General features: G+C 42.3%; 1 protein-coding gene, 1 long non-coding RNA gene and 1 pseudogene across 3 annotated transcripts; 2 read left to right on the plus strand and 1 right to left on the minus strand.

Annotated features, from left to right (window-relative positions):
- Nucleotides 1–5,958: 5,958 nt before the first annotated feature.
- Nucleotides 5,959–31,578, minus strand: NQO2 (N-ribosyldihydronicotinamide:quinone dehydrogenase 2). Of its 2 annotated transcripts, XM_053921060.2 has the most exons (8): nt 31,357–31,578; nt 25,539–25,679; nt 23,830–23,994; nt 11,084–11,214; nt 8,976–9,089; nt 8,089–8,190; nt 7,239–7,315; nt 5,959–6,233 (listed from the first exon to the last, which is right to left on the minus strand). In XM_053921060.2, the coding sequence occupies exons 2-8, from the start codon at nt 25,543–25,545 to the stop codon at nt 6,116–6,118; spliced, it is 714 nt and encodes a 237-aa protein (XP_053777035.1). In that variant the 5' UTR covers nt 25,546–25,679; nt 31,357–31,578; the 3' UTR covers nt 5,959–6,115. The 2 variants fall into 2 exon arrangements, with proteins under 2 accessions (XP_053777035.1, XP_024408090.2); XM_024552322.4 differs by lacking the exon at nt 7,239–7,315 and having other exon boundaries at nt 31,357–31,575.
- Nucleotides 25,845–26,221, plus strand: LOC112297553 (large ribosomal subunit protein eL22 pseudogene; annotated as a pseudogene).
- A 1-nt stretch (nt 31,579) lies between the features above and the next one.
- LOC123478904 (uncharacterized) lies at nt 31,580–51,263 on the plus strand. Its single transcript, XR_006654315.3, has 3 exons — nt 31,580–31,818; nt 33,062–33,195; nt 51,025–51,263. It is a non-coding gene; the product is annotated as an uncharacterized lncRNA (long non-coding RNA).
- The last annotated feature ends 5,641 nt before the right edge of the window (nt 51,264–56,904 follow it).

Genomic DNA, 56,904 nt, shown 5'->3' on the forward strand with positions numbered 1-56,904 from the left:
TTAGGAAAAGCAGGGTAATATTCCTTTATAGTTCGTAAAAGCTGAATGAGATGCTGTTCCTTTACCTCACAACCCGCTCCCTGGAGAAGCTGCTGTAACACTCGCAGGTAAACTTCCTGCTCTTTAGATAAACCAGAGCCCATTCTTGCTATTAAAAGGCTCCTTTTAACTCTTGATTGTTGTCCTTTCAGATTCACCACCTATGGTGAACCCTAACTAGTTAGCTAGTAAGGGATAGATTGTGGTGGGTTGAAATGTGCTGTTGGTGAAAGACCATCAGGGAGAGGGGCACCAGACTTTCTGAGTACCCTAACCCTGCTTATGGGTCTCGGGTCCTCCCCAAGCGTTTAGAGCCACGAAAATGGGGCTCAAAGCGCTAGGTGACCAACCTTTATATCACGCTTCCCTGGATGAGCCAGAAGTTAGATTAGGTGATGTTGAAGGTCCCTATAATGCCCCTGCATGTCTTGGGAATTGATCCCAGACACCCTCACAAGGTTCCGGCTCACGTGGGAACACCCAATTTCTCAGGTCGAGGGGAGGAAGTGCTTTTTGTCTTCAGAGCTTGGCGAATGTCAAAAGCTCTCATGCAAAACCTGTGCCTAACACTAAATTCTTCTGGAAAGCGATCTTCAGAGTCCGGTTGAAACTGAAACACTCATTCCCTATCCGCTATTCCTTATGCAGGCGGACGGAGCGAAAAGGCAAAAATCGAAAGGACCACAAGAGGTGGCTTGAATGACAGAATTTACTGAGATGCTTTTAAAATATACCTGTAACTAGTTGCTGTTTTTAAAGCTGATTAAAGGGAAAGTCTTTGCTCTTTCTCCCAAGCCTAGACCTAGTCGGGGGCTGTGCCATGGGGGATGGGCTTGTGAGTGTTTTTAGAGTGTGCCTATCCTTGCGTGGACTTTTGCTTGCAGCTGGCAGGGAAACCTAGTGTTCTGTCCCTGTCCACGTCCATCTTATCCTCTCACGGGTGTCTTCTAGTGGTGAGCGCCCTTGTGGCTTTTAACTGCTCTACCCGTGCCTGCAAGATTGTTGTAGATGCTTGGGAAAGAGAGCAAGGCTCCTGCTTACTAAAGAAAGTACAGTTGCAAAGTGGTCGCGAGAGAGGGCGACCTTGGAAGGAATCCCTTTTTCTCTGAGATCCAACACACCCTACAACATTAACCGAAAAGCACTCGGTGTCATCGGCCCTTACATGGGCTAATGCACGCACTGCGCACTCCCACGAAGTTGGTGTGTTGACCACAACTGTGGGTCGGAGCCCTGGGTTCCTGTTCCTGGGCACCAGATTACGCAGATCCCGGCCTGCAGGATCCATTGTGGTTGCAATATTCAAATACACACGGACTACAGAAATCCCGTGGAGGAAAAGGGACCGCGCGGCCACTCTCTCAAGAGGAGAGCGCCTCTGAGCACCTCCACCACTCCCTCAAGAGGAGAGCACCCCGACCCTTGCCTTGACAGGCTTTTATTGTTTTTCTAGGCCCCTTACATCAAAGATGGTCCTCCTTTACTATGCAAAGGTTTGTTTTGGGTGGTTATCTTTTGCAGACAAAGAACAGGGTGTTGCTGAATACATCAAAGGAGGATATTTGCAATGTAAAGGGAGAAGGTCTAGCCTAGATTTTAGGAAGATAAAGATACTCAGTAAACATTTGCTGCCTCAGGGTGAGGGAGTTTTAGCAAGAGCAAGTCTCATAGCAGTCTAGGTACAATGCAGGCCTGATTTCCCACTGGAGAACCTATCATGGACGTGGATCCTGCCCACCAACCTCACCCCCCACTGGTTTTCAGAGTGGGGGCTGAGCCACATTTCCCACGCTTGGAACGGTTCCCCACACTAAACCAGGCTGATCATGGTTTCTCAATGATGGCATGTCTGACTCTACTGAAAACATACAACATGGTACTAGAAATCCTGAGAAACCTCTGCAAAGGGAAAAAAAAACCACCCCAGAGTCACTGATCTCAAAAAGAGGGTAGAAAAAAGGAAAGGCTTCATGGTGAAGACAGGAATGCAAATGTACATGTGACTGGTTTGCCTCCAGACATTATAGTGGAGGCATTTATATACCTTCTCTCTAAACTGGGCATGAGTATGAGAGATCCTCAGACAGAATTTAAGGTCCAGCTTTACAAAGATAACCAAGGCAATCTCAAAGGGGATGGACTTTGGAGTTATTTTAAGAGGGAATCTGGATTTTGCATTAATAGTTTTCAATGAAGGTAAGATTAGAAGCTAGAAATTGCATATTGAGGTGGTCAAATTTCAACTGAAGGGGAATATGAGGCTTCAGAAAAGAAGAGGGGCAAGCACCACAGGAGGCAGCTTCCTCTGAAGGCAGGAATGAAAGCAGCTGGACTGCTGGACCATACTCAACGCACAATGAGTGAGTTGGCATCATCAAAGATATCTCATACTATGGCTTTTGAGGATGGTCCATTGGTGCTGAATGAGGTCAGAGAAAACTTTTAAGGAGAATGTTCAAAGGTTAGGCCAATTACAATAGCCAAGATTTGGAAGCAGTGCAAGTGTCCATCAGTAGATGAGCGGATAAAACAACTATGGTACGTTTACACAATGGAACGGTACTTGGTTGTAAAAAAAAAAAAAAAGAAAAGAAAAGAAAATTTTACCCTTTGTGACAGCATGGATAGACCTGGAGAACATTATGCTAAGTGAAATAAGCCAGTCAGAGAAAGACAAATACCATATGCTTTCACTTACATGTGGAATCTAATGAACAAACTGAACAAACAAGCAAAATAAAGACAGGTTCATAGATAGAGAGGATGACAGCTTGGGGCCTGGGCATTACAGGGTGGAGGGATCAAGGGAAAAAGAGAAAGGATTCAAGGGCATGGACAACAGTGTGGTGATTGGGGGGTGGGGTGGAGGTAGAAGAGGGCATAAGGGGGGGAAATGGTAATGGAAAAAAATACAATAAAAATAACTTTTAAAAATAGTTTGGGTCAATTAGGAAGCCCCTTCTCTTTGACAGACATCCAGATGGTGTAACCTGTGTCCTTGAGGAAGCCCATGATTGTATTCAAACACTCAGTGGAAGGTGGTGGGGTGGCTGTCAAATCCCTGTCCAAGCATGAGATGGGTACAGAGGGCCTGGCAGAGGGTACCCCAGGAGAAAGGAAAGAAAGGCTGAAAGAATGGGAAACTTTCTTGAATGTCCCAAAGGCCAAAAGAGGCAGGTGTTCTGTGTTCAAATTGCACATTTGCTTTAAAGATCAGGGTCTTCTAACGTAAGGCACTCCCAGAGCACCCTAGCACATTGAGGATGAATGTTCAAGAAGCCACAAATAACATGGCATGTAAAGAAACTATACATTCATCAGTAGCAAAGAACATTCCCACAACCGAGATGGCAGAAAGGACCAGTCTGACAAATATGAGTGTCAAAGGAGACAGAGACAAGAAAAATAGCATACTAACAAAATGTTGTGTGGAAGGAGATCATGTTGAATCCTATAAATATTTGATTAAATCTGCTTTTCTTTCCCCTTCAGAGTTGAGACTGTTGCAGTGCTACACACTCTCCGAGCTGCATTTTCACTTCCTATTTTGAGTAGGGAAGTGCCTTTGTAATTCCATTTATTGCCTTGATGTTTTCACCCAGTTGTTGAGTTTGAACTATGCAGATAGTTCTTGTATTTTGTTGTTTTGAGCTGTACTGTTTGTACATGTCCTAAAAATATTTTAATGACTTCAGCATGATGCCCATGGTGGTTAAATTTGTATATGGCACTAATTCGGTTTTTTTATTTTAGGTGTATGTTTATGGTTTGTATACCGAAGTTAGCATGGCTGTGCTTTTCTTAATAGAATGATAAAGACTTTGAAAATGGATCTTGCGTGTCTATTACAGTAGAGTTATGTGCTTTCAATGTACACGAAGGCAGCAATTAGTTTTAAGATTACATTCTTGTCCACTTGTACTATCTTGGAAGGCTCATTAATATGTTATAGTTAATGTTCTCCACAGTTAACATTCCAATTTATGAGAAGTTAGTTTCTGATGCAGAGGTTTAAATTAGGCTGTGATTTGATCAAAAGTCCTTTTAGCATTTACCTCAAAGGGACACTGTTAGAATGCCTAAAATTCATTTTTTTTATTTGAAAAAAATACATGACAGTACACTTGAAAACAATATAATGCATGTCAACTGTAATTGAAAAATAAAAGATTTAAAAGTGGAAAAAAGAAAAAAATACATGATATAATAATTTTCTTGAATTTCTCAGATTTTAAAGTACTACATGAAAGGAAAAAATGAATGTCTTGATGAGCATTCTTGCAGCAACGCTGTACTCACGTGGAACTGAGGGTGGGGCACGTGAGCGGAGACATGGATTAGACTCATGCTTCAAGCTTCCAAAGCATTTTTATAAATGGAAAATATTTAAATTATGAAAGTTTGATGTAGTGTCCTTTTCCAAAAATTCAAATGTTTTTTACTGATAATGAAGATTGCTGAGTTTTAAAACTTAATCTAGAACAGAGACATATTAAAGGTAATGCTATGCTGCATTATTTAAGATTATTGGAAAGTTACTTGATAGATTGTTTTTATGATATATTCTGCTTTTAGAAAATGATCATGAGTGTGGAATAAATACTGGATTAAATCTTTTCAAAATAAACTATACATGAAAAGATATTTGAAAAGACAGAAGATGGGTTGAAAAAGACACTTTGGAAAAAGGTGCTGAAGAACATGGCCATAAAAGACAGTGTGAATAAGGAAGTTCCTAAAGTCTGTAGAGAATGGTCTGGAAGGAGAACCTAAAAAGAAGAGCCTCAAAAGAGATGATGGCAAGAAAGGCTCTGCAAAAGGTCTGAAGGTGACCCCAAAAAGGAACCTGAAGAGGAGAACGGCCCCAAAAAGGGTCTGAGGAAGATGTCTGGGGAAGAGAATCCAAAGACTACTTTGAAAAGCAGTTTGAAGATGTTTCCAAAAATTATTAGAAGAAAATGGTGTTGAAAAAATGTTAGGAGAAATGACCCTGAAAAATTAGACTTTGAAGATGATGGGTTTGAGCAAGTGATGAGGAATGCTCTGAGAGTGTGAAGATTCAGATGCAAAGAAGACGAATGTGAAAAAGTATTCGATGATACATCAGATGGAAAAGAGGAGGAGGAACATGCAGATGGGGAAGGGTTGATGATGCCTAGGAGGAGGAGGGGGATGACACAGGTGAAAAGTGTTGGAAGATGCGGATTCTAGCACGATGGTGTTTGATGAGAAGGATCCAGTGAGAAGTAGATGCCATGCCTGGTGTGAAGGGACCTGCAGTGGGTGAAGGGCCCCTGTTCACAAGTGGCGGCTTTGTCTTCAGTAGTGATGATGAGGAGGAGGAGGAGGAAGAGGAGATTTAATCTCTTAAACTTGTTTTTAGGGAGACACCTCCACCTACCTGCACCCACACTGTGGGGTAATTATTAGAAATGTTACATGAACACATGCATCATGATATTGTAGGACGACACTGGACTGCTGTTTGGAAATTTTCATTGTAATCAGCACTCAATGATTTTAAATATATTTTAAATGGCTGTTCATTTAAAACTCCATAGTCATAATGCAAGTTAAAAAAAATGATGTAAGAAATAAGTCCATAGCACTAAAATACTAGCAATGAAAAGATTAATCTTTCCTATGAAAAAAATAGAAACGAGATCAAGTTATGAAATAAAACAAAAACTAGCAAATGCAGCTTAATGTGAAGAGAAATATCTGAAAACAACATTATCCATGAAGACTGAGTATAGGGGAGATGGAAAGATATTAGAAAAGAAAAGAAAAGAAAGCCTGGGTGAATAATGACATTAGAATAGAATTCAATACAACCAGCCAAAAACTGCAATTTTGGGTCTGGCTGTATAAAACCCTGAGACACTCATTCATGCACATCATTAAATAGATCCAGCTAAGTTCATTGCAATCTAATTTTATTACAGCATCATCTTCTCTTCACATGTGTTCGCATCTCCTAGTGTGTTGCTCATGTGATGCGTAGATGACATAGAGCGTTATTGCCCAAAGTACCAAGAGGGCGTGCAGGGGATGGGCTCTTCCCTCCAGATGGTTTTCAGCCTCTGGGCCCAAGACGCCACCATCCCCTTTCTTTCTTCTTCTGATGCAAACTCAGGAGCAAAACTGATCTGAGGGGCAAGGACTTTAAATCCACAGAAGTGCAATGTACCATGCTACAGCCACAAAGGAAGAAAAGAATTAATTAGAAGATATACCTTTTACATATCATTCAGTTAAATAATTTAAGGGAGACATTAATGAAACAAAACGTCAAAAACACCTGAACAAATTTAATGCTACTGGGTAACCGAAAACAACCTAATACCCCATAACCTTAGGACCTGTACCAGGGAGGTGAACTCTGAGCAACTGAAAGTTCCAAATTCTATTGTGAAAATTGAGATTAATCTGTCATCTTTGCTACTGATTCAGACACTAAACTTCATGATTTTGAATGATTAGGCAAATTATGATATATTCATATGATGGATTATTCTAGAATGAGATTATTCTAGTTATAATGTGGCACATGGAACGTTAAGATATATGTTAAATGAAAACAATAAGGAGTTTGAAGCAACATTTATGGTATACCATTTAAGTAAAAAAATAATAATAAACCTAATAATAAAAAGTATATATGTAAGAATATATATGAGCCACAAGGAAATCCATAATATTATTAAAAGTGATTATTTTTGAGGTGAAATTAAGAGGACTTTCTCTTTTTATATTTTATAGCCTCACTTTTTTCTATAATATATACTTTTATAAACTGAAAAAATATAAAAATTTCTAAAAAACAGGAAGAATTTAAGCTTGGCTAATGGCACATAAGAGACCAGTTGGCCTATGGAGAAAAAAGTTCAGGCGTGTAAAAAATTACCATTTCCTTCAGCACAGCATCACTAAATGGAATCACTGTGTCATTTTTTTCAAAGAAGACCACTTCCCTCCTCTCCCCCTCGAAATATCACTCACTTCTCTCTGCATTCCTTCCCTGAAAAGCTACACCCTTGTCCAGGCCTGCCCCATCAGGGTGGTGGGAGGTCAAGGGGCCCACACATCAGTCACATTTTAAAAGCAAGATCACAGCCCTGGCTGGTGTAGTCCAGTGGATTGAGCACAAGCCTGTAAACTAACAGGTTGCTGGTTTGATTCTCAGTCAGGGCACATACCTGGGTGTGCGCCAGGTCCCCAGTGGTGGGGGTGTGAGAGGCAACCACACACTGATGTTTCTCTCCCTCTCTTCTCTCTTTTTAAAAATAAATAGTCTTAAAAAAAATGAAAGGGAGCTCACAAACATAAATATGTCATCATTCCCTCCCTGCATAACAACTTGGAAGAACCGTTCCAATTTAGGTCTCTGGGTCTCCGAGGAATTTACTGCCATCTGGTGGCCTGACCAGAGCTCCCTTTCTCCTCCACCAAGCCTGCTCAACATGCCTTGCCCACTGCTTGTTGCTCCTTTGCAGACAGCCATCCTTGGCTGCCTCTTGCGCCCAGCGCCCAGCAGTGCGCATGTAGGCAGCAGGCATTCACCTGGGAGAGTGGGCTCTGAGCCCCGAGTCCTGGGGACCTGGAGTGGGGGGGCTTTGGGGAGGAGGCACAGCCCCTGGCTCTGTGAACCTCACCTGTACAGCAGGTGAGGCTGTCCCGAATGTCAGGCTCCGGCACCTCTAGCCAGGGCTTGAGCGTGGCCTGTGAAGGACACTACAGCTCTGTGGCCCTCAGTGCCTCCGCAGAGCCACATGGGACGATCCTGTTTACCATGGAGTTGATTCAGCTAACTAGGTTTGGCTTAGCTTCCCCCCAAACAAAATTGAAGCATATCATTATAATACATGTTCGTCCCTATTGGCCAACCTTTGCATTGACACTAAGTAAAAAATTAAAAAGAGTAAAATGTTATAATTTCCTGTATCCAGGTAGAGTCAAAATGGTCTGGGTTTCAGGCTTTAGGCGCATCTCATTTTGTACAGAGGAAAGCTGCAGGGGAGGGAGAGATGGGTGAGGTGCAGAGACTACCTGGATGGGCCACAGGAAGTATTTAAAATCTCCACTGACTCCACTTTTTGTGTACATCTCGGCTGTGCCCCCCGTGGTTATCGAAAGGAGGGCCAATTTATCCTGCAGTGGAGAAAGCAAATGTATTTATGTGAACTCCAGAGGAGGAGAAAAGTAAATGCTACTGTGATTCTGGCACAAGAATTACAATGACTGGGAACAATCAGAGGGAATAGACTGAGCCACTACCCAGCTCTGCCCTGCCCCTACTTCTAGCAGACAGCAGGCTTCAGTGCTGTGGGGTGAGAAGTGGCTGAGGCCCAGGCACAACCTGGGCAGCTGGGAGGACGGAATGAGGTGGCAGGCGGTGCCCGTGCATGGCCCCACTCAGTAAATGGTAGCATTACTTGTAGTCCAAGCTGGATCTTTGTGACTCAGTGTTTTCTTTATATGCACTATTTTCTGAGGCTTTTAGAATTTTAGAAATCATGTATTTTAGTAAGAAATTCACAGCTACCATGTATTAGGTATCTACCAGGTTCCATGTGAAGCTCTGAGATGTGAACTGGGTGGGGCCAGGACTAGGCTCCATCCGGGGGCAGGGCAGACAACCCTCTCAGAGCCAGGGCTGACCACGCTATGGCCCAGTCCACCCTCCTGACACCAGCCCCAGCCCTTAGCCATGCACCAGAGAGTTGTGGGTGTGTCTGTATCCCTCACTCAACAGACAAATCTCCAAGACTTCAGGAACAGTTGGTTTTCACCCATGGGCGGCACACAGGGCTTTCTTTTGCACATAGTTGGTGTTCAATCAGTACTTGTTTTTGGAAAAGCAAACTAGAAGTATAACTTGAGATGCACCTCATCCCTCCCTCAGTGTATAGTGATCCTTATCCCAGAGCACGTACCTTGAGAAAACCAGAATCATAGAATCCTGGGAGGTCAAAGGCAAACCCCTGGCACAGCACTCTGTCCATCCAGCCCTTCAGGATGGCCGGCACACTGAACCAGTACAGCGGGAACTGGGGACAACACCAAGGACAAACAAATGCTGCGGTTGTCTCAGGTTTCGTAGTTTAGTCTCTCTGGTGACTCAAAAGGAATCCTGCTGTCCTCTTCCAGGGTGACTGAGCAGACAAGCATAACCCATGGGGCAGCACAAGTGAGGATATTTCTTCCCTTTCCTTTTGAGGCATGCAGTGTGGATGTGTGCTGGTGGGGTGGGGCGGGGCGGAGTTGACAGGGTTGTTAGTGGTGGCTCTGCATTCCTCACTGACAGGCCCCGAATGCTGGTCCCTGAATAGATGGGAAGGCCCTGGGAAGCTCTGCTAGACACTGGCTCTGTGGCAGCCATCTCTGTGACTGATGCAATAGAGAGAATGAGAGGAAGGGTGTAGAAAAAGAGTGTGCCCCTTTGTGTGCCTGGGGATGAGCTGCTGGCATCTGGGAGTCAGACCGAGTTAGGTTCTGAGAGGCTTCAAATTTTGACACAAACTAAAGCCTTACCCTCAGATTCCACACACCAGAAGTAAGATCTCCCTGAAGTTCTCTCAGTTCCCCTGGGAGTCCTAACACTATATCCCACACTGTCATCAATGAAAAGAGATGGACACAGACAACAGCCTGTTACTAAAGGCTTCATGTGCTTTCACTAAAAATCTAACTTAGGACTTGGCATTGAAATCCGAGCTTCACAACCTACTGCTTTGAGACACTGGCAGGTTATGTAAGCACTCTGTGCCTCCTTTTCCTAATTTGCAAATAGAGCTACTCCTAGTTCCTAGCTCACAGCACTGCAGTGAGGACCCAGAGCAGACTGACTGCTCAGTGAGGAGTGAGCTATGGTGACAGTGGCAGTGGTACTGAATGAAAGAAATAAACTAGCAATAGAGACCTTCTCGGCAAAGTGTCAGAAAGAGGGGAGGTGAGTGGGAGAAGAGATGTGACATGGGGTAGGATTTTTAAAAAAACCCATTATTAAAAGAACAGGCCTTAGCTTGCTTTGGCTACCCAGTTACATGTGTGATCAGCTGACCCCAGCGAGACAGGAAAAAGAGCTAGAGGCTGCCAGTGGTTCTGAGCCCAGTGCTGATCACCCCATTGTCCTGGTGCCGGAAAAGGGTGGTCTTGTTTTCCTGGCCACCCCCAGCACTCGGTCAGGGTTGAAAACAGACAATCTGGACCAATCAGTTCCATCTGGGAGATTCTGGATCTAGAGACTCCAGTCCTTGGTGTGAAGTGAGAGGACAAGCCAGCAGGCAGAGAAAAGCAGATGAGACTCAGGGAAAGAAAGTGTGGAGGAGTCCAAGCCTCTGTTCCCACTCTCCCCTGCCAGTCTGGCCTTGGTTCCAGGAGACCCAAGTGACCCGGGCCCTTAGAATAAATTCCTCTTTTTTTTCCAGTTTGACTGATTTCCATCAACCCAATGACTCCCAAAAAGCATGCGTTTATTTTGCTGCCAGGCTTAGGGTCACATCCATGACTACAAGCCTGTGGCAGGGAGCGGCCATGATGAGTTAGAGTCCTTAGCAGCAGTGTCCTGGGCCAGTTCTTTCTGTAGTGAATCACATGACCTTGGAACAATTTGCGAATGAACACAGAGATTGTGGGCAGGTGAGGCAACCAGTGAGACGCAGGAAACTAAAGATTTTCCTCTTAATGATCAGGATATTTAAGGCACAGGCTGCACTTGACCTGGTATAGGCAAATTTGGTTTTCATGCAGCCCCTGCCTGTCTGGGGTTTGGGGGGCGGGGGAATGAGGCAACATGATATGCATGATTCAGTCATTTCTTGGACCAATGAACTAAAAGCAAAATACTTCCTATGTACTTGGGGGTCAGGATTTTGAGTAAGTGATATTGGCTGCATGGATCTTATTATCCTCAAAGACAGGAATGAGTGCGCAAATCTGCTAAAAGCATCAATCCACTTCTCGAGCATGAAATTAAATATTTGGAAAGAGTTTGTACATAGAATGAATCTAATTCATTTATAATGATTAGAGGGAAACAAACCTGAAATATCACTAGATCAGCTTCCTGAACCTTTTTCTGCTCATCAATTATGTCACTGGTAAGAGATCTCTTCTTGTAGGCTTCATACGCTTCCACCCCGTAACTGAAGAACTCGGGATTAGAAAGAGCACCTGCAGAGGAAGACGCCAAATGTCTTCAGTCTCAGAGGAGTTCCCACGGCCCATCCAGGCCGATCCCACTAGAGTCATTTACCCTGCACTCCCCAAAGCAAGTCGCCAGACATTCCCGAGATCCACCCAGGTGGTCAGGCTATGGAAATAAACAGAAAGGAAGCTACTGTCCTTACCTTCAAGGGACTCAAGTCCAGTAGAAGTAGATAAATAACTAAAAAATTATTAACATCCAAAACAGGATTGGTCAGCTAGCTCAGTCTAATGCGTGTGGTCTAACTCGGGAGTGGGTTTTAAGTACAGGGGTGGCTTAGAAAGGCAGCACCCCGCTCTGTTTGGGTGGCTTAGCAAACACATCCTTGGGGATAAGCTTTGTGAACTGGGTTTTGAAGATAGAGCAGGAGTTCACCAGGCAGCCTGGAACACTAGAGGAAAGTGGAAGGACGTTCTGGGCAATGTGTCCAACAACCTGGCCAGCCCAGAAAAGGGCCATCAGGAGCACATCTAAGGAGCTGGGGTGGAAAGGGGACCAGGGGGGATGCATGTGAATTGACTGCCTTATGCTCTTGTGAGCCGTGCTAAGCGGATTAAACTTTTACTGTACATGGGGAGCCATATGGTTTAAGAGAGAAAAAATAGATTCTCTGATTTGGGTTTAGAAAAGCTTATTCTAGCAGCAGTGATTCAAGAGCAGGCCTGGGGCAAGGGGTGAAGTCAGGTGGTAGCAGTGGGTCGGAGGAGGCTTTTCAGACTAGAATTTACAGTACTACTCTATAGCAACTACAGTGAAAGATAAGTTATCTTGATCTATACCTTTAATTGGCTCTTGTCAACCAAATGATTCATCAGGAGGCATTAACCAGTATTAATAATAGGTTACCATTTATTGAGCTCATCCATATCAGGTGCTGTGTTCTACACACTTTATCTTATCTATCTTAACAACAACTGATGAGATGGGTGTAATTCCCGATCTACCAAAGAGGAAACTGAAATTTAAGAGAGGCCAGTGACTAATTCAATGCCACAGGGCCTTAAAGTGTCAGCAAAGGTGGGTGGATAGAGGCACAGGTGTGAACCACTCCACACTTGGGGTCTGGGGAGGAGAAGGCAAACTCCAGGCTACTTGGAGAAGAACCAAAAGGAGAACTGGACCCATAGGTCTTCGATAGATTCAAAGTTTTAAAACATTTCAGTGTTCCTTGCTTCCTTTTTTGACCTACCTCTATTTCATTTTCATTCAAAAAACACATGCTGAATGCTTCTATACATGAGGTTCAGTATTGACGGAAACCCTAAGAGGCTAACTGCTGTAGGCAAGAGGCTGTGCTCTCAAAGGGAGGTTACCGGGGTAGAGTTTGGCCACCCACAGTATGTGGACCTATAGCAGACATTGGAGGTGGTTTTATAATCAAACAGACATGAGATAGATTAGCAAGAGGAAACAACCAAATTTAATACACACGTACACATGGAAACCCCACAACATGAGAGTCAGAGATCCCCACGCATACGTATGAGAAGTTCAGAGACAGAAAGTGTGTAAGACACTCTCAGCTAGGAATGTCTTCGGGGCTTCAAAGGGTCATTGCAGCAGGATAGCAGAAGCAGATGTTTAGTAAATAGAAGTTGTCCTGCCCTGTAGATAGGTCAAAAGGAGTTATCTCTAATCTCCAACTATGGGCAAGGCCCCTAATTCAAGTTCTTCCAGGTAGTTAAAGGAGAGGCAGAATTTTCTCTTGAGCCCATACCCAAAGTTGCCTTTATCTCAAAACAATCCACATACCACAGAGACACATTTGAGGTGACTCATTCTGAACCCCCACAATAGTAAAAAGAGGCAATAAAATGAGCAAGAGCCAAATATATTCTAGATAAATTTAAGAAGTAAATATTGAAGGAAAGCAGAGTTTGTCCCCCCAGAAATGTCTCTTTGGGGAGATGGATTATTTTAGGCTGGTTAATTTTAAGAGACAGCAGACATGAGAAAAGCTCTGAAAACCAAGTAAAAGTTACCTTTTATAATAAAAAAGGGGCTCTGTAATAAATCTACCAAAGTAACCTCACAGGGTGATTTGATCATGAATTCCTAACTGGGCAGGTCATGATGGGTAGTCACAACCTCAAGCCTATAAACTTCTCTAGTAAAAGGTTATCTTTGCCTTAAGCAAGTCCTATCCATTGTCCTTGGCATCTAGTTTAAACATGTAAGAATAAATACACAATTTTTAATAAATAAATTCCATTTTTCTGGGGGGCGGGGAGTTCCCCCCTCATAAAAGAAACTGAGAAACTGTCATTCTCAGGAGTATCTGAGATCTCACTTCCTGGCAATGTTGTCAGTTTTGACTCAAACAAACTTAAAACAATTCTCTACAGGTTGAGACATTCTTACAGCGACAGTATCAGGACACAACATTTGTAAGGGAAATCTCCATCTGTAAGGGTTGTTTCCCTCATTGTATCAGCGTAGGAAGTTATCTCTGGAGAAGGCTTATACTTAAATCTACACAATCCTACCCTGGTTTACTGTGCTTTTCCTGGTAACCTCCCATAACAATATCAAAGGAAAGGCATCCAACTATCTCAAGAAAATAATAACTTTGTAAGTGTGGAGAGGTCTTTCTAAGTAAGAAGGAAATCCAGAGCCATGAAAGAAAGACAGGCACATGGCCTGAAATAAAAGTTGGAAACAACATAAATATAAGTCAACAGAGGTGAGTTATAATACATACCATGGAATGCTACATAATCTTTACAAAGACTTCTGAAAGTTTCTAAGACAATGGCTCTGTTTATATCTGTAGCTATAGAATTCTAAATCCTACACACAGATATAAACTTTTGTTGATATTTACAGTAAGATCTACGACGATCCATACAAGAAAGTCAGGCTCATTTGTCTCTGGAGTCAGTGTAGGGCAGGCAGCGTGCGGGGGGCTTGCACTTTTCATCTCCTCTTCATCTTGTTCACTTATATTTTAAAATTTTTTTTACAATAAGCTCTTACTTTATTCACTTAAAGACCAGCGAATCATTAATGAAATATCCTCTATTTTCCCGGTCCCTCCTGTTCTGTTGCTTGTGAAAATAGTTAATTGATTTATTAAAAAAAAAAAAAAGAGTGGAAGAGACAAGGATGACAACTATTACAATCAGTACTAAATATTAAATCTGGGGATCTTGTTAACACAATTACAAACAAAAGAAAATTAAAGGTATTAAATACTGGAAAAGTAGATATGAAATGATCATGATTTGCAAATTATGTGATTGTACATTGGGAAAGGCCCAGGGCATCAGCTAACAACGACCACAAATAGTAAGAAAATGAGCAGTGGCTGGGTCCAACCACACACGTAGATGCAGAGGCACACACAGAGAGAAACAAAACCCATTTAATAAGAATTAGGCAAGATGTGTATGAAGAAAATTATACATAGACCTGGATGGTTGTTGTAAAGAAGACATGAGCAAATAAAAAGCCATACCATTCTCCTGGATAGAAGGAATCAGCATCATAGAATTTCATCTGTAAATTTATTGGGATCTAAATAAAAATATCATCCAGTTGCTTTTTGAATCTGGACAGCCAATTCAAAAGATTTTATGGAAAAGTAAAGTAAACATAGTTACACTAAATAGAAAACAAGGAAAATGAGGTCAACCTAACTCTATCAGATATTAAATTATATTATTTGCTAAAATAAATAAAACCATGTGCAGGGTACCCCCCAAATAGCAAAGCATATTCCCTATAGCCCATGGTTGGGGGATGGGAAAAAGGGATAATATGGTGGTTAAAATAGTTTTCATAACAATGGCAAGTTGATAACTAGTTGATAACTGTCCTGCTGCCCAGGGCAAAGGTGTATTCAATGCCTCATGACGTGGCCAGGGGAGGTGTCCCACCCTGGATGTCTGTGTGTCACAGGAGATGCTTGCCCTGACTAAAGATGGCAGCCAAAAGAAGGAAAAATATGGGGAACTGGCAAAAGTAGCACATTATAGGAGAGGCTGAATATGAGGTCACATAGCAAGCTCCTGGTCAGCATTTAAAAATAAGGGGGGACTGTGAAAGGTAGGTAGCAGCAATGAGGGCTAAAGGAGAGGAAGGGTAGCAGCAACACAGTTTGAAAGGGTGTAGAAGGGCTGCCCTGTCAGCCATGAGGTCAGTAGTGAGTAGCAGCCATAAGGAAGGAGCTATGAAGTACAGAGATTCCACCATGCTGTCTGTGGTGAGAGAGGAGTCTTCTGTTTCTCTGAGAATTCGCCATGAGGGCTGAACAAGTAGAGAGGGAGCCATGAAGAAGGAGCCATGGAGTAAGGGGATTCGGCCATGAGGTCTGAGTCTGGGCACTCAGCTATGCAGTTGGTAGTCAGGTTTCTGCCATGTGACCTGGTCTAGTAAGGAAGGAGGCATGCAACCTGTAGTGAGGAAGAAGCTGGAGTAAGAGAGGACACCCGCTGGGAAGCGTGCCAGAAGACACTGGCAAAACTGATGGAGCTGTGAATTGTGGGGACCTGCGTAACCAAGCACAGATTTGTGGGAGATCTCTGGAATGCTAAACTGTGATTGACTTCTCTGCAGGACATACAAAGAGGCCACTCTCTTGGGATGTGTGCCTTCCTGGACTCCACCATGATCCAGTGTAGCATGGAACATGGTTTCCTAGACTACCACGTGGAGGCTGAGGACAACCCCAGATCCTGAAGAAGAGAGCTGCTGTGAGAGGATGGCGATTCTGAAACCTATGGGGTATCTTCCAGAGGAAATGGAGACGTGTTTGTGCAGCCGGCTTAAGAACAGGTAAGGATATGGGGAACTTTGGGGCATGCTTTTGGCTTATAGCCTGGTGGGGAGCAAGAGAAGTGCTGGGTGTTGCAGGAGAACAGGGCTCTGAGCAGGAGTACTCCCAGTGCCACCCCCTGCCCAAGGCTGGAATCCTATAAATAAAAACCTGTTAAAAATGCCTTTAAAATGTCATGTTTTAGACTTCTGGCCAAGATAGAGGCATAGGTAGATACACTGTGCCTCTTCGCAAAACCAAAAGATGGACAGCAACAAATTTAAAAACAAAAAAGAACCAGAATTGCCAGAAAATGGAACTACATGAAAGTCAGACAACCAAGGAGTTAAAGAAGAAACATTCATCCAGACCCGTAGAAGGAGCAGAGACATGCAGCCAGGGTAGAGAGGACTTGTAGCAAGGTGGCAGCTGGAGGACCAGGGAGGGCAAGGCAGCGCCTGGCAGACCATGAGGATGAGGTGGTACCTGGAGGAGCACATGGTCCCACATTTGGATTCGGATAAACCAGGAGGAAAAACAGGGGAGCGAGAGAGACCACACAACCCAGGGTTCCAGTGCAGGGAAATAAAGCCTCAAAACCTCTAACTGAAAAAACGTGTGGGGGTTTTGATAGCAGGAAAAACTCCCAGCCTCACAAGAGAGTTTTTTGGAGACACCCACAGCATCCTAGAACATAAACAAACCCACCTACCTGGGAATCAGCACCAGAAAGGCCCAATTTGCTTGTGGGTAGCAGAAGTGACTGAAAGCCAGTTGAGAGTTGAGCAAGTGGCATTGTTCCCTCTTGGACTCCCCCCCTCCACCCCGCCCACATACAGCGCCACAACACAGTGAGCTGGGATGCCCCACCCTGGTGAATGCCTAAGGCTCTGCCCCTTACTTTGAAACTGGTGAACCAAGAAAAAAAATGTGGTCCAAATGAAAAAACAGATCAAAGCTCCAGAAAAAATACAGCTAAGAGATGAAGAGATAGCCAACCTATCAGATGCACAATTCAAAACACTGGTAATCAAGATGGTAACAGAAATGGTTGAGTATAGTTGCAAAATTGAAGAAAAAGTGAAGGCTTTGAAAAGTGAAATAAAGGAAAATATGCAGGGAGCCAACAGTGATGGGAAGGAAACCAGGACTTAAATCAATGGTTTGGACAAGAAGGAAGAAATAGACATTCAACTGGGACAGAATGAAGAAACAAGAATTCAAAAAAATAAGGAGAGGCTTAGGAACCTTTAGGACAACTTTAAACGTTCCAACATCTGAATCATAGGGGTGCCAGAAGGAGAAAACGAAGAGCAAGAAACTGAAAACTTGTTTGAGAAAATAACAAAGGAGAACTTCCCCAATCTGGCAAAGGAAATAGACTTCCAAGAAGTCCAGGAAGTTCAGAGTCCCAAAAAACTTGGACCCAAGGAAGCATACACCAAGGCACATAATTACATTATCCAAGATTAAAGATAAGAAGAAAATCTTAAAGGCAGCAAAAGAAGAGAGTTACCTGCAAAGAATTCCCATAAGACCACCAGCTGATTTCTCAAAAGAAACCTTACAGGCAAGAAGGGGCTGGAAAGAAGTATTCAAAGTCATGAAAGGCAAGGACCTACATCCAAGATTGCTCTATCCAGCAAAGCTATCACTTAGAATGGAAGGGCAGATAAAGTGCTTCCCCAATAAGGTCAAGTTAAAGGAGTTCATCATCACCAAGCTTTATTATATGAAATGTTAAAGGGAGTTACCTAAGAAAAAGAAGATAAAAAATATAAACAGTAAAAATGACAGCAAACTCACAGTTATTAACAACCACACATAAAACAAAAACAAAAGCAAACTAAGCAAACAACTAGAACAGGAAAAGAACCACAGAAATGGAGATCACATGGAGGGTTATCAATAGGGGAGTGGGAGGAGGAGAGAGTGGGGAAAGGTACAGAGAATAAGTAGCATAAATGATAGGTGGAAAATAGACAGGGGGAGGGTAAGAATAGTGTAGGAAATGTAAATGCCAAAGAACTTATAAGTATATGACACATGGACATGAATTATAGGGGGGGAATGTGGGAGGGAGGGGGTGGGCAGAATGGAGTTGAGTGAAGGGGGGGAAATGGGACAACTGTAATAGCGTAATCAATAAATATATTTTTTTAAAAAAAGAATTCCAGTATGGATGGACCTGGAGAACATTATGCTAAGTGAAATAAGCCAATCAGAGAAAGACAAATACCATATGATTTCACTCATATGTGGAATCTAATGAACAAACTGAACTAACAAGCAAAATAGAGACAGACTCATAGATAGAGAGCAGGATGGCAGGTAAAAGGAAGGAGGATAGTGGGTAGAGGGATTGAGCAAAAAGGGAGAAAAATTCCAATATCTAATTAAAGCTGCTAAAAACTTAATATGGAAAGCAACTGTGTATACAAGAAAAGCAGTTTGTATTTTGGCTTTAAAAAAGGCAAGAGATGTGTTTTCATTATGGAAAATAAAAGTAATTTTATTCTGGTTGTTTCAGAATGGGTAAGAGAACAAGAGATGAACTAAAATGGACGCAGAAAGTTGTAGAAAGTTTATGAAAAAGAAATCTTGAGAAAGGAATTTTTATATATGATTGAGCTAAATAAGATTGAATAAATTCATTAAAAGAGTTTTTAAAATAAACTTTATATCAGTAGTACACTAAAACTTAATATTCTCTTATATGCTAAAAAGAAGTTTTATTGGACTATTGGTTTGCTCCTCAAAAGATACTGTGAAAAGTATTCTGCTGAGAAAGCAAAGATTCTGTGTTTTATCAAAATAATATTGTGTTTTATGTTGTCTTAATGAGGTCTTTCATTACTTAAGAAAACTGAATCTACTCAATGGTAAGAGGTACCCTTCCATATTTGAAAAGCCTTAGCCGACTTTCATGCAATGGCCACAGCAAATCTATAAAGATTGTGGCACATGTAGATGAAGTCCATTCTGCTTCTGCAAAAATGGCTCATGATTGCCAGACTTTTGCCATCTTGATATCCTTGTAACATGGCAAGAGGCTGCTCCTGAGAAATTAAGAGTCAGAGAAATTAAGGTGGGTAAACAATGGCTACAAATTAAATAAATAGTTGGGGCTATGGGAAATCCAAGACTGCCCCTTGGTTATTCTTGCTCCTTGGCAAACCCTTTTTTGTTTTTTGCATTCCCTCCTCCACCATAGTACATTTATTCAACTGTCATTTAGTTTTGGTTATCAGTATGCTCTTGTTGTTGTATGTATGTTTTCCATATTGACTGAAGCCTGCCCCCGCTGCAAGGCTGATGCTCTCACAGTGGCACAGAAACTGTTCATTTGTGTTTCCCATGTGGTACACTTTCCATAGTCTCTAGTGATCAAGGCACCCACTTCACTGAGCAAGTCATAGGAGCCTTGATAGAAAGCCTTGCAAACTTCCTGGAATTATCACTGACTCTATCACCCTCAATCATCAGGCAAGGTCAAGAGAATGAATGGAAAACAGAATTCAAGCAGGATAAGTCTTAATTACAAAGGACTGAATGAACTAATGAGGATGATTAAAACTTTTATGACATTTTGTTTGAAATATTGCTGGTCCAGTCTACGGCCCTACCACCCTGGACGCACCCGACCTTGTCTAAAATATTGCTGGTCCTTTAATATTTTTAATGGATTTAATAAAACAATTTTTCTCTTAAGCTACCTGTGACTTAGAACAATGTGGTAAGTGACAACTTTGTAAGCAGAATTGAAACATTTATCTTTTTCTCACTGCTTGAACCCTGCAGAATTCAGAAGCTCTCGTGAGAATTCTTTTCATGGCAATACTGTCATTTGGACGAGTTCAATAAGAACCCTTCCTTGTAACAGTACGCATTTGGAAACTGGTTATACTACCGAGGCTTTGACTGGGATGTCTTAAATGAGAAGACACGCACAGACCTAGAAATGACCAAAGCTTTAACAAACTAAGACTGACTTACAGAAAACAATAAAATCCTTAGAAATACTGGCCTGGCACCTTGTTTACAGGTTCCCCGGAAACCTTTCCAGATGAGTAAGGAAGGTCACTTCCTGACAGATGCAGGAAATTCACTATATTTTGGGGACCTCAAGAAGAGGGGAACTCACCCAAACATATAGGTATTGCTGGCAAAGTATGATGCCAAGTTCTTACCCCTTTGCCTCCCTAGCTTTGAGAGGCCTTTAAAAGTTCAATCTGAAGATTCCTTATGAAAAACTCCAGCGAAAAAGATTTAAAAGAGCTTTATATGGTTAATTACATTAATGTTGCACCTATGTAAATAACAGGGAAGTGTATTGAAACTAGACCTATTTTGCAAACAAATTAGTCTTAATTTGACTATTTTTGGTAAAAATGGTGGTGACTTTAGAAAAAAATTATGTTTCAGTAATACACCTTTGTGGATGTTAGAGTTCAGTGTTATTCATTGTCTTTTGAGGTTTTGTTTCTACTCATAAACCACTCAATCTAGAAGTCTTCTTGAATATCTGGCTATCACTCTCTAAACCAATGATTTGATTTTTCTCCCATCCTTTGATTTAGAATCACTGAGAAATAAAACTGCCCTTTTCATAAAGCCAAGCAAGGTAAAAATCGGACAACTTGATATAAGCTTCAGAGAAATTACCACAACAGCTCCTAAGTGGACAATCTTTGTGCCTGCTGCAGAGAGATCACCAGAGACGTTCCAACCGAAAATCAGGAGAATCTGTCAGACTTTCATTGCCTGACTTCACTCCATCTGAAGATGCTTTGAACCAGGTATCTAGGCATCTTCTCAACTAACTGTCTTCAGAACTTAGACACTGGAATTACAGTCTGCTCTGATCATTAACCATTGTTTTTCTTTTGTTTCTATAGAGGTATCTCTTAATAAATTCCTGATTGCAGAGACCAAAGGCCTAACTTTGGGAACCACCTGCATCACCGATGCCTGAAATCAGACATAACTGTTTAAATAAACTAAACTTTTCTCAAGACTGAGATTGGTTTAATCAGATCTGGAACAATCTATCAACCCAACTTCTGAAATGTGAAACTTCTCAGGAAGTTACAAAGGCAAGAGTGAGAGGGGTTCAGAACAGGCCTCTGGAAGACACGTGCCCTTTGGCATGTGAATTATTTTAAGCTGAAGGCAGCTTAAACCCTGCTGGCTCACTAGAAACTTTTCCTCTTCTGTAAAGACTTTAAATTAGGGACCTTGCCAATAATAAATGTTATTGGCTGAAATAACTTCTTATGACCCACCTATATGGTAGGGTTAACTTCTAATTACTGAACATCTGCTCTTTTTATCTTCCTCTGAATGACCTTCCTCCCCTGTGAAGCCCCAGGTAAACTTACCTCATCCTTAGCTCAGAATGCCATACATACCTCATTTTCCCTTTCCGTCTCTGAACTTCTCATGTATGTGGGGTCTCTGACTCTCTCATGTACGTGGGGCTCCAATACATACATAATTAAATTTGGTTATTTTCTCTTTTTAAAAAAATGTATTGATATTTAGAGAGAGAGAGAGGGAAATATAAAGTGAGAAAACAGAGATTTGTTGTTCCTCTTATTTATGCATTCATTGCTTGCTTCTTGTATGTGTCCTGACTGGGGATCAAACCCACAACACCTTGGTGTATCAGGATGATGCTCTATCCAACTGAGCTAGCTGGCCAGGGCTGGTTATTTTCTCTTGTTGATGTGCCTTATGTCTATTTGATTATTAGACCAGCCAGAAGAACCTAGAAGAACAGAGGAAAATTTCTTCCTCCCCCACAATAGTAAAGCTCAATTATAATGAGAAAAATGTAAATTAGAACTATACCAGGAGACCATTTTTTCACTTGTAAGATTGGCAATTATCAAAAACTGGTAATATTGTTGGTGGTGACAGTGAGTAAATGAGCAGCTGCAAACATTGCTGGTAGGAGTGTAAACTGGTACAACATTTATGGAAAGCGATTTGATATTACCTGTGAAAATTAAAAATATACATTCCCTCTTCCAGCCATTTCACTTCTAGATATACGAGCATATGTAGGAAAACACATATAGACATGATTATTCAGTGCAGCACTGTTTATAACAGCAAAAGATGGAAAAAAAACCTAATGTGCCCTTCAGTAGGGACTACTTAATACAGGCCCTAAAGTAGGAGCTCCCTCATATAATGCAATAGTTTGCAGCAGCAAAAAAAAAAAAAAAGAAAGCAATGTGCAAAACAACATGCACAATATACTACCATTATTTTTAAAGTGTACGGAAAATGGAGAATATACCTGTAACTGCTTTATACAGCACAGACTATATCTGAAAGGATATCGAGAAAACGGGTAACACACTACCTCAAAGGCAGTGAAACGGAGTGTCCGAGGGATGGGAAACAAACTGGCACCGTGGAATTCTTGACTTGAGAATTGTACATTATGTGCAATAACTACTGTTTTTTTTCCCCCAAAACTTATTTTAATTAAAAAAAATAGAAAGTGCCTTGAGTAGTGTGGCTCAGTGGATTGAGCTATGGCCTGCAAACCAAAGGGTTGCCAGTTCAATTTCCAGTCTAGGGCACAGGCCTGGGCTGTGGGCCAGGTCCCCAGTAGGGGGTGTGTGAGAGGAAAGATGCATTGATGTTTCTCTCCCTCTCTTTCTCCCTCCCTTCCTCTCTCTAAAAATAAATATAATCTTTAAAAAAATAGAAAGCAAGAAAAGGAATAATCTGACTTAAAAACGGGCAGAGGACTTGAATAGACTTTTTTATAAAGAAGACATACAAATAACCAACAGATGCATGAAAAGTCCCTCAACTTCACTAGCTATTAGGGAAATGCAAATTAACACTACAATGAGATATCACTTAACACCTGTTAGAATGGCTATTCTAAAAAAGACAAGAAACAACAAATGTTGGTGAGACTGTGGAGAAAAGGGAACCCTTGTATACTGTTGGCTGGGTATGCAGACTGGTGCAGCCACTATGGAGTATGGAGTATGCAGCCTCCAGTATGGAGGTTCCTCATAAAATTATAACTAAAACTACCTTACGTCCCAGATAGTTCACTTCTGGGTATTTATCTGAAGAAAACAAAACTACTAATTTAAAAAAATATAGGCATTCCCATATTCACTACAGCATTGTTTACAATAGCCAAGGCATGGATAAAGAAAATGTGGTATATATACAATGGAATACTGTTATTCAGCCACACACACAAAAATAAAATAAAAAAACCTTGCCATTTGCAACAACGTGAATGGACCTGGAGGGTATTATGCTAAGTGAAATAAGTCAGACAAAAAAGGATAAATATTGTATCATCTCACTTATACATGGAATTTAAAAAACAAAAAAAGAACAAACAAAATCCCCCAAACCAAACAAAAGTAACTGAATTCACGGGTATAGAGAACAGATTGGTGGTTGGCTGAGGCAGGGGTTGGGAAGCAGGCAATACAGGTGACAGGGTCAAAAGGTACAAATTTCCAGTTATAAAATGAATAAGTCATAAAAATGTTATATGTAGCGTGGTGACTACAGTAAATAAGCCTGTATTGTATATTTGAAAGTAGCTAGGAGAGTGAATCTTAAAAGCTCTCATCAGGATGGAGAAAAAATTTATAACTGTGAGATGATGAGTGTTAACTGGATTTATTGTGGTTGTCATTTTGCAATATATACATATATTGAATCTTTACGTTGTAAACCAGAAACTAATGTTATATAAGTTATACCTCCATAAAAAATGTACACACAAACAAGGAAGTTTTTAAAAGCACAGAGCTAGTGACCCATAACTTACCAGTGACATCTTTCCTTGTGGCTCTTGGCTCAAAGTCCATGGCATAGAGATCAGAAACAGCGACCGTGCAGCCCTGCTCGTTCAGTTCGTCCACAGCCACTTTCTTCAGGGATCCGTTCAAGGACCTGGGTTCCTGGTGTGCATAGACGATGAGCACTTTTTTACCTAAATCCAGAGAGGAAATCATTTCTCTGAAAGAGCAATTCACCTCTGTCAAAATTTTATAAGGACTGAGACAAAAATGAAATATGTAGGAGTGCTACAGCAACTGAAGCTAAGAAATACCAACCTTTTTAGCGAGTTTTTAATCCAGTCATATCATAGCTCATCATTGCTTGGGTTTACTGATATACAGATATACAATGGGTCAAATTATGATTCCTCAAAAATCATACAATCAAGTTCTTTAAAAGCCCAATCAATCTATTTTGGTTTGCCTTTATGAGAAGTTATAGCCCTGTTTCTGAACATCAAAATAAAAAAGTACCGTAACTAATCTTTTGTGCTAACCCTACATTGGCAGGCACCAGCTACTGACACAGTTCTGCTTCCCTTCCTTCAGCCCCATCGAAATTTCACACTTAAATGTGATATCAAAATTGGACTCTTAGTACTACTACAGGGAAGGCAGGCCCATGAGGGACCCTGCTTTTGGTGGTGATAATGACAAGAAGTCTAAAAAGAGTTAGGTCTTACAGGTCCTGATGTGTCATTATTACCAACAGCTTCTGAAGTAGTATTTCCCTTGTTCACGTGAGATTATGTACTGATTTTTTGGGGGGAGGCAGCTCTGGTGACTTGCTTAAATCTTCCCAGGTGATGTCTAAGGCCAAAATGTTTAACCTTTTGATTTAAAATTTTCAGTTTAGGTTTTTAAGGAGAAAATACAAAGTCTAAAGCAAACAATTTTGGGGCATTCAACTGAATATGAAGGTTGAATTCCATGAGTTAGATTAATGATTAACATTTTTTATTTTAATTTCTCATACTCATTTTTTAATGAATGGACTCTGCTTGGGGGCTCAATAGGAAAATGGAGACAATGAAATATGTACATCCATAATTCTCAACTAGGGGCAGTGTTGCCTCCCAGGAGATATTTCACAATACCTGGAGATGCTTTCAGTCTTCACAACTCGGGGAGCTACTGGCATCTGGTAGATAGAGCCCCACAGATGCTGCCAAACATGCAACAATGCACGAAGCAAAGGCTTATCTGGCCCAAAATATCATTAGTGCTGAAGTGGAGAAACCCTAACGTATAATATCACATTCAGAGTGAATTTTTATCTTCTGAAATGAAAGGATTTTCATGTTATATTGTTGAGAGAAAAAAAAGATGTCGCAGAATGGGGTGTTTGTCATGAGCAGGGACACAAGTTGAGATGGGGAGTCATACTGAATTTCTAACCATGGTTACTCCTAGGCCTCACTCACTCAAGTATTTATTGAGTATCTGCTATTCCCTGCGATCACTCCAGAGATGGGATAAGCATGGCCCTTACTTTTGAGGAACTTATATTTTGGTAGGATTTAAATAGACAATAAAACAAGTAAGAAAATACAAAATAAGGTAATTTAAAGCAGTGATCCACATTATAAACAAGTTTTATATACTTCAGTGTTGTTTGGATTTTTAAAACAACATATTCAATTTTTAATTAAAATTTTAATTTAAAAAGTTTAACTCCCCCATAGCTAATAGTCACCTGCCATATTCTAGGATGATGAATTTTTTTTCTCTGACAGGTCAAAAGGAAGTTTTGCTATTGATCCGGGGCACAGAGGGATTCAGTGTAGCGGGCCCCAGGCTTTCAGATGTGGTTGCTTTCCTCAGTGACCTCAGCAATCTAGAAGAGAAAAACAAACACTTGAAGGAGGTGGGGAGACAAGGTGGTGAGGCTGATGTACTGGCTCTAAGCCTCACCACCGCTTTGTGGAGGACATGCAAACGTATCAGGAAAAAGGATTTTCAAGAGAGGCAAGGAACCACCCTGTCTGCCTCCACCACTACCATGGTACCTGTGAAAAAGCTTGTGGCAAAGGCGGGCAAAAATAAGAAGGCAGTTCTGAAGCTTACCCTTGACTGCACCCACCCAGTAGAAAAGAGAGCCATGGATGCTGCCAATCTTGAAGAGTTTCTTCAAGAGAGAATCAAAGTGATTGGAAAAGATGGGAATCTTAGTGGAGGGGTATAACCATTGAAAAAAAGAAAGAGCAAGATCACTGTAACTTCTGAGGTGTTTTCTCCCAAAATGTATTTGAAGTATCTCACCAAAAAATATTTGAAGAATAAACTCCATGATTGGTTGCATGTAGTTGCTAATAGCAAAGAAAGTTACAAGTTGTATTCCACATTAACCAAGATGAAGAGGAGGAAGATGAAGATTAAAACTCATTTATCTGGCACATTTTCTATGAGTTCTTGAATAAAACTCGGGAATCAAAAAAAAAGAGGGAAGGAACTCTGGAGATTTAGGCCTCAAAGGGCAGGTCATACAGGGTGCCAAAACCAGTATTTTTTTTTTTGAGAGGACTCAGAACCTTCTGTGAAGGCAGCCATAGAGGAAAGGTCCTGGGAAATGAGACATCTGATAGGAAGCAGCATCATGCCTGTCTGTTCTTCCTCCCTCTCCCACATCTTCCTTCCACATAATCAATGTAGCTGAATAAAGGGCAGGGGTATTGGTAAGAAATTTGATAGCTGCCATGACTACCATGGCCTACAAAGTACAACAAGAATGTCTGAGAGGAGCAAGAGAGATAGTACATGCACATGGCGGCTGGCACATAATAAGGCTCTGAAAAAATGTTAGCTCTCCCTTGATTTCCTCACAGGCATGAGGGAGGCCTGAATCCTCACTAACTGGTTTCATTCTGGGGAAGACAGGAACCTCCAACAAACCTGCTCCCGCTGCCAAACAACCAGCTCAGAGCCTGTGACTCAAGGCCAGGGTGGAGATGCTGCCAATGACAATTTCAATATGAGTGCATCTTTACAGGATAACAACAATGACGACAAAACAGAGACAGGAATCGGGCTTATCCATTGCCACACTGGAATCTGGAGCAGGGCTTCAATCACCCTTCCAGGGTGCTGGATACTGGCCAGGAGATAAGAAGCTAGGATATGCAGAATATTGCCAGGAAGTAAAGGTAGGGTACAGGGGAATGTGCTCCTTGTCCTGGAGACAGAAATAAAAAGAGACTTAAATAATTGGGGCTGAAGCTGTGCTGGAGGAAGGCAGGGCACTTGAAGTGGAGATGGAGCAAACAGCTCTGACCATTCAGAAGATAGGAACTTCAATGCTCTACTGTCCCAAAGGTGATTTCAAGTCCTTTCCCATTCCCTTAAATTGACTATTAAACAGTTAGGAGCCTGCTTCTTTGGCTACCCAACATCCCCTCCTGTTCTCCTGTTCTTTAACAATCCCTGAATTTATTCAGGTGTCAATGTGCCCAACTACACTATATTTCCCAGTCTCTCTTGCACTTAGGTGTGGCCACTGAGGTGGACATATCCTTAAAGGAGCTGACTCTGTTGGGGGGGGTGGTGTTCAGGAGAGGGAGGTTCCAGTTTGGCCCCTTGCGGTTAGCCTTCTTCTGAGTTCGACTGTGGAATGATAGTGAGGGCTCAGTGAGTCACCTCGTTATCCTGAGGGTAGAGGCTATGGATTAAGGATGATAGAGCAGAAACATGAAAGGGACCTCGATTCCTCCTAACTTTCTTAGAGCTGTGAGATGGTTCTGGATTGCCAGCCTCCAGACTTCTCTACATGAGATCAAATTCTAAATTGTGTTTAAGCCATTGGAGTTGACTGTTACTAGTAGTGAGCAGGACACAATTCCTAACTGATCTACTCATTCATTCAGCTGGATCCCTGCCTTGGAGGATTCACCCATCCTCTGGTCAGGTACTGTACTAGGTGCTGAGGTTACTGTGGTGAAACAAAGAGGCAAGATGGAATTTTATTCTGGGGTTGTGGGGGGGAGGAGGCAGATAAAACAGGCAGGCAGAGCAACAACAGACTTCTAAATAGTGATAAGTACTAATAATAATGCTGATAGTGACAGTGATAAGAAAATAAAATACTTAAGCAGATAAAATGGCAGGAGTGTACTTGATATTTTGCAATAGAGTGGCCCAGCAAGATAGCTCTGAGCATGAATGAATGATGATATGGACCAAGGCATGCAAAAATCTGGGTGCATAGCAAGCAGAAGGCATAAGGTAAGAGCTAACATGGAGTATTCTAAAACCTGTTTGGCCTATGGTTAAAAAAAGAGTTATGGTGGGCAATGCAGTCAGAGGTGGGTGGGTTGCAGTACAGGGATGAGGATGTTCTTCTAAGCATAACAAGACAGCCAAAGGAGCATCTTAAATAGGAATGTGATATGTACTGATTTTTTTTTAAGGTTATCAGACTTCCAGCCAAGATGGAAGTATAGGAAGATACACTTTGCCTCCTCCTACAACCAAAAGAAGGACAATAACAAACTTTAAAACAAAACATAACCAGAACTGCCAGAAACTCTAACTGTATGGAAGTCGGACAACCAAGGAGTTAAAGAAGAAACATTCATTCAGACTGATAGGAGGGGCGGAGACAGGCAGCCGGGGTAGAGAGGACTCATGGCAAGGCGGCTGCTGGAGGACCTGGCAGAGCAGTGGCTGGTGGAGTGGGTGGTCCCACATTTGCATGAGGATGGCCCAGGAGGAAAAACAGGGGAGCGAAACAGACTGCATAATCCAGGGTTCCAGCACAGGGACATAAAGCTTCAAAACCTCTGATAGAGAAAACTTGTGGGGGTTTCAGCAGCAGGAGAAACTCCCCACCTCACAGGAGAGTTGATTGGAGAGACCCACAGGGTCCTAGAATGTACACAAACCCACTTTCTAGTGGGAATCAGGACCAGAAAGACCCAATTTGCTTGTGGGTAACAGAAGAAGTGACTGAAAGCCAGCTGAGAGCTGAGCAAGTGGCACTGTTCCCTCTTGGACCCTTCCCCCACATACAGCATCACAACACAGCTATGTGGGTTGCCCCACCCCAGTGAACACCTAAGGCTCCACCCCTTACTATGAAACAGGCATGCCAAGACAAAAAAAAAAAAAGGCCCAAATGAAAGAACAGTTCAAAGCTCCAGAAAAAATACAACTAAGTGACAGACAGCCAACCTATCAGATGTACAGTTCAAAAGACTGGTTATCAGGATGCTCCAGAAACTCACTGGGTACTTAAACAGCATTAAAAAAAAAACAAAAAATAAAAAAAACAGGCATCAATGAAGGTTGCATTATGTGAAATAAAGAAAAATCTACAGGGAACCAACAGTGACGGGAAGGAAACCTGGACTCAAATCAATGGTATGGACCAGAAGGAAGAAAGAAACATTCAACCATAACAGAATGAAGAAACAAGAATTCAAAAAAAATGAGGAGGCTTAGGAACCTCCAGGACATCTTTAAATGTTCCAACATCTGAATCATAGGGGTGCCAGAAGAAGAAGAGGAAGAACGAGAAATTGAAAACTTATTTGAAAAAATAATGAAGGAGAACTTCCCCAATTTGGAAAAGGAAATAGACTTCTAGGAGGTTCAGGAAGCTCAAGAGAGTTCCAAAGAAGCTGGACCCAAGGAAGCACACACCAAGGCACATCATAATTACATTAGCCAAGATTAAAGATAAGGAGTGAATTTTAAAAGCAGTAAGAGAAAAGGAGACAGTTACCTACAAAGGAGTGCCCATAAGACTGTCAGCTGATTTCTCAAAAGAAACCTTGCAGGCAAGAAGGGGCTGGCAAGAAGTATTCAAAGTTATAAAAGGCAAGGCCCTACATCCAAAGTTCCTCTACTCAGCAAAGCTATCATTTAGAATGGAAGAGCAGATACAGCGCTTCCCAGATAAGGTCAAGTTCAAGGAGTTCATCATCACCAACCCAATATTATATGAAATGTTAAAGGGACCTAAGAAAAAGAAGATCAAAACTATGAACAGTAAAATGACAACAAACTTACAACTATTAACTGAACCTTAAAAAAGAACAAAACAAAAACAAACTAAACAAACAACTAGAACAGGTATAGAATCACAGAAATGATCACATGGAGGGTTATCGGTGGGGAGGGGAAGGGGGAACAATGGGGGAAAAGGTAGAGGGAATAAGAAGCATAAATGGTAGGTACAAAATAGACAGGGGGAGGTTAAGAATAGTATAGGAAATGGAGAAGCCAAAGAACTTGTTTGTATGACCCATGGACATGAACTAAGGTGGGGGAATGATGGTGGGAGGAGGGGTACAGGCCAGAGGGGAATAAAGGGTAAAAAATGGGATAACTGTAATAGTATAATCAATAAACTATATTTAAAAATAAAAAATAAAAGGTTATTAGTGTCACTTCAGACTCATATAACACCTTATCCTGAGATCCCCAGGATGAGCAGGACATGTATGCTTCTGTATCCTCACCATTCCCTACTCTTTTGCTTGTCCCAGTTTACATATTCACATCACATGCCTGGGCACTTGAGGCACTTGAGTTTGTGATTCCCCATCTTGTACAATTCTCCCAGTTGTACAGAGCAAGAAACCAAAGCTCAATAAGTAAGCTACTTATCTAAAAATAAAATACTCAAGCCAGGCTTTTGACTTGCTGTCACGTGCTCTTCAATTCCCATTCAGTCACCTTCCTTAGTGCCCCACTCCACAGTAATCTTTTCTTCTTTGTTAGGAATTATGCACTTACCCAGGTCAATAGGAACAAAGAACCATTCAGTTATTAAAAAATATGTGTGTATATATATGTATACATATATCAAATGGGCTGATACTATTGATGTAGGTTATTTCTTCTTAGAATTCAGATGCTGTTTTGTGTTTTCACTTTGCCTCTTTTACACATGGATAGGCTCTGTGCCTGTCACTCTGTGCAGGTAACATTTCACTGTGTACATACACCAGTGTCTGTATGCCCATTTGTGACCATTCCTCTATTCCTGGGCACTTCAGTTATTTCCTCCTCCGCCCAACTATAAAAAGCACTGCTGGAAGCATGTATTATTTAATACACCCCCTTTTCTTCATGTACTTTTGGCTGATATTTTCAGGGAAATTAAAAGCTAAAGACGCTGATTTTTTAAGGTTCTGTTAAGAGACTGCCACAATATACTTGACATAGGCTGACTGTGGGGAGCTGGCGTAATTTGGTACCCCTTTTACAAACTAATCTTGGGAAGCCCTATTTCATCTTTTGCAACAGGGTTGAGAGCAGATTAAATGAGAGCCTATTAAACACTTGCAACCAGGCCTAACATGCGGGAAGGTTTAAGAGTGAAGTAAAATGCTAATTTCGAAATGGTCGATGGGCCACAGTAGCAGAAACCACGGACACCACGTGTTTCCACTCTGGCTGGGAAGTGAAATCCGCAGAAACCTCTCCCGCCCTGAAATCCCCGCCCAGAGAGAGCAGCGTTCTGGGACCTGTGCCCCCAAGCCCGCGGGTGCCCGGCAAGTGGAGGCACTCACCCTCCCGCAGGCGGACACCCTGGAAGGAAGAGGCAGGACTCGGACCCACGCCTCCGAAAGCGAAGCTCTGGACGCCCGCTCCAGGGTCCTGCGGCGGACTCGCAGACGCCCGGCGGCGGGCGAACTGCCCCGCTGCGGGACCCAGGGTTGGGATGGACTTCGGCTGCCCACAGGGCTGGCCCCGGGCGCCCGTTTCCAGGGCCTCCCCAGGCTCCTCTCTGGCGCTCCGCTCCACCCACTGCCTCCTCGACGTAGACTCTCTGGCCCCGCCCCTCCTACTGCCAGCTCCAAAGTGACCCTCTGCGCACCCTCCTGACCCCGCCCCTGGCCCCGCCTTCCGCCCCACTCCCTCCTCCTTCCAGCTTGGGTTGGAGCAGCACCTGGCTGAGTGCGGTGGTGTCACCATGCTTGGAAGAGGGGGAGCCTTCCGGTCTGCGCAGGTCTCCAGGTTAAAAAATGAAGGTCTGTATCTCGGCTATTGTGAATGATGCTGCATTGAACATAGGGGTGTGTATATCTTTTTGAAATAGTATTTTAGGATAAATTCCTGAAGTGGAATTGCTGGATCGTATGATAGTACTAGTTTTAAGTTTTTCAGGAAACTCCATACTGTTTTCCATAGCGCTTCCACCAATTTAGAGTCCCAACAGTGCAAGAGGGTTCCCTTTCTACACATTTTTGCCAACACTTGCTTGTTGACTTTTTAATAGTAGCCATTGTGTCAGGTGTGAGGTGACATCTCACTGTGGTTTTGATTTTCATTTCCCTGAGGATTAGTGATGCTGAGTATCTTTTCATGTGTCTGTTGGTCATCTGTATGTCTTTGGAGAACTATCTGTTCAGGTCCTCCACCCATTTTCTAATGTAAAATGTTTTTTTATGTTGAGCTATATTAAGAAGTACAAATTCCCAGTTATAAAAATAGTTGCAGGGATGTAAAGTGCAGCATATAGTCAGTAACACTGTAATAACAATGAATGGTGCAAGGCAAGTACTGGACTTACCATGGTGATGCTTTGTAAGGTATGTAAGGTACACCTGAAACTAACATAATATTGTATGTCAACTATAATTTTAAAATAAATTCTAAACAAGATACTCCATGGTGTTAACACTTAGCAACAAAAAGGAATGAACTATCAGTGCAGCCAATGTCCTATGCAAATCTCCAGAGAATTCTGGAGGGGGAAAAGCCAATCCCCAAAGGTTCCATACACTGTGGAACTGTACATTTAATGGCCCTATACATTTATGTAACATTCTTGACAGGACTGATTATAAAAATGGTAAACAGATTAGTGGTTGCCAGGGGTTAGGGAGAGGTTGGATGTCGCTATGAGAGGGCAGCAGTAGGGGACTGACAGGATGGCGATGTTCTGTGTCTGCAGTGCCAATATCCTGGTTGTGATACTGTGCTGTAGTTTGGGCAGATGTTTTCTTTGGGGGAAACCGGGTAAAGCACACGTGGGATGTCTAGGTGTTACTCCCTACAGCTCTATATAATTTTCTCAAAATAAAACATGCAATTAAAAAGAAATATCGTTCAAGGCCGAGGATATCAGGATATCCCCTAGAATGTGGAAAGGTATGGAACTAGAGGCTGTGGATGTGTCTGTGTCTGTCTGTGTGTGGACGGGGGGATAGGCGGCAGTGCGGTTTGCTGATGAGCAGTTTAGGCTAATTGTCTCTTTTTCTCTTTTTCTAGCACTTTCCAGTTTGTGCCATCTCATTTGGCAGTCCATCTACCATTGTGACATCTCCAAGGATTGTCCTCAAACTCTATGCCTTGATTTCTGGTGTCCTAGGATAGCCCTATCCAAGCAATAGAGCAGAAGTGAGGTTGGTTTCCCCTGTATTCATAATGAGAATGTGCTGCTGTTGTTCGCAGATCAGCATTGGGGTTGGTTTGTTTGCTGTTGATGCTTTACTTGTGTTCAGGGATGAGAATATGACCTCCCCGCAGATGCCCACATGCTAGCAGGGAACAGGGCCACTTTGTTTTGTGAGCCTAGGAACTCCTGGATGCAGTCTATATTTTAGAATGACCTTTATCAGAGCAAAGTGCCTGAGGCATTTCCAAATGTGCTAGGATGTCCACAAAGATAAAACTTGGTTTTGTTTTCCCCCTTTCTGGTGAGATTCACTTAGGGGCCTCAAATAATCTTGTGTCACAGAAAGTAAGTACATCACACTAAGAAAAATAGGTGTAGGTCAGCTTCTCTGGAATAGAAGAAGTTTACCTATCAAGGTAAACTTTCTTACAAGGAGGGCAAGTAACCTTGTTGTCCAGTGGGAGGGGTATACTCAGGTCTTTTGTGCTATGAGGACTTTTAAGAAAACAATAGCCAGACCTCTTGGTGGTGTGGATCCCATGAAATGACCAGGGAGCTGTGGAATAAAAAGTATTGCAAACTTTTGGAGATAATTAAATCTTCTTACAAGAAAATCACTTTTCTGAATCCAATCTTGGTCCTGTATTATAATAGGATGCCTTAATAGGTTACATGCCTTAATACCAAAGATAGAAAATTACAATAATTATGACATTTTATCATTTTTATGAAACATTTCACCTCTCATAATATCTCACATCAGGCATCAGTGGAAGAAATCTATTGTGTTTGTGTTCTAGCAAAACAAAAGTCTTTAAATATTTTGTGTTATTGTGAATTCATAAGAGTAGATAACAAGTGAATTGAGAGCATGGAAACCAAACCAGAATAAACACTATCTCAAAGACTGACAGGAGATCTTAAACATAATATATGATACATATATTTTATAAACATAATATATATATTAAGATTTTTAAAATTTATTTTTAGAGAAAGGGCAAGGGAGGGAGAAAGAGAGGGAGAGAAACGTTGATGTGCGAGAGATACATTGATCGGTTACCTCTCACACGCACCCAACAGGGGACCTGGCCCACAACCCAGGCATGTGCCCTGACAGGGAATCAAACTGGTGACCTTTTGGTTTGCAGGCCAGCACTTGATTCCCTGAGCCACACCAGCCAGGGCCATTTTAAAAAAATAATCAAAGAAAAAGAATGACTCTAAAAGCTTGAGATCAAAAAGATTCCTTCCTTCATTCATTCTAAAAGCATTTGCTAAGCACCTACTCTGTGTCAATCACTATTTGGGGCATGGAATATTCAATTCTGAACAAAAACAGACCCTGGTCCTTTGGTCCCCTGGTGTCATGGAGTGTACAAACTATTGTGGGAAATGGGAGCCAGGGCAAAGAATGATTTGCAGAATAAATTGCAATCATCTTGAAGATGTGTGTATGTGTATGTGTCAGGCTTTTGAAATAAAGAGGCGTTAAGTGGAGAAATTTTTCCCGATGTTACATATTCTCCCTCAGTGCAAATGTATATAGCCTGTTTTCTTCAGACCTTAGGAATAGTAATTATAAAAGAACCACTGGTTTCTATTGCTCTGGGTTCTATTGCCCAGCACCAAAAAGAACCATGACTCCCAATACCAGAGTTTTATGAAAAGGAAAGGAACTATTTATTCAAAAGTTGTGCAGGTTTAGAATAATGGTGAAATTCTGCTATTAAATCTCGCTCACTTTAGAAACAAAAAAGACATCTACTAACACAGTCCTGCCTCCCCTTGCCAAACCAGGCCAGTCAGAGGTACTACCTTTCAGGAAAAGAAATAGAAGTCTAGCTTAGCTGGGCAGATTCCTGTCTGTATTCCAGCTTCCTCCAGTTGTCCCTGCTTGGCTAGCTGGGCTCCTTCTCTTAATCCACATCTGCATAATGAAAACTCTACTGTGTTTGAAGTTGAATTATATATTGTGCTAATTTTTGAAAGTGCAGTAAAAATGCTCTAAGGTGTAGATAAGATCTCAAACATCTAATCAGAAATTGGAGCCTCAACAGAAAGCTGGGCCTCAGGACTTCCATGAACAGAGTATACACACTCCGTTACAGCATTGGGGAATGCTAGGAGACTTGGCCTCCTCTCCTGGAAGTTACCTTCTAGTGGAAACCAGGGAAATGAAGGAATATAAGTAATTACCACGGATGGTGGCTAGTGCAGTGGAGGAAATAAAGATGGCTCTGTGGTACAAACTAACAGACTGGCCCTCCTGAGTCGGCATGGCACCCTGGTGATTCATCCCAGGTGATCTCCTCCAAGGTCCGCCTTCCGCAGGGCCTTGCTCCGCTTGGGTTAGGGCACCGACCTCCCCATTCCTGTCCCATTCCCCCACCCCCCAGCCCATATCGTCCCTGAGTGCCTTAGGCCCAGTCCTGTCCCTTGGGCCCCAACCCCGACCAGTCTTGGTCCGAGCACCTCTTCCTTACGGATGTGGCGAGAGGAGTCTCAAGGGAGCAGCTTCTGCCAGTTGGGTGCAGTGGGTGGGAGACCACCGGATGCTGACTGTGGGAAGCCAGCCGGATGGAGGTGGGGCGCGGGCAACCCCTGCCAGGCCCAGTCCCGGGGCACAGCAGGGAGGAAGGGACGCCCCCAGGAGCAGAGAGCGATGGAGGGACTCCGAACCGCCCATCTCGGGGCAGACACCAGTGGACCCTCCCCCCTTCACCCTGAACTCCACGCACCTAAGCGAGAGCGGTTCCGCCACTGTACCGCACGCAGTCTCTAGTCCCTTGGAGGCCCGCAGTGACTGTAGCTTTCAGGGGCTCCAAGCCCCCTTATCTCCCAGTAGAGCTCAGCTACCATCCGCCAGGCAAACCATTTCTGGGATTATCTACCTCCTTTGTCCTCCGGAACCAGTGGCCTGCGCTCCAGGAGTCATCCAGCACTCAGCCCTCTGACTCCCTCTGTCGTTGGCTCTGATTTCCTGGGACCGCTGTGCCATCACTCCCATCTCGCCTTCCCTGCAACCCTCCCCGCCAAAGTCGCTCGTTCTGATCCCTCCAGCGCTGACTGGACAGGTGTGGGTGGCGCCCCTCACAGGCCACCATTCCCCCACAGCCTGGTAATTGCATGCAGGATTTTAGCATCTGGCTTAGTTAGCTTCCCCATTCATTCTTCAGGCGTCATCTCCCCACACCTCTGCAGCCTTTAGTGTCCTCAGAAATAGATCCTACACTAACTCAATTCTAAGGACCCTCACTGCCACTTAACCATGGCCGCTCACTCCTGTCCCACATGGACTAATCAATCGCCCCAAACTGCTCAACTGCTCAACTGCTCAGCTCTTTTTCTTCCCCTCTTTCCTTCCTTCCTTCCTTCCTTCCTTCCTTCCTTCCTTCCTTCCTTCCTTCCTTCCTTCCTTCCTTCCTTCCTCTTTCTAGATTATTTATTTTTAGAGAGAGGAGAATGGAGGGAGAAAGAGAGGGAGAGAAACATCGATGTGTGAGAGATGCATCCATTGGTTGCCTCTTGCACACCCCCAATTGGGGACCTGCCTGCAAACCAGGTGTGTGCCCTGACCCGGATAGAACTGGTGACCAGACAGGGCTCAGCTCTTTTTCCTGAAATTAAATGTATTGGGGTGACATTGGTTAATAACATTATGTAAGTTTCAAGTGTACAATTCTATAATACATAATCTGTATATTGCATTGTGTGCTCACCACCCGAGGTCTACCCTCCTTCCGTCACCATTTATTTGACCTCCTTTGCAATTTACTACCTTCTTCTCATGCCCCTTCCCCTCTAGTAATCACCATGCTGTTGTCTGTGTCCATGAGTTTCTTTCTTTTGTTTATTCTTTTGTTGCTTTCTGTTTTATATCCCACATATGAGTGAAATCATATGGTTCTTGTCCTTCTCCATCTGACTTACTACTTTTAGCCTGATATTCTCAAGATCCATTCATGCTGTTACAAATGGCAATATTTCAACTTTCCTTATAGCTGAGTGGTATTCCATTGTATAAATGTACCATATCTTGGTCCAAGCATCTATTGAACGGCACTTACGTTGTTTCCATGTCTTGGACAATGTGAATAATATTGCAGTGAACATAAGGATAAATATGAGTGTGTGTCTTTATGAATAAATATTTTCAATTTTGGGGGGTAGATACTCAGAAGAAACACTGTTGGTCATAAGGTAGGTCTGGCTGTACCAGGTTACATTCCCACCAGCAGTGAACGAGGGTTAGTTTGTCTACACACCCTATTTAACACTTATTTCTTGTCTTGTTGAGAACAGCCAGTCTAACAGGTGTGAGGTTTAAATCATTGTAGCTTTGATTTGCATTTCCCTAAGAACTAGTGAAGTTGAGCATCTTTTCATATACTGTTGGCCATTTGTATGTCTCCTTGGGAAAAGTGTCTGTTCAGGTCCTCTGCTCATTTTTTAATTGGATTGTTAGGGGTTGTTGTTGTTGTTGTTGAGATGTATGAGTTCTTTATTTTTTTTGGATATTAGCACCTTATTGAAGGTATTATTTGCAAATGCCTTCTCCCATTTGGTTGGTTACCTTTTTGTTTTGTTGGTATTATTTTTTTTTCTCTGCAAAAGCTTTTTCGTTTGATGTAGTCCCTCCCTTCCTTCCTTCCTTTCTTCCTTTCTTTTCTTTCTTTCTTTCTTTTTCTTTCTTTCTTTCTTTCTTTCTTTCTTTCTTTCTTTCTTTCTTTCTTTCTTTCTTTCTTTTCTTTCTTTCTTTCTTTCTTTCTTTTGCTTTTACTTGCCTTGCATTTGGTGTCAAGTTCACAAAAACCTCTCTGAGAACAAGGTCCATAACTTGGTATCTATGTTTTCTTATATGTATTTTATTGTTTCAGGTCTTATATTTAAGTCTGTAATGCATTTTGAGTTAATTTTTGTGAATGGTGTCAAATAACAGTCTAGTATCATTCTTTGCATGTGGCCTTCAGTTTTTCCCAATACCATTTATTCATTTATTTTTCCTGGTAAAGATCTGTTTATTTTGTATTTTGTTTTTTAAAATTTAAGTATATTTTATTGATTATGCTATTACAATTGTCCCAATTTTTCCCCTTTTTGCCCCTCCATCCAGTACCCTGCTTCCTTCCAGCAATCCCCGCCTCCTTAGTTCTGTCCATAGGTCGTGCATATAAGTTATTTGGTTTCTCCATTTCATATACTATTCTTAACATCCCCCTGTCTATTTTGTACCTATCAATTATGCTTCTTAATCCTTGTACCTTTTCCCCCATCCTCCCCCTCCCAACTGATAACCCTCCAAGTGATCTCTATATCTGTGATTCTGTTCCTGTTCTAGTTGTTTGCTTAGTTTGTTTTTGTATTTTGGATTCAGTTGATAGTGGTGAATTTGTTGTCATTTTACTGTTCATGTTTTGATCTTCTTCTTTTTCTTAAATAAGTCCTTTTAACATTTCATATAATAAGAGCTTGGTGATGATGAACTCCTTGAACTTGACCTTATCTGGGAAGCACTTTATCTTCCCTTCCATTCTAAATGATAGCTTTGCTGGATAGAGTAATCTTGGCTGTAGGTCCTTGCCTTTCATGACTTGGAATACTTCTTTCCAGCTCCTTCTTGCCTGCAAGCTTTCTTTTGAGAAATCAGCTGACAGTCTTATGGGAAATCCTTTGTAGGTAACATTCTGCTTTTCTTTTGCTGTTTTTAAGATTCTCTATTTATCGTTAACCTTTGGCATTTTAATTATGATGTGTCTTGGTGTGGTCCCCTTTTGGGTCTAATTTGGTTGGACTCTCTGTGCTTCCTGAACTCCAACACCATTTATTGACAAGGCTTTCTACATTCTATGATTTTTGCTTCTTTGCCTAAATTTGGTTGCCCATATACATGTGGGTTTATTTCTGGTTTCTCTATTCTGTTCCATTGGTCTGTGTGTCTATTTTTCTACCAATACCATACTGTTTGATTATTCTGTCAGCTCCTTCTTTTAAACTCTTATTTTTTGTTAATGACTCCCTGATTCTTTTTATGCTTTTCTGGCCTATCTTGCCTCTCATTGTTTTTTTCTGGCTCTTCTTTCTTGATTGACCCTTATGCATTGTCATTCCTAGGTGTCCCATGCTCTGCCTGGCAAACCTCCCCAACCCCTGACTTCAGTGACATCCATATGCTGATGACCCCCACAATGACATTGGTGCCAAATCTGAACCTTCCATGGAAACTAAAACTTGCCATATCAAAAATGAAATTCATTTCCACCTCCAATTTCATTTGCCTTCCTCTTTCCCCAGTCTTGCATGTTGTCAGCCATTCACCTGATGGTCCACATCAGTAATCTGAAAGTTATGCTGGATTCCTTCCTCCTACTTACAATCCCCCAGGTCTGCCTTGCATTCTTCTTAAGCAGTTCCTCCTTCCATGCCCTCTAGCCCCACTACCACTGGTTGAGCACGTGACGTCCTTCAGCACTGGTACTTCTGTCTGGTTCTCATCCTATTTTTCTGCATCGTTGCAGAGTAATCTTTCCAATTAGTAACTCTGTTTATGTGACCACACAGCTCAGAATTCTTCAGAGACTGTAGTCTACAAGATAACATAGAAATTTGTTGGCATCACAAATTAGGCCCTTCATAGATATCCAGTTGTTAATATACACAGACCCAGTGAAGGTTCCAGGATTGAAAATCTATCTTTGTAAGCAGAGGGCAGGGAAAACAGAAAAGGCTGGTCACTCTAGTTTGGTAATTTATATAGTTTATTAATGGAAATTTAGCATATGAAGCACATCTTAGGTGGCTACAAAATGAAATGGATTCTGTGCAGCTTGTCAGGAGCCAAAGAACTACATAGGTTGGGGAGGGGGATAGTCATGGGTATGACTATGTGAATGATACCAGGTATGGGAAATCACATGCTTGACCAGGTCAGGACAATGGCCTGTCCCAGGAACCAGCATGTAGCAGGAGACAGGGAAGGAGTGCTGGCTCATGTCAGAATATGTATTGACTACAATCAGATAGTCCACAAGTAGGGTTGTTGGGAAGCAATCTCTGTCCAGGCCCTAGTCCAGCTTGTGGGTCTGGCAGCAGTTGCAACCTGGAACAGTCTCTCCTCCACACCAGTCTAAGCTGCCTCATGTTGAACAATGGAGCAATAGTAGGTGATTTGTTTCCTCAAATGTGCATACTTTTGCAAGATTTTCTGTCTCTTAGTTTGGAATAGCCTCCTTCCTGCTTAGTTCATCCTTGTTTTTCAAACCTCAGCTCAAGTGCTGTGGATTCTGTGAAAACTGTCTTGATTCCTCAGCCAGAATTCTTTTGCTGCCTTTACCCTTTCTTGTCCTTTATACTTTGTGTCATTATAGCACGTATTATCAAATTTTATTTGTCTACTTATCCATATAAGGAAAAACCTCACTCTAGACTTCCTCCTAAATAGGGAAAAACCTAGCTCTTTGCTCTTCCTGTGCTTCTCTCCTGTGAGTTTCCTTTACTCCTCATACAAGATACTTCATCTTCTGACCTTTCTGGTCACCAAATGTGTGGGTTCCCCCCACTGCCCCCCCCCACACCAACTGATTCTCCACTACACCAGCTTGGCATTATACAATTTAACTAAATTCTAATACTTCTGACCTAGAGATTGTGTCAGATCCCACTGGTTTAGGGTTCACTCCCATAAGATTGCCCCCCTTTCAGATGCCAGTTGCAAGTAGTAGGTCCCTGGGTTACCACAACTTATGTCTGATTTGGCTACAAATTAGAGGTTTCCATGACCCCACCCTGTCCTGGGTCTTATTAATTTGCTAGAGAAGCTCGTAGAACTCAGAGAAACACCTACTTACATTTACCAGCTTATTAAAGGATACAGATGAACAGCCTGATGAAGAGACACAGAAGTGGTGGTCTGGGAGGGTCCTGAGTGCGGCAGCTTCTGTGGATTGGGGTGTATCACCCTCCCAGTATGGATGTATTTGTAAGCCTGGAAGCCACCCAAATCCCACTTTATGGTTTTTTTGGTGGAGTCTGCATCATGTTAATCATTAACTCCATAATCGTTAACTCCATAATCATTAACTCCATTCTCAGGACAAGGAAGGGTGAGGCTGAAAATTCTGAACTTCTAACAGCGGCTTTGTCAGTCTGCTCAGCAGCCATCATGCAGGAGCCCCACTGGAGTTTCATCATCAGAACAAAAGACACTGCTCTCACCCAGGAAATGACAAGGGTTTCAGGTGCCCTGTGTCAGGAACCAGAGTCAAAGACCAAATATTAGAACAAAAGCTGCTCCTAGTGCTTTTACCACCCAGGAATTTACCAGGGTTTCAAGAACCCTGGGTTAGAAACAGGAGGAAAGACCAATACATGAAGGTCTGTCCATAAAGTATCCAGCCATGTACTATGAAATATATTGACATTTATTGAAGAAATTACAAGATACAAGAAACATTGTACATAGGACAATGATGCCTCAGTCCCCTTCAAAGTAGGCCTCTTGGTTCCTCATACAATTCTCCCAATTGCCATCAGCTGCCCCACCGTATTTTCCTGAATTTCATCGCCATTCTGAAGTCTCTTTCCTTTCAAAGGTGATTTTAGTTTTGGGAAAAACCAGAAGTCACAGGGTGTCAAATGTGGCTGTAGGGGGCTGAGTCACCTGAGTGATTTGGTGTACCACCAAAGAAACCTGCATGAGACTTGATGCATGAGTGGGCGGGCTGTCGCATGAAGCTGCCAATCACCAGTTGCCCATAGCTGTGGTCTTCTGAATCATCTGAATAGTTTCCACAAAGGAATGTTCAAGCTTAATGAAATATCTGATGCAGATTCATTGCTCTACTTGCACAGTCATTTTGAATGTTGTAGCTACACAATACACATGCTCACTCAATGGCATCTACTGCCCCCACTGACTAGTACAGTGAGGTTGTCATCGTTCACGCATGCGTGTTCCAATCCACTTTCCTTGGCTGCCAGGTTACATCAGCGTCACACAAACTGTTCTTGTTATATTAACAGTGGCTGGACTTTTTCTGAACAGACCTCATGTATTTATTCTATTATTTCACAATATCTATTGAGTACCTTGAGGCCAGGACTGTGTCTTCTGTCATCATGTCACCAGACCTTAGTGTATCTTCTGGCATATAGTAGGTGCTCAATAAAAGTTTGTGGGCTAAATAAAATAATCATACCACCAGTGTGCGTCACTGTTATCATTTTATGACTGCCATATAGTCCATGCAATAAAGTTTATTACAACTGATGAGCAAACATCAAGATATCCAAGAATCACATTGTAAATTATCTAAAAGACTTTGCCTGTAGTACTGCTTAGATAACTCATGGGATAAGAACTTCTCATAGTCCTTGTGAAGATCTTACATTGATTTGGAAGTGGTGATTGCCCCTAGGAAAGAGAAAGTATGTGTGTTACAGGGTGGGTGGGGGAAGAGGAAGGCAGCAGGAGTGACCAGACTGTGGTAGAACCCCTCCCTCAGTCCTTGCTGCTCTGTCCCTGGGGCTCTGTGAAGAGTTACCTCCTGATAAGGGACTAAGGTTCAGTACCTCAGGGTGGATGGGCACCTAGGAAAAGCTGAAACTGCTTGCCTTGTTTAAAAAGAATGAAATGTTCTGACCACCTTTCCTTAAGGAAGAATAATGAAAATGCATATCTCATGTCCATTTTTGCTTTTGTTCTGTGGTGGCCAAGCCTATATTTCCAAATTAAACCTCTTGCCCATTGTGCAAAATCCAGAGCATTTTCAAGAGGATCACACTCCCTGAGTGCTGAGTTTGGCCAACAAGGCAGCCTTCTGGGTCTCCAAGGTCACAGCTCTGTATTGCAAGTCCCAGTGTCAGCCTCTGTTTCTCAGAACAGGTCCCACACTGCGTAGGGCAGCAGGGTCTGGAGGGGCTTGTTGTGTGGATAAAAAGGGGTCATATGTGAACCTGACAAGCTCAGGGGAGGCCTACGTGGCAGCCTTACAAACTCAGACATAAAGAAACCATAAGATAATCTGAAATGAAAACTGTCTAACTAAAAGCACTTCGTGGCAGGTAGTCATGTCCTAGGCTAGTATTTTTCTCTAACAAAGCCTGTCTGTTTATAACTGAGCAAACTGGGGCCCATGCATATGGCACCTTGACACATGAACTAATAGTTAGTGTTGGAGGAAACAGGTTTTTATTTACAGGGGTGAAACCTCAGTGGGGCTGAGAGCTCTCTTTTAGAGCCCTGTTCTCCCACAAGACTCAGCTCTTCCCTTGCTTCCCCGCCAGGCTGTAAGCCAAAACCAGGCCCGATAGTTCCCCATCTCCTTATCTGTTATTAAGTCAGCTGCGCAAACAGTTTTCCATCTCCTCTGGAGGGTGTACTTGTAGGTTTCAAAGTTGCCATCCTCTCACAGCAGCTCTTTCCTTCAAGATCTGGGTATGTTGTCCTCAGCCTCCATGTAATAGTCCAGGAAAACATGTGCCATGTTTCACTGGATCATGGTGAAGTCCAGGAAGGCACAAGTCCCAAGAGAGTGGCCTCTCCATATGTCCCAAGTCCTAAGAGTCCAGATACGAGTCAGGGTCTGCGAGGCAGCAGGTCAGCGTCTTGTAAGGCAGAGTCCTTGCTGTTTGGGGGTCAGTCACAGTGGGCATGATCAGAGTGGCAGCATACCGTTCTCTCACTCTTGGCTGCTGCTTCCTTACTCAGATCTCGTGACCAAAATCCCTTCTGGCTACTCCTCATAGCTGCCTGCTACCACTTTCTTACTAGCCCAGGCTGCATGGCTGAATCCTCAGAGGAGGAGACATAGCTCCTCCCTCACTACAGACATCCTGGCAGACTCTCTCACATGACTATCTCTTCCCTACAGACCAGCATGACTGCTACCTACTCTCTCAGTGGTGGACCAGCCTCTCTCTCTCTCTGCCTGCCCTTAGATTAAATGCTGATTTGGAGCTTCCTATGTGACCACATCTCTTGCTGCTCCTCCTACAATGAGCTATATTTGCAGGTTTCCTGTATCTTCTACCATCTCTTGGCTGCCATCTTTAGTCAGGGCAAGAGACCTGACTTTCACTCAGGGCAGTGGCACAGCTATTAGTGTGCCTTTTTGTTATGCAAAGTGTTTTAAGCTGTATCATTCACTTCCCCCATGCCCCAAACCCCAACCATGGGCTGTGGAGAATTTTAGTGGGCCCCAGCTTTGCACCCTGTTACATGCTGCCTTTTGGTATCTATGATAACATACCTGTGTAATGTCAAATTTTCTTATTCTGAACCCCTCAAAGCATAGGTACTTCACCAGGGAGAGACCATAAATCCCCTCATTGTTATTGTTATCATGTTAATTGTTGACTACTAATGATCCTGTACTCACCTGTGTATAAGTGTCTATCATTTTACCTTTCATCCAGTCCCAAAGGTTCCCTGCTTTGATTTCTCTTGCCTCCCTAATCTATCACCAATGGGTTTCTTGTAACCTCCTTAGGTATCCTCTTTTGATTGTAATGTATAAAATAAGGTGATAAAACTGCCATTCTCCAGAGCATTTTTCAATGCATTGAGACTTTGCTTCCTAGCAGTTGTCAGTTTGACTCAAATGAACTCACAAAAATTATCTACAGGTTTAAATGTTTCTTATGTTGACAGTTGCATGAAGCATGGCACAGGGCACACTATGGCTGAAATTTGCCTCATAACTGTTGAGTCCTGGCATTTGAGAGAGCAGTTTCCTTGAACTTCTCATGCAAATATCTAGTTCCCTTCAGCAATGACCTGGGAACTCAGAGTATGGCTGCCCAAAGGCTGCTGCCCTGTCTCAGTTATTTATTTATCATTTAGCTGTATTTAAAGTCTTATGATAGTGAATTATCAGTTTTTTACTATTTTTATATTTATTTTACCTATTACATATTATTTAAGTATTTTATTTTTATTTATTATTATTGTTATATTTAGCTATTTATTACAATTTTATGATCAGGAATATTAAAAAATACCTAGAGTAACAAGGACCTCTTAATTTAACTGAGATTTTAAATGAGAGTATAATTTTAAGAGAAATACTGAATAAAATAACTGAATAAAGTGAAATAACTGAAACCCAGATTCTGAAAACCATCTTTCAGATTTCAGGTTTTTGATGAAATCTGAAAGATTTCAGGTTTTAGTGTTACATAATAAATGTGATGAGCTCAGGGGAGGCCTGTGTGGCAGCCTTACAAACTTGGAGACCTAAAGTAACCACACAAGATGGTCTGCAGTTAAAAAACTTTCTAACTGAAAGCAGGTCGAGGTGGGCAATCATATCCCAGGCTGGAATCTTCCCCGACAAAAGCCAGTCTTTACCTTAATTGAGCCTGTCTATTGTCTTTCTGCATCTAAGATAATAGATCTTTGGAATGTCAGATTTCCTTTTTCTGGACTCCTCAAAGCACAGGGCACCACCCCATAGGGGACCACATATTCTCTTCTTGTTATTGTTATGTTAATTGTGACTGTTAACAATCCTGTACCCACCTATATAAAAGAAGTATGTGTCTATCATTTTACTTTTTATCCAATCCCAGAAGTCCTTCCACCCTCCCACCCCCTCTTTGCTTTCTCCTGCCTCCCTAATCTACCACCAATGGATTTCATGTAACCAATTTAGGTTTTCTCTTTTGATGTATAAAATAAGGTGCAAAACTGCCATTTCCTGGAGCATTTTCTCAATCCATTGAGGTTTTGTTTCCCAGCAATTGTCATCAGTTTGGTTCAAGTAAATTCATAAAAGTTCTTACAGTTTTGGACCTTTCTTACATTGACAGGGTACAGTGAATCATACCTCCTCTAAGTCTTGCAGCCCCCCTTTTTAATGGGCACTTACCTTTCATGTGCTAAGTTGACATGTCAAATTGAAAAATGCAAATCTTATTTGAGACACTGGATTAAAGATGACCTTAGATAACAAAATAATTGTCAAGATAGAAATAAACAGAATTGCTTGCTTCACTATTTGACTCTTGAGAAAACAATCATTTTTTAGTTTAGATATTTTTTAAAATCAGAAAACTTCCTAATTTCCTAGTATTTTATAAGTTGTTTGTGATGGTCAAAAAGCAAAAAACTATTCAAAAAGCAAATAACATGCTCAATTCTGTTTTGTCCTTAAAAAATAATCTTCCTTTATAGCTTACCTCCAGCCCTCTCTCTCTCTTTCACAGCTAAGTCTCTTCAAAGAATATTTTAAGTCAGCTGTTTTTACATGTCTCTTTCAATGCCTGAATCCCACTCACTTTGGAATTTATCCCCCCTGACACTAATGTAACTCTTGATCTGGGAGTGAGAAGTGGTCTCTTTAATTCTGACTCTCCACTTCCTCTCAGAACCAGCAGCCAGTGCTATTCAACTCACTGTCCATTGTCCAATCTTTTCTTGGTATCCATTTTCTTTGCTGTGCGGTCTTTTTCAGCACTCTTTTATGATGTTGGTTGGTGTACCCTAGCTTCTATCTTCAGACAGTTACCTTCCTGATAAACAAGCTTGGCCAGGCCAATGCATTCCTCTTATGGCTACTGGCATGTATCCCATACCTTTGTTTTTATTTCTACCTGTCTCCTAGACATGTTCACCTAAATGTTTCACAAGTTTATAAACCCCTTTTGACTCAAAACAAGTCTTTATTTGATCCTCAAACCTGATCCTCCCCTACTATTCCCTCTTTCAGTTAATCATATCATCAGGTATCAAGTTACTTTAGAACACTAAAAGTCATCTGGAACTCCATTCTTTTCCTTGTCCCTTTCCCCAGATCTACTTGGTTATCATGTATGAGGCCTGTCCAGAAGGTATCCAGCCATGTAATATGAAAAATAAAGACATCTATTGAAGAAGATAGAAGATACAAGAAACTTTGTGGACAATGAAGCCTCAGTCCCCTTCAAAGTAGGCACCTTGTGGCCTCACACAGTTCTCCCAGTCACCATCAGCTGCCCCCATTGTATTTTCCTTAATCTCATCGAGAGTCTGAAATCTCTTCCCTAACAAAGGTGATTTTAGACCCAGGAAAAGCCAGAAGTCACAGGGTGCCAAGTATGGGCTATATGGGTGCTGAGACACCTGGGTGATTTGGTGTACCACCAAAAAACTCTGCATGAGACTTGGCATGAGTGGGCAAGCTGTTGTGATGAAGCTGCCAATGACCAGTTGCCCATAGCTGTAGCCTTCTGAATCATCTAAATAGTTTCCATGAAGGAATGTTCAAGCTTAACGCAAAATTTGATGCAGATTCATTGCTTTACTTGCTCAGTCATTTTGAGTGTGATGGCACAGTACACATGCTCACTCAATGGTGTCTACTGCCCCCAATGACTAGGAGAGTGACATTGTCATTATTCACACATGCAGGTTCCAGTCCATTCTTCTCAGATGCCAGGTTACATTGGTGCCACACAAACTGTTTTTGTTATGTTAATAATGCCTGGACTTTTTCCAGACAGGCCTCTTACTATGATTTTTGCCTCCCAATTAGCTGTCTGCATCACCAGCATCAACACTGCCCCTTTGTAGGCCCCTGCTGCCACCTTCTTCTGTATCCAATCTATTCTATGGCTAATGTTGGAGACAGAAAAGAAGGAAGAAGCTGGGAGCGAAGGAGAGAGAGAGAAGGAAGGAAGGGAGGGAGGGAGGAAGGAAAGAGTTAAACTACACATGAAAGGCCGAAATGAAAGGCAACAAGCATTTATTTGAGATTAAAAAAATAAATAACTATTTACCCTGGCTGGTGTGGCTCAGTGGATCGAGCGCCAGCCTGTGAACCCAAAGGTCGCCCGTTAATCCCTGGTCAGGGCACATGCATGAGTCCAAAGCCAGGTCCCCAGTTGGTGGTGTGTGAGAGGCAACTGACTGATGTATCTCTCACACAGTAATGTTTTTCTCCCTCTCTTTTTCCCTTCCTTCCCCTCTCTCTAAAAAGAAATTAAATCTTTATAAAAAGTAACTATTCAAGGCACATTGATTCAGACAGAAACCTAAGGAGGGTTCTGATTAAGAGATAACAGCAAGCGGAATTTATGAGAAAGGGAAGGAGAGCAATTCTATCAGTAGAAGGAAGACATTTCTATTGATACAGTTAAGCTAACACAGTGATGCTAATTCTAAACAGTGTTGTTAATTTTCAGCCTAGTAGTCACTCATCTGGTAATTATAATATCTGTTTTCTTGTTATCTTTGCAAACAGTTGTTCAGCACATAAGGTTGCTTTATGTGCTGAATTTGCCCTGTTTTAAAATTGCAAAGATTTAAGAAATAAAACATGCAAGGCAGTTCCTCAGGGATGGCAGCTCTGACTATCATTTTTTAAAAATTTTTTATTGTTATTCAGTTACAGTTGTCTGCATTTTCTCCCCATCTGACTTCATTCTAAAATGGTTCCATTTATATTATTTTTACTTTACCAAAGGAACAAAGAAAGAGAAAAAGAAATTAATGAATTAATAATGTAACTCCTCTATTTAAAACTCTGTAATGCTTCCCATTGCCTGTTCAATAAAACTCAGATCCCTAGACTGGCATAAGGACCCTTTCCAGTCCAGCCTTAATCTACCTATTGAACCTTCTTCAGCCTCACTATGGGCCATGCCCCAGTTCACACCCTTTCCCCCACACTCAAAGTATACTCATGCTTTGCCCACTGTAAGCTCTTCCACATCCATGCCTTTGCACACACATTTACTCTGCTTAGGTTGTTTCTCCACCATCCATATAATCACTCCTCACAGAAAACCCTGCTCAACTGACACCACTGTGATTCCATCCTGACCCCACAGAACTGTTCTTTCCATCCTCTGTTCTCATTACACTGTGTGTGCGCCATGCCAGCTGCTCTAAGACAATTTTTCCATTCATCTGAAATGATAAAAAAAGGAAGGCCCACGTTTTATGCACTTCTACTTCTCAACTGCTTTGTGACCTGATACAGCAATCAGTACAAAAAAATATTTAATGAATGAAATTTGGAGTTCTCCAGCTCTGCTACCTACTGGAGTTTCAAGGGTATGAATATAGCATTGGGAAAGTTTATAAAATGCAAATACCTGAATGTGAAAAGTGGTTTATGGTGTTGAACAAACTCACGCAGATTCGGGAGGCTTTGCTAGAAATAAATGAGGTCAACATAAGAAACATCCAAACCTGTAAGAACCTTTATGAGCTTATTTGCACCAAACTGACAATTGTTGGGAAGCAAAACCTCAGTGGATTAGGAAATTCTTCAGAAAATTGCAATTCTGTGTCCTGCTTTATAAATTACAATCACAAGAGAGGACGTAGGTGGGTTAGTTAAAATCAACTGGTGATAGATTAGGAAGGAGGCAGAAAGCAAAGCAGGGAGACGTCTGAGATTGGATTAAAAAGTAAAATGATAGATGTAGTACTTCTTTTACATAGGTGGACACAGGGTAGTTAATAGTCAACAATCAACTCAGTAACAATGAGGGGGTTTGTGGTCTTCACTCCGGTGCTCTGGTGCAGCATCTGTGCTTTCAAGTGTCCAAAAAAGATAATTACTTTGACATTCCAAAGGTTACATTATCATAGATGCAAAAAGACAATAGACAGGCTCAATTAAGGTAAAGATTCTAGCCTAGGACATGACTATCTGCCATAACCTGCTTTTGGTCAATAAGTTTTAATTTCAGACCATCCTTCGTGGTTACTTTAGGTCTCTGAGTTAATAAGGCTGCCACGAAGGTCTCCCCTCAGCTTGTGAGGTTTAGTATATGGCCCCTTTTTGTCCACAATGATAAAAATTTATACAGTTGTCTTAAGGTGTGAAAACTGGAAACACAACTAGGCAATCCTCAGAGTGGTGCAAAGAAGAAAGAAAAGCCGAATGTTCCTATGGTATACAGTCCTGAGAAAACTAGTCCTGCCTTCTTAGTCTTTAGATTGCTCTTTAGAGATGGTAATCCTCTAAATGGTGGTCTGGACAGTGAATGTCAGGTGGTCTGGACATGTGAACATTCTTTCCTTAGTCCTTCAAGGGGTAGTCAGGAGGTTTGATGGATATCCAGGCATTAGCACAGAACTGGAAAGTTCAAAAGTTTAGTTTCCAGTCTAGTTAAAACAAGAATAGAATCCTTTTCTCATGCCCTACCTTACTCTGTTCCTCAGTGGTTAAAAAGGAGTCAGTTTTTCTCATTTAAAAAATGGTACAATAAAAAATAATAAAGTAGGGCAGAAGAACACTGCCTGGTTGCATCTCAGTCCCTTTTCCTTATAAATTAATTATTTAAATTGTGGGAGTGGAAGAGGTAAATCCATGTTCAATTTTTTTTTCAAGAATTCCAGTAGAGTGAGAAAAAAAATTATGGGTAGGTCCAGATTGAAGGGCCATGGATTTATCTGAATTTCAGGGCTGTGGTCACATTTTAGGGAAGAAAAGCCAGTGAAATAAGGAATCTTCTCTAGCACATGGTCTCTATGAGCCTGGAAGGAAAGCTGGGGAGTGATCACCTGGAAAAATATATTCCAGTGTTGTGCCTGAACCTTTGCTAAAATATTTGAGGAGAGAAGTCAGGTGGGTTTTTTTTGGTTTTTTTTTTGCCACAGTCCCAGGAAGCACTGGAAGAAAGCCAAGCTCTTTGCAATAAAGCTAGGAGCAGGACGTATTGTTACCAGTAAAGTGTGGTTCTTGCGGTGTCTAAAGGAAAAGAATTTGCTGAGACCTGCACAGGAGGACGTGGCTCTGTGATGTGGTTTACTGATGATGTACATTTAAGGGGGTTCCCTTCCTGACTTCTTAATGTTTCATCTGTCAATTTTGCCAATGAAATAGTCCAATCTTGTCTTTAGTAGGGCCCTAGCAACCATGTGGCCCATCGCTGTGCAACTCCACATGCCGGCTCCAGGAGGGAACCTGAAATGGACTGCAGCTGGGAATACACTCTAAGCTACCTGAATGTTGGACTGGACTGTACTTTGATAGAGCACAGAATCTCTGGACATTGACTATTTCTGGCCCTGATATTCCATGGCAGCGCAGAGGGAGATGAGACATTGGAAATGTCTTCTGGGGCCAGCTTCTATTTCCATGTGAATAAACCATGCTACATCACCATCTATTGTGCATGGGTTTTTGGAATGCTTTCCCTGTGATCCTGGTGTCTCAGGTGGGCACAGGTAACCCAGGTTCTTGGTGATTGCAAACAATGAATTGAACTGAAGACACAGAGAGTTTATAGCAGAAAGAGAGAGAACAGATTTATTATGTAAGAGTACACTCCAGAGAACATGGGAGTGGGTCGACTTCAAACAGAGATTGACCCTCAGTGCCTGGAGGGATTCTATTCTTATAAGTTGGATATTTCCTGGCTAGTTTTCGTGGGCTTTTATTGTACATGTACAAGTAGTTACATTACTTTTAAGCTGCTGTGCATGAGGTCTCCCATGATTTTCCCTGATTTCCCACTGGGGGAGGGGGTCCCACAATACTAATTTATTATAATGCTATTATAATGAGTCAGGAGTCATAAAGCATCTGAGCAGGTGCAGTCATGATTCACCACGATTCAGTGCTTTCCCAAAAAGCGGGGAAAATAGGTCTTAGAACAGGGTCTCTGTTCTGTATTGATGTCCTTTGTCTTAGTCCTTGGGCACCTCTGGAGTTTCCTCCAGAACTGTCCCCTCCTTCTTTGTGGAAGAACCTAATTTCCACTGACAATAGTAAGGTGAGAGCACTGCTGACTTGTCCTCACAAATTGAGATGAAGCAGAACTCAGATATAAGGGTAGTCCTCAAACTGTCCTTGGGAAACCAGAGGGCAAGCAAGAATCTGAGGCTCATGCTGCCTGTCATCTCTCAGCCAGAAAGCAGAGACAGAGATTGAATTATAATTTCGCTTTTATTAATAAAAGGTTATTAATAAAGGTTATAAAAGGTTAGCAGCCTGAGAAGGTGGCAGGTGAAACCTCTTAACATTCACCTTATCTTGGGCTTTCAGAAGCAAGTTTATATAGGGGAAACATAGGAATTTGGGAGGGGAAAATTCCTAGGGGGAGTGCAGATGTGATGTTTCTCTTGGAAGTAAGAGGGGGAGCTGAAAGAGGAGTCCCTCGGCTCCTTCTGAAGCTGGCTACCTTTGTTTCAGTGTTATCTCGCTGTCTCTTAGTATTATCTCTTAGTTTACATTAGCATTCCTCTCTTCCCCAGACACCTGTGGTGTATGGCTAGGGAGGCTTTGTATTCTCTGGTTAGGGAGGAGAAGTATAATTCTTGTGTTCTTGGTTTGGGGAGGTAAGGTCTTGTGATTCACCAGTTAGCTGTAAATTGCTCAAACTGTTTGGCCTTGTTTAATTTTGTCTCAGTTTTTCCATTCTACTTGCCTGGGGATTTTCCTAGCTTCTTACTATCCTATCTCACAGAGGAATCTGTGAGAATACTGGGTCTTCCTCCCAGCTCTTCACTGTGGGGGAGCTCCATCCAGTAGAGCTCTCCCAGCTGCTACAGATGAGAATAAATCTACCAAGATACGATCTGCTTGGGGAGGAAAGGTAGCCAATCTCTCTGAGGAGAAGGACCTCAAGCCTCTTTCTCAATGGGCTTTTATTGAGTTTAGTTTGCATAGATATACATAGCATGCATATAAGGTTTACAGATAACATTTCTGGGATCATGGGGATCTTTTTGAGTCAGGGTCTGGTAGACAGGGTGACACCAATCAGCTATAAAACCTTGGGAAATAAACTCATTTTGTGTTTGTACCCTTAACATTGAACCTGAGGGCATTCTTAGCAAAGCAGGTTTCACAGGATTTTATGCATTCTTTCTCAGGCCTGATCTTGCCCTCATCCCTGGCCAGGAATTGCCTGTTCCTGCACAGGGCTGCACCTCCCTTTGACATTGTTTCAGGCCTGAATTAGGTGGGGGAAGCAAGGCAGCCAAGAGATAAGGAGACTTTTTATAGATAGAATGAGGACTCAGGCATTGACAAAGCTGAAGGGTGAGGGTCTTTTTCTCCTCCTCAATAATCCCCTAAATCCTTCCCTGATGGCGCCTTCATGACTGTGTCTGTCTTAGGTTGTTTCTTCCTTGAGGATCTTACCTGCCATTGACTATCCAGCCATCCTCCAGGGGCCAAGCAGGGTGAATAAAGGGGACATAGGCTGTGCCCCTGCTGGGAGGATAAGTTTTGTCTCCTTAGTGGCTTATGGTCCTAAGGTCCCCTAGTTGTGGGGCCTTTTTGCCTGTCAGTGAGGGTATAGCTCCTGAAACCAGGCAGGATGGTTCCCAACAGTTCACATCTTCCCGAAGAAGGGAGTGTGTGTACTTTATTTACCCAGTGCCTGCAGTCTTATCAGAGCTCTGCTTCTTACATTTGCCCATTTTGGTCAGTGTCTTATTTCAAATTGGCCTCTCTGATGAACTATCCCTGGCAAAAGGCCAGGTTACTTACACGTTGTCCTTAACAGAGATCAAACCTTCCAGCAACATTCTCTGTGGTCATGACCTCATAACATGTTCTCTGCTGCCTGCCTGGTCTTTGTCTTTTAGAAGTGAACCATGACCAGAATAGGTATCTCAAGTGAGTCTCTGGGAGGGGCTGCTGCCATTTCTTTGAAAGAACTGTTAGGACATTAGATATAAAGGAGCTATTAAGCACTGTAATGCTCTTAACTGGGTATTGCCACATCATTACAGAATGAACCCATGTGAGGCGGGGGCAGACACTGTTACTGAAACAAGTTCCCTCCCCCTGGGGTCTCTCTGTCACTGTGGACGCTTTGCCCACCACCAAGTGTTAGGAATTATGGTTCTCAGTGCCAGAGTTTGGTAAAAAGGAAAGGAACTATTTATTCAAAACTTATACAGGTTTAGAGTATGGCAGAATGTCGCCATTAAAGATCCCAAAGTTCCTCTAAATCCGCCCCCCCACACACACACACAGTCCTTCCTCTTCCCCTTTGCCCAACCAGGCCAGTCAGGGGTACCATATCTCAGGAAAAAAAAATAGAGTCCATAGCTAGGCTAGGCTCCTGGTTCCTCCCAATAATCCGTGCTCAGAGGGCAGGCCTCCCGCTGTTCCCAGCACCGTCAGTAGTGTCGCCACTGTGATCTCCAGTTCTTAATCCAAAACCACATGGCACTTTTCTCATGGCCCACCAGCAAAAGTCCTTTCACCCCTTTCCTTCCCGCATGGTCTCGCATTGTCCCGCATCCTGCATTGTCTCTCCTGCATTCTTTCAAAACACTAAGAGAGAGTTCTGCATGGCTGATACATCTTGCTTTCCTGATTCCTAAACTCTGTGGTGAAGGGAGACCACTCTCCGCCCCCCAAAACTGCCTGGTTAGAATCAGCATGGCTGCCGCGCCTGGGTTTAAATCCCAGCATGAATCTTCCTTAAGGGCCCCATTTCTGACTCCTCCCACAATTGGCTACCCTTGCCAGCACTCCTGTATTTTCAGCTTTTCTGAGCTGCCAGTAAGTCCAGGTAGGTGTGGCCTGGTGGCCTGGAGTGAACCATCTCCAAGCTCTCATGAAGGCACTGTAACCAGGGGAACTGCTTCCCTGTTATATCAAGGGTCAAAATCATGTCCATTTCCCTAGCTAGTCTGCAAAAATAACTATTTTGCATATTGGATGCAAGGCTGGCCAGCTGTTGATATGCAAAATAACTCTCAATGGCCCTGCTCCATGTCTCCCACCCCCCATGGTGGCCTGCCTTGTGGGGGGTGGGGATATCCTATATTTCTATATTTCCTGGACACCCTGAGTTCTGGACCCTGCTTCAAATCCTTCATTTGGGGGCACCCTGGCTATACCCCATAATAATGTGTCATTTGAATAACTTTCCTGTTGCTTATAGAAAACAATATTTATTTTTAAGGGAAATCAGAATTTTGCCACCCAAAATATACATTTTGGAATATTGATTATTTTAAGATGGTTATTTTTAAGAAACAAAAGACTCAGAAAGAACTTTTGACCCTCCCTCTTTACCTGTCTGATGATAAACTCACTGGAAAGTCAGAGAAATGGGGGCTTTGGGAACAGGTTCAGGGGATTAGCCTGGGATAAGCTGCCAGATGCACATTGCCTTAGAGTTTAGGAGACACACGCCTGTGATGAAAGAATTGGGGTGGGGAACAGAAAGGAAAGGAAATGGCAGGGACTGCTCCCCAGAGGGAGAGTACTAGTGCACTGGTCCTTTGTCTTGAGGCTTTTCTTTCTTTCTTGTAGGTGGAATCTTAGGGAAGGTCTCAGGGGAGGGTTTTAGTAGAATATTCATGAGTTCTCCAGGTGTGTCCTTTTAAGGTTATGATCTCCACTGATTGGGCAGTGTGGGACAGGAGGTCTTTATGTAACAGGGAATATTGAGGTCCCCAAATGGGGAAGTTCCCTACTAACATGGCTTGGGGGAGGGAGAAGCAGAGGATAGCCATTGAAAGTTACTTTGCATATCAATAACAGCTGGCTAGCTTCTAGATATGTTAAGTAGCTGTGGGAGCCCCTGGGAGCCAGGGAGGTGGGCATGAGTTTAATCCATAGCTGGAAGGTGGTTCCCCTAAATCACAGGGCTGTGCCTGCCCAGACTAACAATGACAGCCAATTACTGGCAGGTGTAACTCTTTGTGGGAAGAGTCAGACAGGGGGTTATGAAGGAGGCACTGGAATTTAAACTCAAGTGTGGCAGCCAAGTGGGGCTCTGGACCCTGGGTCTTGGAAGAAGAGTATGAGAGCCATGAGAGAAAGGTTTCTCTCTCTCTCTCTCTCTCTCTCTCTCTCTCTTCTACCCACCCCTCAGAGACCTAGCCTTTCCCCTAGATAGTCATAGACCCCTGAGGAAGAAGACAGTAGACCAGACCAGATTAATGACTACAAGGTCTGGACCTCTGGCAAAATAAAGATAACACCTTGACCTAAGTTATGTTTCAGTTCCTGGGCCCTAAGGTAGAATGACTCCCCTCTGGATACTTCCCCATTGAAGGAGCCAGAGGGACATCTGAACAGACTTCATAACTGTCCTCAAGACCTAAAAACTTATTACCATTACCTCATGTTCAACCAGTCAGCTCCTAGCATAATCCCAAACCCTCTAGGTCACAGTGTTTTGTGATTTTGCCCTACATAATCTGTAAACTACATGTCATCTGGAAGTTTGGGCTTTTGAACATTAGCTTCCTGTTCTCCTAAATGGTTCCATTCATCAATAAAATAGCTTATATTTCTCTACTGCAATTCTTTGTTTGGCTCTGCTATTGCCAGGTGGATGAGCACTGTTCTGTAACAACATCAAGGTAGAATTGCTCTTAAAGTTTTATGAGTCGGTCAATCCATGTACTACGGAAAAAAAACACATGGAGGAAAATAGTATTATATACTATATATTAGGCAGGATAGTAAGAAGCAAGGAAATTCCTTGGCAATTAAAAATAAAGAAATTTAGACAGCTGATTCAAACTGGCCTCATCGAGCTCTCTGACTCACCTGCCTCCTTCTCTCTTGCATGACCACTTCCTTAAGCATTAAGCCCTCAAGGCAATGAGGTTCTGATCAGCATCAAATAATCTTAGGAACAAAGCCACAGGTTTGCTGACCACAGACAGAGAGTTTTGTTCAAACTAGAGAAAATATCTAGGCCTCAGTTTTCAACAAAAGGCCCAGAAAAGCAGCAAAAACAAAGTGATGCTGTGGCTGGCATCCGGGCCAGGTGCAGTAACCAATGACCCACTACC

Source organism: Desmodus rotundus, chromosome 3, assembly GCF_022682495.2.
Source record: "Desmodus rotundus isolate HL8 chromosome 3, HLdesRot8A.1, whole genome shotgun sequence".
NCBI classification, from domain to species: domain Eukaryota; kingdom Metazoa; phylum Chordata; class Mammalia; order Chiroptera; family Phyllostomidae; genus Desmodus; species Desmodus rotundus.

Coding starts and splice junctions, on each gene's coding strand:
- NQO2 (XM_053921060.2), bottom strand. Junction 9,090..11,083: donor CTGATCTAGTGATATTTCAG/GTTTGTTTCCCT, acceptor TGTTGTCCCCAG/TTCCCGCTGTACTGGTTCAG. Junction 6,234..7,238: donor GGGACCTGGCGCACACCCAG/GTATGTGCCCTG, acceptor TTGTGGCTGTAG/CATGGTACATTGCACTTCTG.